Below are 72,089 nucleotides of genomic sequence, written 5' to 3'. Positions count from 1 at the left end.
GCTGAATGACTTGGGTCTTTTCAGTCTGGAAAAGAGAAGACTGAGGGGGAACCTTATCAATGCTTATAAATACTTAAAGGGTGGGCATCAGGAGGATGGGGCCAGGCTCTTTTCAGTGGTGCCCAGTGACAGGACAAGAGGTAACGGGCACAAACTTGAGCATAGGAAGTTCCATCTCAACATGAGGAGGAACTTCTTTCCTTTGAGGGTTGAAGAGCACTGGAACAGGCTGCTCAGAGGGGTGGTGGAGTCTCCACCTCCAGAGACATTCAAAACCCGCCTGGACACGTTTCTGTGCAACCTGCTCTAGGTGACCCTGCTCTGGCAGGGGGTTCGACTAGATGATCTCCAGAGGTCCATCCAACCCCCATCATTCTGTGATTCTGTGATTCAAAAAGGTAGGCTGGTATGGCCTCCTTTGCCTTTCTCTCTCAGAGTAAGGTATGGCGTCCCTGATCCATCTCTTGATCACTACAATGACAAGAATGTAAGCATTCCCATTTGCTGAGGATTTCACCCCATCAGATGGGATTGCTGTACGCAGGATGCAGTTGCAGGTGCTGCATAAGCTCCCAAAGGAGGGGAATGGCATAGTTTGACCTTTCCATGGGATGGGCTGACACGTTCCCATCAACATGTCTGATATTCAGATTAGTTGCCCTAGGGAAAATCTTCTCATGGTATTAGGGATTGCCTGCTGGCTGCCCTACACAACTCCCACTGAGCTTCAGAACCATTTTGTTTTTCCGGAAGAAGACAAATGGAAAGGAGTCCTTTCTGCAACAATTCCCTGTTTTATTGCAGAAATAGGAGATGAACGGCATACCCTCACAACTTCCGCTGCTTATTTCCAGGTTAAAACATTACCTCCCCACTACAATGTAGAGCAGCAGGTGACCAGTGGAAAGCAAAGGTCTGGGGCATGAGGGCAGTCTGTTTGCCATGGCTGGTGGGCTGACAAACATAACAGGGCTTCTGGCCTGTCCATGACCCCGTGCACATCCCTCCCGCTCTAGCTCATCTCCAGGTCTCTGGAACTTCCTGGCCAATGGTCTCTGAGGTTATTTCTGTGCCCACACTCTCAGCAACCGCACACTGATTCAGTCCTTTGGTGAACAGCAGGATCGGTGTCATTAATACAAAGCTGACACTGGTGGGAGTCAGAGGTTTTTGTTTGCGTAGAAGATAAGAGTGGGTTTTTTGGGTGTGTCTGGCTACTCAGTTTAAGATAGTTCTTTTAGTGTAGCTTTGCGAGACTTCATGAATTTGTTTATGCTCCTCTTTTTCCTCTTTAAAATTTGTCTTCTTAGCTCTGTGCATGAGGTAAATTCTTGCCATTCAATTCTACCTGGCAGTGATGAGATGTCTCGGGAACTGAAGCTCCATACCTCCTTTATCAACAAATTTTCTATTTTGAAGACTGAATTTCTGATGTTCATGTGGCATTTTCTATAAAACTTAGCAATGCATCAAATCCAATGACTGTCTGGTGAAGGTCTTAACAAAATTATGTATACGTAGACAATTCTGCAGCCTGTGTGTGACTTTCAGAAACCAAGAACAATTTTTGTTAGCTGCATTTTATGTTGATGTCCCTCTGTTTGTTAATTGCCAATGTGTTTTATCTTTCTCAGCAGCTGTTTGTCTCCCCTTTTAGAGGGTAGACTGTATCACAGACTCAATGTGTTACCAAATATTTGTTTTTCTTGGAATCTCAGAACTGAGTGTTTTGGATAAGAAAATTTTTCACTGTGAACCACTGTTTGGGTTCTTTTTCAACAGATTATGTATATAATATTGATACAGCTATAAAATAATGTGTGAGTAGGAATGACCAGTATTATTTGTTCCTTTATTAAAAAATATAGTAAAAAATAGGAAATCCAAGTTATCTATGGCACATAGAGATTGCTTTACAATGTCAGCCATAGCACATGTTGGCACATTATATGCACTTTATGTGAGTCCATTATTAGAGGGTGCACAAGCTTTTTTTTGTTGTACATTAGTAACTTTAATAATATAGACTATAATGAAATGCTAACTGAAGGAGAGAAAATAATCTGACTCAGAGCAAATTTAGCTTCTGGGACATTTTGATTTCAATGTGTTTTTTCTTTGTCCTTAATGCCTCATCTCTAACATTTCTTTACCCCTTCCCATTTAAAATTATTAGTTTCCTCTTAAAACAGAAACAAGAGAAAAAAAATGAAAAGGAAATGAAAATAGAGGAAAAATTAAAATTAAGTGCCACACATGTGCATGTGGAAACTGGTTACTCTGTAAGACTCTGTCCATGTGGCAAGTCAATGTATTGGACAAAATCTCCATTCAAAACCCACTGATGTTCTTTAACTAAAACTCCTTTAACATTTTTTTTCCTTTCTCCAAAATATTAAGGACTTATACAAAGGATTTCAGCATCCACCAGGTTCACAGGAGAAACTACTAGGACTGCCAGCTTCACTCTAGTGTCCTTCCTTAACTTACTGGTTCTTATCCACCTTGTCTCCAGCTCACACTGTAAAAAAGGTATGAGTTAGAAGTGTTATTTTTCAGACTAAAAATCTAAGAGTTACACTCACAAAAAAAGTGGTCTTTGTGGTACACAGGTCACACCCATGTGGAAGGTGAGATGGGGACTGAACTGCTGTCCCTTCTCCAAGCTGCTGGAATGTGTCTGGATTTGGGCTGAAAGCTGTAAAGTGACACAGAGGTGACACTGTCTCCATGCTAATATGCTGAAAGGGAAGTTATATTGATGTGCACACTTTTTTTTTTGGTTTTGTTTTACGTTCTCCTGGAGTTGGCTCATTCTGGGAGAAAAGGTGAAGTTTCACTGTAAAATACCCTAGACCCTAATGCGTAAGGTATCCTGCTGGAAAGCAGGAGATGTGACTTCAAGTTTCTTCATCAGCTGCGGAAGCTCTGCATGTTTGGTACCTGAGGAACCCCACTGGTGGAACTAAAGGATATCCAGACCTCTCAAACATAAACCCAAGCCCCTGCATCCCCACCATCTATCTTGTTTGGGCACGAGTTTTGTTTTGACAGAATTGTGTAGTTTGGGGTCTAAATCTTATGATGACTTTTAGATGCAACTATCCTATATTCCTACGCTCTGTAGACCCAGTACCTCATCTATGACTTTCATCCTCCCTGGACTGGTCCCTAACATACAGCACAGATCTACTCCAGGATCCTTACATGCCTGCAAAATGAAGTGTTGGCAGAGTTCGAGTTTTGAGGATGTAAGTTTGAATTTAGGGTATAAAATTTGAATTCACCACAATGGACACCTATATTTTTTTCTGGTAATAGCAAGCTGAAATAGCTCTAATTTATTACACTCAGGCATATGGGTCTGATGGAAACTTAGTTGTATTTTTTTGTTAATAGAGAAAGATTATATTATTTCCTTCATAAACAAAACATATTTATGATTCATTAGTTTTAAAATATATTGAGCAAAAGGAATATACTTCACTGGACTTGAAAGTCACTGTGAAGAAAAACAGGCTCTGGGAAGCAAGGAAATGCATGCATTACCGTTTTGTGAAATAAAAATGTTCGGAGTATTTTCTGAGTAGAGTCAGAAGCTCGGTACTGAGCTGTCACTTGTGCCTTTAAAGTCCTTCCCTCATGATGAGCCGGGTCTCCCTGCACTCTAACAAACATGGTGGGAGCACGTGCCTGGGGTTTAGGCAGAGGACAGGAGAGGCAGCATGAGGTGAGCCCCTCATCCCAGCTGCCTAATCTCTTTATTTTTATTACCAACATTTTTCAAGTGAAAATGTCCATGTGAGAAAGGCATCACGAGCGGTGGCCAGGCTTTGGCTGGTCACTAACAACGGGCGCGCCGACACTCTGCTGTCCTGCTCGACTTCCCCTGTTGCAGTCAAAGCTTAAAGAAAGAAAGTGCTTTTTTTACAGCTGCTCTGAACTTACAGCTTTTTGAAGAAAAATTGCCAACATAAAATAATAGAAAAAATATGTTACCCTTGCAGTAGTTTCCTTCCGATTTAAACTAGACCAGAGAGCAAGAAAACTGAGCCGTTATAGGAGAGGTATCCCACCGGCACCACACTCTTTTTGCTTTTACTGAAGCAAAGATTTTTATCAAGAAATGCATGCGATGTTTAGACTTTCACTGCAACACCTCTCAAATGTAACTTTACCCTAAAAAATAACATCGATGTCTATTTTCCTAAGCACTGTATTGGTTAGTACAATGACATCTACATAATTAAATATGCAGATGGATGTTTTACATAAAGTTTTAAAACATTTTGAGTTGCAGTAATTAAACCAAATTCATTATGTACAATATCAAACCATCTTTACAAGATAATTAGTCTGATATTGAAAGAGTATGTGACGTATTTTTTGTCTCTCACTCTTAATACAACAACATACAATGGTGGCAACGTTAGAGCATGCGTTACACTAGTTTTCTTCCTGTGCCATGTGTATGGCAGAGGCTGATGATATCTGGAAATGGTTGAAATTGTTGGAAAACGCGCTTAACTTTGCTCTCGGCTTCGTGATGATTTTAGCCATTTCGCATTATTTGAATCCGCTTATTATATTTAAGTAGCAGTCAATAAAGATTCATAGAGGTATTGAAGGGCTCTCAGAGCAACCGGAGTTTTTTTATCGGTTTGGATAAGCATACGTTTATATAAACCACCTGAATTATCCAAACCTCTTTGTTACACATACTAGGACATAAACTATAAAAGTATGGTTTTCTGTGGGGTAATTTACCACTTTTGACCCTTTCAGAGCTGAATAGAAAAGATACACCATGCTGTGTGATCTGGTGGGTTAAAAAGCAACACTGTTATTTACCCTAATAAAGATTTCACCCTACGCTTATTTCATGGGTGAGCAGTTAGTTTGAGCCAGTCTTCTCAGTCATCTCTTAAATACAATACATACAGAAATAAACACTGGATTTAAAAAGAATGTTTAGATCACAGCAAAATAATGTGTTTGTGTACAGAGGAATATCAGGCCTTGTAAGAATGTAATCCTTCCAGTTGCTGCCAGCTCTAATTATTTGTTTTAAGGAAAATCTACTGTACTTGACCAAATCTAGAGTCTTGATTAAACTGAATAAACCTGCAGTGAATCCAGTGCTTTTTGGCTTGTACCGAGTTGTCTGATTTAGGTCCTGCAGGGTGCAGTGCTACCTTGCTTGGTGAGATGAATAATTATTTATATCTCAGCGAACACTAATATCACCCCTTATCTAACTTTACACAGGCTGTCAAGCTCGCAGCTCCTGAAGAGATCATTCAGCTGGGCAATGTTGTCCCACACGGTGGGTCAGGGTCCAGCTGCCCTTTTCTCATTCTGTGGGGATGGCTTGAAAGTGCTGGAACAATGGTTTTACACCACATTGGTTTTATAATCCCTAATCTAATGTCTCCAGGGGGGACTATAATTCTATGTAACAGGCATAAAACAAAGAGATAAATGTTAAAGTTCCTAATGAAAATGGAGGCACCAAGGACCCACTGAGAGTCTCTGTATTTATTTTCAGACTAGTGATTCACACTACTTAAGTAAATTATTTTTTAAAAAGCATGTTTCTTAGAATGATGTGGTATAAATAATGTATGTAGCATAGTGCCAAGGTTTGTCAGGTTGCTAAATTGAACCCACATTGATTCCACATTAATCGAGTTTAGATAATTTAGTGATGCTGTACAGTAGGCCTTTATGAAAGAGTATTTATACCTAAGGTATGCACTGAGGCACTGAGGCGTGAGGCTGAATTTATACCATTTAGCTTCACATACTCCTACGGATATAGTCTAGAGAGTCTTATTTTGACTTGGAATGTGAAATTATCAAAGATTAAGGAAGTTACCTGAAGTCTCAATTCATAAAATACTCATGACTTTTGTCTGCAACTCCACAGTCATTTCAGGGTACGGGAACGGTGCATGTTTCCATCTTGTGCTGGAAACATGCACAACTTCAATAAATGCTCCTGATGAGAATAAAATTGTGATTTTAATAATACTTATGAGCTTTAACAGATGGGAAAGTGAACACTGAACTCCAAAAAAACCATGGCGTTACCATCATTTTTCCAATTTGTCAAAATACTCTTGGATTCCTGCTCCTGTTCTCCAGTATCCTTACAGCACTTCAGCGTGGTGTCGTCTGCAGGTTTAATAAGCAACATCTTTTTTCCATCATCCAGGCGTATTTTTTAAAACAAAAATACTGAAAAGCAATGGAACAAGACAGACCACTGTGAAAGCCCACTCCATGCATCCTTCCAGTCCTGACAGCGGACCACTGATAAGTACTCTCCGAGTATAGTTTTTCACTCACTGCGTAGTAGTTTCATGAAAGCTATGTTTTCCTATCTTGCTTTCAAGATTATTATGTGAAGTAAGTTTCAAAAAGCTGTACCAAAGTCAAGATATATGGCATACTCTGTTCTCTCCTATACTTTGTTATTTTGTACTGTCATACAGGGAAATTGGATGGTTTGAGTTGATTTGCTTTTCACAAATCCATACTGGTTGTTACTGATCTTAATTACTTTTAGCTATTTGCTCTTCATTTGCTTGCTTATTTGTGCCTACAGTTTTTTTGTTCCCTAAAGGAAAATTGCTTGTTTGTAACTAATTTTCTAATTTTACTAGTTTCCCCCCCCCCCTTTTTAGAGATGGTCACTACAGCTCTATTCTTGTAGTCTTCCAGGACTTCCCTTGAGCTCCAGAAGTTTCTGGAATTAACAGCTCTGCCATTGCTTCATCTGGTTCTCTCAAGTGTCTGAACTTTATTTGACACAGATGGTTGGAGAATACTGAGTTTATCCACATACTAACTTCACCTATTGTGGGAGTAAATGCAATACTGCCCTAGCTTGCAGCTCTGTCCAAGTTATGGCGTCTACTGTCCTCTTCACAGAGATGTCACAAGGAAATGTTTGCTTGCACTTCGGGCAGTCCTGCATGTGGTCCAGTGTGTTAGTTTAGACCATAAATGAGGGTAAGGCTGTGCTACTATTCTGGACTGTGAACTGTGGTGGCTGCCGTTAAGCGTGCACATCTGCCTCTTTCTTCCCTACGATGGGTTAGTAACTTCTGGCAAAAGAGCAGGCAGGTTGTTTGGGGAAGACACAAATGCAGCTGATGATGCAGACGTTTTATTCAATGCATGGGGCAGAATCCCACAGAACTGAATTGCGGGATCCAAGTGGGCAGGTGATCTGCAGGCCAGCCTTTCCCAGATGCCAACGCCAGGGCCCTAGCGAAGATACATCAGCGGAAGGAGTATTTCTGTTGAAAGCTCTAGGTAGGATGTAGCAAAAAGAAAAAGGAAACTTTTTTTCCTGGCATTTTTCCTGTATTGTGGTATTTGGAGTCTCTGCAGGCACACTCGTGTTGGTTAGCTAGCAGAATTAGAGAGGCTGAAGTTGTTGGCGTAGACCTGCCCCAGGCTCTGCCCCAGACCTGCAGGCTGAAAAATGGTGCTTGAACTAGGAAATCCAAATTCAGGAGACTCGGAGTCTCTGTGTTGTGAATATGGGCAAGTCGCATTACCCTTTTGAACCTCAGTTCCCCAGTTGTAAAGTAGGGGTACTGATACTTTGCCTCCTTTTAATGTGCCTAAGGTGTACAGGCACAGATTATCATACAAAACAGGTCTGTGCAGACTTATTTGGCGAGAAGCTTATTTTGCTCTTCTGCTGGATCTGTTTCTCCTGTCATTGCTTGAGACTCAGCTGATCTTTCTGGGTGTATTATATTATTATCTTAATTTAACATTCAGAAGTCCTGACCCTTGCCTTTCTTTATAAGCAATATATTTAAATAAATTTATATCATAAACTTATTTTTAGAAAATATAAATCTCCATACTTTACACCTATGATGCTGCCAGTTTGTTGAGCAGAACATATAAATATGCTAGTCCGAAAATTGTTAGTTGAGCATAAATGGTGAACTAGCAAGAAAAATCAAACATCTTCTGCAGTAAAATCTGAGAACTGAGAATTAAAAGAAAAAAAAATTCATTCCTGAAAGAGCACTCCTCCTTGAACATTTGGTGCCATTGAACTTTGTCGCTATTAAGTGTGGGAACAGAGTGAAAAAGATGGCTGGAGTCCTTTCATCCTCGCAACAGTAGAAACGGTTATGCTTTGTATGGAACAATTAAGACACATCAGAGAAGAGTCTTTGGTGGACACACAGCTCCCTGCTGAAGCCCAGCCACAGCAGGCCCAGGAGCACATCCACACAAGCTAAGCAAGGGTGATGCTCTTATCTTAGGGCCATAGCACAGAGCCTGGTCCCCTGGTGAGCTTTGTCCCCAGTGGGTGTGTGCAACAGGGGTGCCTCCACTGCTCCACATAGCTATGTGCATATTGATGCCCCAATTAAAAACAAAAAGCCTCTGAGGCCCAAAGGGACCATGCTGATGAGTCAGGCTAACAGCTAAAGTCTAGGCTCACCCCAAAATTCCTCTGTGAAGCCCACGGTTGTTCATTATCTGCACATCCTTTTGTGCATTTTAATGGCTTTTCAGAGTCAGCTTGAGGACAGCACTGAACAGGCTCTGAGCAGTTGAAGGAGTTTCCGCAAAGAAACAGTTTTCCTCTCTTACCTTCTCTGTGCTCGGAAGAGGCTATAGGATCATCTAACATCACAGCTTAATGAGGAACTAATTCCTCTTGCAACACTAGCAACTGCGGTGGAGCTTCAGTTACTCACTCAGGAGTATCCAGTCCTGCTGAAAATATTCAGTGATGGAGATTTTACTACAGCTTGGTAAGATCTTGCTCAGCATAACAGGAACTAGGGGATAGGCAAGTACTTTTAAGTCCACTGTTCCTGATGTTCTCAAGGTTCCTGGTAATAAATAGAAAGTGTCTATATGATAGCAACCTCTTACGGAAGTCCTAAGCTCTGTAGCATTCTCCCCATGGTATCCTGCTCTGTGGTCTCAGATGCCTCCAGACATTTGTTTTGTGGCTGTCTGTATGCTGCATGGAATCATGCAGTATAATGAAGGCTTTTAATGCAGCTCCAGATATTTTATGTAGTAAATAAAGGCAGGAACAGAATCTCATCCTGTATTCACACAATTGGAAGTGATGAATTACACTAAGTTTTATGTTTCTTTAACTCAGAGAGAAGTATTAGTCACTGAAAATGTATTTAATGATGAAAATACAAAAATCAGCAAGAAATGCCATGCATTACTCTCAAATTTACAGAATTACCATCTCAAATATAAAAACAATTGCAAACTTAAGAGCAAGAAGAGTTCAGTATGTCTGAATTCTTGCAGTTGTACGTTGAATGGGGCCCCAAAATTATAAATGATTTCATAGTGCAATTTTAATAAAACTTAAAAAGCAATATTAAGAAAAAGTATAAAAACTGAAAAAGGTTGATATATGTCTATCCTGTAGGTAACATGACTGAAAATTGAATTTCTCAAATTTCTTTCCCAAAAAATATTGTGTAAGAAAAAATGCAAGAAAAGAAGACATTAAGTGAACATAAAATTTCCATATCCAAAGCTAAAAGCAAAATCAGAACATTTCATTATGTCCACTGCATATATACGTCTGTGTAACTTAACTCCTAAAAGCAGAGCTCATATGTGGTGGTGTATTTGGTCCCAAAAGTCATCCGTCTTACGACATAACAAAGGGTTCTTCAGGAAAGCATTTCACTAGTAATTTTTTATGGTAACAGATCTCTTTTCAGAGTCAAGCATTCCAAGATGCTGAATTACAATTTTTAACAACAGAAATTATAAAATAGAATAATTTGAGGTTAGTCAGACAAAGGCTGACAGATCAAGGTACTGGGAATGAGTATGCATTTCAATCTAAAACACCTCTTTCAGAAAATGCAATTTCTTTGTCAGCAATAAAATAATTCGTGAATGATAATATTCCTTAAACAATGCATTTACAAGCTGCTCAAGAGAAATGAAAAAGGAAGTTATAGCAAATAACATTCAGCACCATGAGAGCCTCTCTAAACCTACCAAGCTGCTTCTCATCCAAAGCCTACATGCAAGGTCACTGGATAGGGGACAGATACACATCATCCACACGATAAACCATGACTGCCAGGTGGTCAAATGGCTGATGCATTATTTACTGTATGACACAAGCAGTTCACAGCATGAGTTCCTCAAGTATCCAGGCTGAGAAACTTTTCCAGGCAGTTTTTGGGCTTGTCTACCCTAGACAGCCCTGCACAGGCACTCCTGAACAAGGTGAGTGACAAGGAGGCATGGGATTATACACTACACATCAATGAAAAGCGGGGGTCTTAAAAGTAAGACCCATTAAAAAGGCGGCAGAGCACTCTGCAATTTTCATGGTGACTTGACCATGACTGTCTGGAAGGTGGCAAATCATGCATTTTAAAAAAAGAATTGGCAGGTGTGTCTCTTACCTGCAAAGCAAAAGTGACCCAAATCTTTTCAAGGAATAAATAGCAGGACACAGAAAACTGTTTAAGAAAGTATTTTTGTGTGGCTTTTTATACTAAAATTTAAAGGCAAGTCTTCAGAATTTTACATTGACATGAAAATGAATCAGAAATCACAAAGCGCAAATTTGACTTTTCTACCCAAATGTTCAGTCAAACACTGTAGAAATCACAGGCTGTTGAGTACGTCCTCAAACAGAGCGGAACTTTCTAATTCATAAATAACCATTTAAGTAAACACAGTATACCTATTTTGCTGAAAAACAAGGTCAGGAAAGATTTCTGATATTAATTTCTTTGTTTTCGTATTCACCTGTTACTATCTTTTCTTCTTTCCCTTCTCTCAAGTGTAAATTACATTTAGACTAGCATACCAACATGTAATTACATGTATTTTCATTATCTCATAATTTGGCTTGGGAATCTACACTGTATGCACAAAATGCTGATTGCCTGCAGCTGCGAACAAACGATTATTTAGATATGCAAGCGAGCTGATGAGATGAACCAGAAACTTGGAGGAAAGTCACTCTCCAGTCTTGGTGCTTGGTAGAACAGCTCGAACCCCTGGGGCACTCTGGGACTAAAGAGCCCAGATAAACTCATCTACTGTATTTGTTTTGGCATTAGCCCACAACAGTATAGAATATCCTTGACTGCTCACAGCACAAATATTTACTTCAAAATGTTTCTGCAATTTAGACAGTGGTCCAATTTTAGGGATAAGGCAGCGTAATAGCAAAGTGATGCTGAATGACATTTATTTTAACCAACTTTACTAACCATCTCAACCCTGGTTTTCATTTCTTCACAGCTCACTGTTTATTTAGCAAGTGATATCTTTCAAATAAAAAAAAAAAAAAAAAGGCAGCCATGAGAAATGGAAAGCTATGATAATGATTATTTCACATCGCTTTCTGAATGAGAAAATAAGTGTCTGCAATTAATTTTAACACCTGTGTTTTTCAGGTGTCAAAACCACAAAAAAAAAAGAGAATCAAAAGAAATATAAAAAAACAGCTTCAGCCTCCTGAAAAACTAACCCTTCTGGGTACCTCAGATATTATCAGCAACTCAAAAAAATAAGAAAAAGCTGGAAGAGAAAACATGCTCCCATAACACAGAACTAAAATACCCGGTAAGGAACATCCCTAAACATCTTTAACACCCCCACTGATTTCCCAAGCACCAAAATATCTTAAAGCCTTCAAAAACTCAGCCTGTCCCTATGATCTTGACGAGTCAAGAAATCCCAAGTACACCAATGAAGTACTTTAAGGAAAATACATCCATTAGTGGCAGTAACACGGTAAAACACCTTCTTTACAACAATGAATATGGAAATATAGTTTATTTGAAAGTAGTAACACGGGACTGAGAGCTTCCCAGACGTCCACCTGCAGTGACATCTTCCCCAGGTCCCGTGCAGCCTGCGGAAGCGGATGGCCCCGGGGGCTGCTGCTCAGAGCCCCCAACCCAGCGCCCTCCTGCCTCCAGCTCCCGGGGAGCGGTGGTGCTCCACACCACCCTCTGCTCCTGCTAGTCCTACATCGGGGCTTTTTTCCCCAGCAGAGCCAAAAAAAGAAGATGCTTTGTTGTGGGTCCAGTTAAGAAATACAATACAGCGTGGTGAAACCTGCTAAAACTGATTTGCAATGGGAGGGGGAAAAAAAAAGCAAAAGCAAAAAAAGCATATATTTACTTGCAAAAGAAGATTTTAATTTCATGAGGCACTGTGCTTTTAAAGAGAATAAAAAGGCAGTATTGTTAAGGTTAGCTGTACATTGTTCCTACCTTCAGACAGGGAAATGGGATTGAAAAGATGGCCTTTCAACATTCTTTTTGGTGATATTTTCTAAGAATTGTTTTCTTTTAGGCAAAGCAATTTCCATGCTGTAAATAATGCCAAACATCACCATAAATACTGCACTTTGTTTAATTCAGCTTTGTTTAATTCCTACTCTGGAAATGCATATCCATAACAGAAAATTGGAAAATAAAATCTCATCTGACCTTCACTTGTGTAGGTTTAAGATAGTATTTGAAGATGAAAATCACCGTAGTAACTCCAGGTATATCAGATATATATAGTTCACATGAAAAATAACTGAACACAAGAAGCCTTCTTTTTTCTCCTTTTATTTTTCAGAAGGCAGGTGATTTTATTAGGTCAAGTACGTGATTTTTTTTTTTTTAACAGGGCAGAAAATAATTTCAGTTCATCCTATTTTAACAGACTGACTGGAGTTGCTTTAGCAAGATGCACATTTTAAGACTGTGGCAATGAAAGGTCTCATTTTGAACTCTGTCCTAAATACACAGAATAATACACAGAATCCGATGCATGTATTAACTATTGAACTTCAATGGTCTTGTATAATTAGATCTGAACCAGCGTGTCGGAGGTGATTCCTGTTCTATCTTGCTATACATATTTTTCATGACTTCTTTATTATTTGTTCTCTATTTACACTGGAAAAAAACAGCATCTAAAACAAGCCACACATGCATAACATTATCAACACATTTAGCTGTGAAGCTTTACCGTTGCAGTCGGTTAACGCTTTAAGAACAAAAAGGTTGTATCTGCGTATTGTTAATAATTATTAGGAAAGTGTGCAAATGTAGCAGTCCTGTCCCAGGGTTTGGTAAGTAAGGTCATGGTACAATAAGGGTTGCAAGCTCTGTAAGCATTAGTTGTATTTGCATATGTCAGAACAGTCTGTGAATACTAACGGCACAAACACTTCACATCTGCTTCTGTTTACTCCCATGCTAACAGTCAAAAGTACAAAAGTACTGTGTTAATTGCTCTGTTACATACTGACTGTTGACACATTCTCCATAGAGCTTTCATAAATACACTGTTGCAAACAAACTACTAATGACTTTGCTTATTTCCAGCCCATCTTTAAAGGAAATCCAGAATATATACACAGATTAATGATTCCTCTATTTAGCAGTGTGTCTTGTTGCTTTCTATTGTGGAGGCTTGTATAAAGGCAGTATCAATTAAGTAGCAATTATCTATGAAGTGGGAAAAAAAAGTGATGATATAAATAAGTAATGTGCACGAAGTGAGAATTTCTGAAAACAACTTGAGGTGAACTCTGAGGCAAGGGCACCGACTAGTGAACAAACCCTCTCCATCTGCTCTTCTATCTAAAACCATTAGAGCCCAATTTGAAGTCTGACTAAACAGCAGTGATACCTGTGGGCCTCCATTGAGATTTTTCACTATATATGACATGCCCTGGAGAAATTTAAAAAAAAAATAGGATGGGAGCTGAGGGAAAAAAATAAGACTCCTAAAAACCACCACTAACAAGCTAATTTTATTTAAATTCGTGCTTCAAGTTTCTTTTTGCTGTGACGCTTCAATATAGGAATATAATTATTTTGTTATTAAAAGACAACAAAGGAGCTGCAAACCAAATCCACTGTTACAGTCAGTGTGGTATTCAGTTTCTGACAACGGTCTGCTTCTTTCCGAAGGAGAGAGAAAATCCCACGGTGTGCCTCACCTTCCTCAAGCAGCAAGCACTGGTGGATTTCCAAATGTCCCTTCTCTTCCGATACTGAAATCTGTTGTCCCCTAAAATGGTGTTTTCTCTGCCTCCATCATTCAGGTGTAGACATTCATTGCTGTAAAAGCAGCATAGAGGTATTTTATTTCTTGTTTTCAAATGGTTTCCTTTAATTTAATTTATATGGCAGGACAAGAGAAAAGGACTTTAGGCTTCTCTATCTTATTTTTTATCATATGTCTGTCTCCTGCACTTACACCGTTACTCATTTTTAATCAGGACAATCCAGAATGGATGACAGTCCAGGAGCAAGCCACTTTTTTATTAACTTCATCTTATTCATTCATTCATGTCCTAGACATTTAATCATGTCCAATGAAGAGTAATAAAGCATTATAACTAATAAACCATGTTATGCTTTTTTTCTATTTAATTTCTTGCAAATCTCCCCTCTTTATCGTATGTAATGCAGATAGAGATGTACAAGGTAGGCCTTAGGTCTGTAAAGACACTCTCTCTTGCAGCTCCCCATGAAGTCCCAGGCTTCCTTTATGCCCGGCGGCTGGTGCCTTCAGCCCCAGCTTAAACCACACTCCATCTGTGAGCTGTGGTGGTCTCACCACCCTGTCTCTATATGTGCCAGAGCCTATGAATCCTTCTTACACAATTTTCTCATCCTAGTTTTCCACAAATACCTTGCTATGAACCTGCAAAGAAGGTGAAAAATGAAGACCACCTCAGGCCAAACGCAAGCAGACTCTGGGTAGGACGGAGGGAAGAGAATGAACGTGTAAGCGCAGCTAAACCACTCCTGTCTTGCACTGCTGACCACCCACCGAGGCACTGTGGAAACCCTGTAATCCCAGCAAATAGTCATCTGTACACAACTGTTGGAGACATCGTCCCCAGGTTTTCCCATACCCCTACATTACTTCTTCCCATGCCATGTTCAACCGTCTCTTCCAGATGCTGTTTTTGTGGTATGGACAATCCCAAGCCATCTCTGCATGTGTGCAGAAGGTACAGAAATGGGTCTAATTACGAAAAAGCAATTAGGTGGCACAAACAGGAGGGAGCACTCCAACCATCCTGCCCCAGCCTCAGGCCAGCAGTTCTGACAGGGGCCAGAACACGTCCCCAGAAGGCCAGTCAAATAGGGCAGTGCCGTGCCCTCCCCATGGTGCAGACCACGCGTGTGGGGTGAGCTTGCTGGTGATCATGGGCTGCAGGTCTGGCTCTCCCTCGCTCCTGCTGAGACTCCAGTGGCAAGGGAAGCATGGTGGGGAGGAGAGGGAGGAGACCAAAAAACTCTGCAGTTGCCTCCCCACGAACGCTGGTCTTGGTAGAAACTGATTTTGATTCCACGTTATAACTCAGAATAACATTAATGTAAGCAGGTATCTCTCCAGGCTCACATTTGTTTATCTCAGCTCGGCTATAATGATCTGTACAAAGCTCCTTAAAATCCTTCAAGGTCTTGCTCTGTGGTCTCTGCTATATCTCATTTTTCAAACCTTTATCAGGTCTCGAAGACAGATTTTACCATGAACCAGAGTGACCAGAAGTCAGAAAAAGCATTTTTCACAGAATTCTAGAATTATGAATAAAGGTCTACCAACATTATTCTTCTGGGTATGAAAATCAGACATTTCCAATGAAAATTAAAAGTGGTTTGCTCCTTAGCTTATGACTCACCCTTGGCTTTTGGACTCAGCACTAAACGCAGGAGCTGAGCATGGGCTGGAGCCAGGGCTGCTCGGCAGTTCCGCAGCAGGTGAAGTGGGGAGTCGGCAAACACTGGCTCCAGACTCTGGTTTGCAAAGATTCAAGTTTCCTTGAGAGGGCTTGAGAGTTCAGTCACATTTAGAGACCCCTTAGAGAGAGCTATTCCCAGGCTTTCTGTGGACTTGAGCTTCTCAATATTAGAATAAAAATGTGGATCATTCTGATGAATAATTCTGGGGAACTGGAAGATGCCAGATGGTTCTTGGGGTCTTGACTCCTTGCACTAGGGTTTGCCATGAATGTGGGAGCCTAAAGCTTCCCTGGAGGGTTGTTTCTGGCAAAGGTCATGACTGTGCTCAGGTTGGCAAAACCAAGTCATTTCTACCACACTTTCACTAGAACCCTCCTGATCAATTTTCTGTTTACCTGCTAAACTGGTCGCTTATTAAATCAGACTTGGGTTATTTTAGCAATGATAAGAGATGGGCAACAACCAGGTTTCTTTGTTGCAGTGTTGCTTATTTATAATAATGTACCTAATCCTGTTTTTTTTACAGATTTTTTTTTTAAATGCATGAAAACCAGGCAACCGGAGAACCGTTCTCTGCTTTCAGACCTGACCAAACACTCTGACTCATCAGTCTGCTCTATCTGTAATGCTCTCAAAGGTCTGACTCCTGAGGCATCCTTCTTCTAATACTGTTTTTTGGTTCTTTCATGAGTCTCAGCCATTTCTCATTACAGCACACTACTCAACAGCACCTCCTCGTCTCTGTGTAGAGTCAAATATATAGAGCGCGCGCTTGTTTTTCAGATTTGGAACCAATGATTGTTTAGGCTAACTGCTGCTATAAAAGGAGACAATGATTTCCTGCTATTTTCTCAAAGAGAGGTTTTAAAACAAGCAGTCTCAAAAGTCTTCAACCAAAGCTGCAAAGAAAAATATCTCTGTCTTCTGTCTATAAAATGTACATAGACGAGAAAACTTAGGATCTCAAAGGGTTTGGCCATGCCTATTTAAACATATTCTCAGTTGCTTTTAACAGTTCCTATGAGTTGGAGGTGCTTGAGCTAGCAATCCTGGACACAGTAAGATTAGTACAACCTGGTGTATGCCGGGAAGGCAGGACTAGGAGGGAGATTGCCTCACGGCTGTGTGAAGACAGGTGAAGTGCCCTGTGTAAATACTACATCCCTGTGGGTTCTCACTCAGTGAAATGAGGAAATGATACTTATTTTATTTTATGAAGTGCTTTGAAGTCCTTAGATAAAAGCACTATATAAAGGAGAGCCTTGAATGTCCTGAAAGTCCTAAATAGATTGGTTTCTACCTCCATCTAAGTGCTGTTGAGATCTTCAAATAAGGTATTTCCTCACCTATAGTGAGCAATTCAATCCAACCTACTCAGGGCATCCCTAAAGCACACAGACAGGACTGAGCTCTTCAAAAAATCACCCGTAACTTGTGATGTATGTCCACCTTGTTAAAAAAAAAAAAAAGAGGCCTATCCTTTAATGTAGTAATCTAATGAGGAAGACCAATGCTCAGTTCCTTTTTCTACCTCAAGTAAATCAGATACACTTTTTCCTACCTTTTAGGCAAATATCAACTATCAGATTATCAAAGCCTTTTCTAGGGACACTCACTTCATTTTATATTCAAATTTAAAATAAAGTAAGTTGGCTCTGGGTCTGGATGTCTCTGTGGATCTAGCATTAAGTGATTCAACTAAACCAGCCTGGAAAGCATATGTCACAGCAAGGAACATGTCATTCTTCTCTAATATCCCTACCAGCACATATAAAAGCAGGTGCGTAGATGGTTCTGTGGCTCTTGTATGCAAATTAAATGAACCAACGATGTGCCAAATCATGGTCATATCTCTTGTACTGAACTCATAAAAAGAGATTGCAAAGTGGAAAGTATAGTGAAGTCCTTTGGTTTGACATTCTCAGCTGCAAAACAGAATAAGTTTTTTACAAATTTTATATGTAAATATCTTTCTTACCTTAAATTTGTCTTCACAAACTGCTGAAGTGCAGAAAGACTTTTAAAAAGGAGATAATACAAGGATGATAAGTAAATGAGTTATGAAGAAAAAAATAGAAAATTAAGTTTAAAACAGCTACTAGTCACCAGCATGTCAGTGATATATTAGTGCACTTTATCTACTAAATATTAGTCCTTTATTAAAATGTTTTAGCTGAACTACACATGCGCTTGTCACATTCTTATTTCCAAATTATAATATTAATAAGTGAAAATGAAATATTTGAAACATTTAAAAAGGTGAGGAAAATGTAAAATGCCATCACATGTAGCAAAACAACTACAACACATAAATGCTCGCTAATGAAAACATCTCTTTCATTAAAATATATGTTCCATAAGTATTTTGGATATTTAATCACTAGGTAATATGTAATTACCTTGACAGAAAATTTCATTAAAGGACAGTCAGGTAGGCTGACTTTCATTTAAGTTAAGCACGATGAAAGGAGAACTGAAGCATTCCTTTCCTGTTTTCTGTATAACACCACTATTTTGAGAAGTGTCTGAGTTTCTCAATTCCTATTCATGTAACTAACTTCACTACATTAAAGAAGAGATTTCTCTGCCATCGGTAACAAAAATCGCTGTAAAATCTGTGACAGTTATTTATCTTCAAACCCCTTCCATTGAACCTAACATAATTGGCAATTTGAAGGACTCTTTTTTTCCACCATAACATTGATAACGTTTAAATACATACATGCAAATAACTGCAGTTTATGGATAATTTTTTCAGACACTCTTAAGGTGGTTGAGCAGCCTTAGATTTTAAATGTTGTTTAGTTGAGGCAGCCAACGGTTGGCTGCCCAACCTTTGGTTTGGCTAGCTTTAGTTGCAAACAAATATACGATAACCCTCAGTACTCATTTTACTTTTGAATCTCCCCTTCATGTATATAGACATAGCTGGAGCAGTTCCTGCTTTCCACTTACAAACTGAAGTAAATATATCACAGATCTTCTCATCAGTCCTGAAATTGCATGGGTGTGACAACGAAGCAGTACGTTCTGTGCCATTCAGTGTTTCTGTTTCCCAGAAATGTGGTTAGTATGATATATTTAATGGCTAACTGGCCATTAAAGAAGCGGGCCCATAGCCATTGGTTCACAGAAGTTTTACAAGCGTCCTGCCCGTCACCAGGCCTCTGGAAGCTGACAAATAAACGCTTCTTGCCTTCCTGTTAAAACCTGCCCGTATGGCTTGGGATTGCTTGCTCAAGTAAGGAAGGGTTTATGTCTGCACAACGACCTAGGAATTCTTCTTAGCCATCTTAAATGTTGCTCTGTCCAGACATCCCATGTGGCGAATTGGTACAACCAATATGGACTACAAAGAATATTCTGCCAGTGTTTGAACAATTGGCTTTTCCTAGAAAGCGTCTTTATTCCATGTATGTCTCAGGTAGCAATGCTACAGAAGTTTACTGTGCATTAAAGGAACTGATTCACACAACACATGCTGTGAATCACGGGGTTTCTTTTTCATAGTTTATGTTCAATGTTTAGATTGTTTCATTTTCTGAGCAACATTTAATAGGTGGAGAAGCTTTCATACTGCTTTGACCAGATGATGCACCTAACAACTACAGTTTAACATGCCCATCCTTTGTGAGATTTACCCCCACACCTGTACTTGCTTCTTTCATAGCGGCCAAACAATTATGTCAGAATCAATACCTTTGCATTTGCTTCCTGTCTCTTTTTAATGCTCTGCAGTGATTTCCCATTTCCTCTTGTTTTTCACATTGGCAAAACTCAGGTAGAAAAGTGACCCGTCCTGGCAGTTTTCAGCCAGGGCACCATTTCAGGGCTGAGCCCATCCCTGGTTTTTGGTCTCTGATATTCTGTGGCTCTAATGGAATTCCTGCAAAGGAATTTCCTTTGGGCTTTCTAGTCTAGGTTTATAGTAATTTTTACCAAGAAACACAGAAAACCGATGAGAAAAAAAAGAGGACCTATTCACTGGCACATGTTTAAAAAGGAAAGAAGAATTTGTCTATGCATTCCCCAATTTTCACACCCACAGCTTTCAGTTTCATGGCAATCTTAGTCCATTTCATGCTGGAGATGTGTCAAACTGAGAGCTGAGGAAAAGGGAAGGATTGCCTACTGAACAGAGGTTAACAATATTATTATATACCTAAAATAAAATCATCCTCATTTTTAGAGATCAAAGCCAACCCAGGATATATAATTTTTCATGTTTTTCTCCACATTTACTCAAAGCAGCCTTCTGGATTTGAGGGTCAGTGAAATAACTGAGGGAGAACTGTCCAAACCTAATTAATTCATTTTCTAGTAATGCTGGTAGGAAAAACCTTGGAGATCACTCCTCTGCCGCAGAGGAGGTGGAGCTCAGCTGCTCAGGCTTGTTAACAACTGAAATGAAGCAAATAATTTCCATGAGCAATCTCTTGGGAAAATGCTGCCTGTTGGGTCTGTTTGTGAATTGTCTGAGCAGATCATGCAGTTCTTGGATTTCTCCATTCCTTTCGAATATTTGGGTATTTCCTCATTGACTAAAACTTGGTGTAGGACCATTCACAAGCAGTTTACTGCGCATTCTGGAAATAAGCACTGTACATTGTTTTGGTCTTCTGCACAGGTGACATTGTACTGTTTAATTTTTTTTTAGCTACAATTGAAATAGGAAATTGCAAGAGTTACAACTCACAGTGCAATTTTGAAGCTGACTTTGTTGAATTAGCTGAGCACTTCACCTCCAAAGCCTGAAGTCATGAATATTCATGGTAGTAAAAGCTGTGTACTTGAACATTCCTGGAAAGGAAATAACAGATTGGTGAGAACGAAGTCAAACTAAAATTTAGTTTAGAACTTGAATATGAATATTTATAAATATTTTTCCCAGTATTTTGGGGAAAATGTGCTGACACTGTTTTCTGATGCGTTGCCAAAATACACTTTTCTAACTAGGAAGGTTAAGCAATTGCTTGACCTATGCAATACAGAAGAAAACTGAAATACCCACAGATGCTTCCATAGACATTGGATGTGACTGAAAGAAGAGGTGGCTGCTCTATCCAGAACCACTTTCCCAAATTTTCTGAATGTCCCTTGTTGGAGTTATTCACGACTTTCAGAACAGCTCATATAACACAGTAACATACAGTATTACTTGTCTATGAGATTTTCATCACTTGCCTTGTGGTCCATGCTGAGGCCCCAATCTTATGAGCACTTAGATGCTCACTCACCTTGGTAGTGCAGCATTTCTAATCACTTCACTGAAGTGTCCAAGCTCTGTTACGCTGAACAAGGTTTTAACACTCGAAGGGTACAGGAGCTCCTTTAAAATAAAGAGCACACATAAATTGCAGTGTTATGTACAATACTAGGGCTCTTCTTGCCTATTTCTTTCAACTTTTTTATTACCATTTCCAACTTGTTTCATCAATTTCCAGACCACTGTTGTGTTGTGGTTTTTTTTTAACTCACCTGTTTATTGCCCACATCCCTTGCACTCTCACTTTATTTTAGTTAAGCAAACGTATCTCTTCTTCTTTTGTTAACCATTTACTTTGCTGTGCTTCCTTTCTTCTGCTTCCCGGCTGATCTTTGCACCCTACACTGCTCTCTCTGCCCTCATAATGCCATCTGTGTGTTCTCTCCACGGCCTCTCTACTAATCTTCATTTATAATATAATTCATAAATAAGACTTAGCATTTACATATCCTTTTACAAATATTAATTAATTAGTGCTCATGTACTTGTAGAAAGCAAGCACATTGTCCTCACTTGACAGATGGGGAAACAACAGCTGAGAGGACGCTGTCTGCTCTCTGCTTTCATGGTGCCTAACACAATGGGGTCTCCTGCAATATTTGGTTTATAGACATTACTGTAACAAACATTGACAGCAGCAATGCTAAGTGATTTAATCAGGGCAGAAATCAGAATCCGATTGCAAGAGAGGTGTCCCTGCACTCACGTTTGATTCTTATTCCAACACAGTACCTAATACAGAGCGTTACTCTCCGAATGCCATTAGGAAGGTACTTCAGTGTTCTCCACTGCTGATGCAGCTGGACATCTTCCAGATGTTTCAAAGGAGAAAACCGCCCCGCAGAGCAGGGAAGGAAAATACTACAGGAGTTTAATTTTCAAGGAAAAAACCCGCCTCCTCCCTCCTCCCCAGAAAAAGAAAAAAAAGAAAACCCAAACAAAATAACCCAACCCTTTGATAAGTTTTTAGCCTTAAATATTGTTTTTCAGTTTATAGGGCCTAATATAACAGGAAGGGCTGGGAATTTCCTTTTGAAAAGGATTATTATGATTAGCCTTATCACATTTAATGTCCAAAATCAGGGAGCTGCTTTATCAAGTTTCCTGAACCCCAAAGGCCCACTGTATTTGCAAGAGTCCATGTCTAAATATTGGACATTACTGAATCTATTTGACTAAGTTACTACCAGTAGCACAGCAGCTGCTGTACCGTTTTCTAACCTAACATGTATTTGCCAGCCATATTATCAGATTTACACAGAGGTTGTTGTTGCCAAAAGCAGAGGAGAGGTAAATTCCAACACTGTGACCCTTTGCAATCAAGAAATCTGCGTTTTATTCCAGTGCCTCTCCATGGAACATAAGGGAAAGGCTCCCAACGAACCCAGAAGCTCATCCACAAAAACAGGTATTGATGCAGTGTTACAGACAACACAGATACCACTGTGAAAAGACAGTGAGTCACTGCACTGAAGAGAAATTTGCGGAAACAATGTTTGGAACGAGATTTTAAAGATTAGAAAAAATAACACTCCAAGTAGCCCAAAATTTGAAGAATTCATATGCCTTAATATATTGAAACACATGTATACCCACAAACATAGACACCCCCCCCCCCATATCCTTCACATTAACGCCGCTGGGAATTTCTCTGGAAGTGAGCTCGATGTCAAATCCAAGCCTCCACAGCAAGGGTTGCTGCACTGGAGGTAGGTGCCTAACCAAATTCTTCCTGCATGTTAACTCTTCACACGATGTCCCCAGCCCGTGTCCCTGCCCCACAGGAGCAGCACTCTTCGGGAAGGCACAGCAAAGCAAAGCAAAGCAAAGGCCAGCAGCTGGGGCACCAGAGATTATGGCAATTTTGGGGAATATTTTGCAAAAGGGGTGGTCAATATTTTTAACTATGGGTAGGCCCGTGGCAGTGGAAATCTCACGGGTGAGGAGCCGGTTTTATTTTTGCTCTGTCAGAGCTTCCCTATCCCTGTATCAGCTTCAACTCGAGGGATTAAAAAAAAAACAAAAACCACCAAACAAAAAAAAGAGCCTAAAAAGGGACGTGGTTGCCAAATACCAGGTGCCATCTAGTGGTTAACGGATAAACTGTCGCTGCGTACTCTGGGGCACGGAGGAAAACTTGCTTTGCGGAGAAGCTGCGGTAAGAGCGGCGCTTCTCGGGGGCGGCGGCCGGGACAGACCGGGCTGCGGCGCCGCCCCCGGCGCCCCTTCGGCGGGGCTGTCCCTGCCCCCGGCCCCGGCCAGGGGTGTGCTGGGGTCTGGCGATAACCCACCCAAACCGGGCAAGTCTGTCGCTGGCGTGTCGCGGTGTTTGGGAGCTACTCTGCAGTCCGTTCCCTTGGGCTGCTGTGAGCTTAGAATGGCCTCTTCTGGTGCTCTCTGAAGAAAAAAAATTCGATGTGGGAACTTTCTAAGCTCTAGCCCTGTGAAGGAGAAGCCGGTAGACTGATCGTAGCTGCCAGGCACATGCTGGGAAACTGCCTTTCCGTAGCTCCAAAAATTCACCCCAATCCTCATGCGCCCCAGCTGTCCCTGCTGCCTGGCGTGGTCTCCGCTGCGCTGTATTGCACAGGCAGGCGGCTGGCGGGGGACGGAGCCCATGGCTCTCACGTGGGTGGCAGCTCCCAGGGCAAGGGAAGCGTTGAGAGTCAGAGCCGCTTTTTGTGAGACGAGAAACATTCCTGCGCTGGCCTCCGGTCCAAATGGCGAGTGCCTTTTTACAGACCAAAGGCCGTAAAAACTGGCTCTGTGTCATGACATAACTATCCGCCTACAAAAGAAATTTGGGAGATGCATACCTTGTGCCAATCAGCCATATTTTCCCCTTTGCAAGGAAGGGTTTGTAAGGTCTTATCAAAATACAACACAGTTGGGGGCAGGGTGTGAATATCTGCACATTTTTTCTCAAGGTTAAAAAACTGCTCTCACAAACTTCTAGTTAGTCAGAAGCGCGCAGACAAACCTGAGATTTTTGGTAATAAAAAATACCTGTATTCTGGGTCTGATGAAGCTGCCTGCCTAATCTTATAAGAGGCTAACTTGACTAAGGATATCTATTTGGTCCACAAGTACACTAATAATTAAAACCATCTTAAGAGTTTGGTTTGGTAAAATGCAGCTTTTTAGTAACATTTAATAAAATGCAGGGAAATAACTACATCGGTGAGGTCATGGCTTGTTTTCATGGTCTTGATCGTTGCTCTGACCAGCACTTTTTGACCAGTCCCCTCCCATGTCTGAAGCAGAGAACCACCTCTACTGCGGCTGCTCTTCCCTACGAGAGAGATGCCCACATGTAACGCTGAGGCCATGATGCTGGGAAGTGGCCATGTAGTTATGCAAAAGCCAAGTAATACATATCTTCAGGTGGACTAGTGCCTCAGAGGAGCCCATGTAAAAAGATAATATCTAGCTCCAAGCCAGGACTTGTGTTCCACCTCCTCCATATTATTTACCACAGGCTTACTCTTGACTCAGTGATCCAGACATACGCTCCCACCGCATGGATTCTTATATCCTGAAGAATGGTAAACTTTACTGCTAAAGAGAAAACAAGTGAATATCCACATCATCGTTGTCTAGCAGTCAGGTTGGGAGCAGAGATTTTGTGTTTAAAAATGCCCTCTCTGTCCAAGCTGCCCCAGGAGCTTAGGCATAGTGCGTGCTGACATATCTACATGGCTTCCAGGTTGAAGCACGTTGTGCCTAACTGGGTAGAAGAAACTTAGCAACAGTCTGCGCCCGCTAGTATAGATGTGCTTGAAGAATTTTATAGCCATCTTTATCAATCAGATGGATAGTATCATAAAAAAGTAATAAACGAACAGAATTTTCCGATATAAACAAATGGGGATTTTGATACTGTACTTAAGTAATCCCCAGTTGCATCCAGACTCTGTGTATGATCTTACCTGTGCTAACTGTAAGGCTACTTGGATCATCCCGTTCTTAAAGCATCAGTTTGTCATTATCATCTTGAGTCTTCTGGGATTTCATCTGTGCGATGTTGATGTTGATTATCTGTGGCACAGTATTGGGCTGTTTCCCAGCTAGGTTAAGTCTACCAGAAGGCTGTTGCAGGGATCTTGATACCTCAGTTAACTTGAGCGTCCTGGTACCCCTGCATTGTGCAGCAAAGACTTAGATTTACACTCCTTTCTAAAGCCATTTCTTTTAACATTCCTGACTGCAGCTTTCTGGCCCTGAAGATATGGAGACATTGTGTTGTTTAACATCCTCCCCAGTGACCGAGGAAATAAAACGCATGGTATATAAAATGAAAGACAATATGAATTCATTAACCTCCTTCTTTCAAAACCGAGGAGAAATATGTATTAATGATTCTTTAGTATTCCATATTCTGTATTATTCCTCTTTATTCGTCTTAATAGATTGGCCTTATTATTTTTTGCTAGTGCCTTTAGATTCCCTCTTCAGTTAACTTCTTCTCTTCTGATTTGTATTTTGCCCATTTTCCTTTGTACTATAATCTGTTTTATCAATTAGATTGGAAGTTTCATAACAGATTTTTCAGCCTTTTTATGAACCATATAGAGTGCCACTTCCAATTCTTCTGCTAGCAGGAAAAAGGAAATGCAGAGTCTTATAGGAATATACAAAAATACCAAAAGAATCAACAAATTGTTCTAAAACTCACAAGTGTTGGACAGGAATTTGGGCCAAAAGCGAGTTGAAACACCCTTAAATCAAAACATGAACTGAGTATATGGGATATTTGTTGGTAAGGATGGAGTTGGGAGGACCCTCTCAAGAGACTCCTTTCTGACATTTAAATGCTTGGTAAGCTGCATAAACACATAGATAACAGCTAACTGTGGCCTATCAACCCGTGGTGTTTCCCAAATAACTGGTTGATCTCTTCGGTTTATTTCCACCAGCTAGAGTGACACCACAGACAGCTGCACATACACTAAATACTTTCCTAATATTACTTTTCCACGTGAGCCACTGCTGCAATTGCCACAGGGATGTTACTCGCTCGGTAACGGGAAGGGAGCTTGCCCACAAAATGTCAAGTGGGGAGAAAAGCAGCTCCCAAAGCTGCAACTGCTAAGTTGTGCTCTCCCCTATGAAAGCATCTGAAAACTTCTCACCTATGGAGCTTCATATGTGCCGTAATTATCAGAGAATGAAACGGCGGAGGAGGAGACAGGTTTGCCTACATCATCCATGAACAAAGACAAGCAGAAGGAGCGTTAATCTTTTTCTCTGAAGTTAGATTGAATTACAGCATAAAAAGCTGACTGCAAACACTTGCTAATTGTGAGTAACTTTACTCACATGAAAAGTCCTTCTGTGAGAGGACTCTCAGTTACTTGTTTTCCTCTCGTCCCTCCTGTCTACTTTCAGTGTTTAGACAGTATTTCTGATGGGTTTACCTTCGGCAGCAGTTGTTTGACAGAAAAGATCAGAACCAGACCTAAATCATCCATTTCTGGCTGAGGGGTTGATGACTGAATCAAGTTCTTATTATTTTTAAACCACATACTTTGTGACTCATTGGGGTTTTTTTTCCAAAATTTTCAGCTTGGCAAAAAGAAGACGCCAAATGAAGTATCCGAAACAAATTATTTCCTTTCTGAAATTCTTAACTGAAAACAGAAAGTGAGATTTCCAGGGAGATATAGTGCAAACACAAGAAGGAACAGAGGGTTCCTCTCTGGAGAAAATCGTGGTGCGTTGTGAGTAAAAGCAGCAGAATTTGACTACGTACCCACAAGCTGGTAACATGCAATGCACATAGATATCTGTGTTCATGCATAGATCCTGATTCACTGTTCCAACAAGAAAGATTTTGTACACTGTATGGATGCCACTGAGAGCTATAGGCAAGGATATAAATAAGTTATTGTATAGGCTCACCTGTATTCTTTTCCCTTCTGGCAACCCCATGGGAGTCGATGTTAAGAAAAACTGTAGCTAAGTGTTTATACCGTTACAAACTTAACATCCTCGTGGCTTTCATGAATACCAAATGAACTTCATACCAGTGAAAGCAGGTCACTGTTAAGTTCTATTTTTTGCTGGTGCACCTGCTGACAGAAGGGATTTGTACCAGCCTACCCATGCGCACAGGTACACTCTATGTCAGCTTCACTGGAGTCATGGTCTACGAAAATTGCTCATAAAAAGGCTTAGAAGGTGAAGCTGGTAAACCTGATATGTGAAATCATTACCTAACGAGAAAGTGCAAAACCGCATCTGTGATGAGGATGCTCAGGTGCTAAGCGTGCAACCTTATCAGGACGGAGGAAACAAAAGTGCTAGGTGCAGGATGAAAGAGAGGATGTTGAAATGAAAACGTCTATCACTGTCGGCCATGAAGCAAAGACTTGGTGTAATGCAAATATGGAAGTAGCATGGTATAAACTAGAGTGGAAACACAGAGATGAGCATGCGCTCCAAGGGAAGGCTTCTGGGGTTGAGACCATTCACCTTGCCACGGGCAGGTTGGACTTTAATTCTTGCTCTGATCATTACTGGTCAAACTGCATTAGGGCCATGATTGCGTGCAGTAGACATGGCCAAATGTTTCCCACAGAACCGAGTCTGTGATTGCTCTTTCAAATGAGCCTCATGCTAAAACCTCTTTCCTGTATCGATACAGGCACTGAGGTTCTTGAGACCTTGATGCTTATTTATTGAACTCGAAGACATATCTGATAACAAGAGCAGAAACAGCAAAGGCTATACTGATCAGCAGCCACAGGGACCACTAATGAACCCACACGACACCCTAGTGTATCTTTTTCCAGAGCTTTAGTCTTGAAATATATTTTCTCAAAAAAGTCTCAAGCACTCCAACGACTCCAATGGCTGTCTTTCCTGTGATTTTAGAGGGTGCTGGATTACACCCAGTGGGAGAAGTGTTCTTTTTTTTTTTTTCTAAAATGCAATTGCACTGGCACTTTAAGTGTATTCATTTAATTAAACATTCATATGCTTTATTCCACAAGTGTCACTAGGCATTTCGTAAGTATAAGATAAAGAACAAATGATCTGAAATAGTCTAAGAGCAGGATGTGTTCCTGGTGACTTAAATATCTGATGCCTTAGTGATAAAAACATACAAACACATAAAGGAATAAATAATTAAGTAAATATAAAAGAAAGCACTTAAAGAGGATGTTGGTGATGGTGAAGGAGGCAAGTGATATAAGGAAAAGCACTTTGAGAAGAGCAGTCTGCTCTCTGGATAATGATTAGTGCAAGTATCACCGAGGAAGATGTACTTTAAGTATTTTCATGTAGCTTTTGTCCTTTGCTCTCGATTTCCATTTTTCAGCTTTTCGCATGACATACTTTTCAGCCAACTTGAGCAATCTAAGCAAACTTAGAAATCTAGCACAAGGTGGCCATCAAACTGTCGTCTTTAGCCACTGCAGCAGGCACCTTCAGAAGCTGGCTCGTCCCACTCTGACACGCTTCCTGGACGTACACGAGATGTTTTTGGGCATCCCATTGTTTCATATCTAAACAGAAGAAATGACTTACAAACACTTGAGCTTCTGAGAAAAATTATGTGACTCCTTCCTCTATGTTCCTGTTCCTATTTTTTTTCTAGTATCCATGTATCCTTGCCTCATTGGTACCTACATATGTATTTTTCCCTTCATATCTCAGATCTATTAATTTTTTTCTTTTCTATTTAATTTTAAGCTCTGTGCAGGATTCCAGAGTTCCACTTTTTTTCTTTTAACTTTTTTTTTTTAGCATGGAAATTAAAAGCGAAGATTTATGAACGATTTTGCAGAAAGAGCATGTAAAAACATCTGTGCTTCCCGGCAAATTATACGTAGGGCTCTTTTTCGTCTTTTTCTTTTTTTTTTTTTTTTTTTTTTTTGCAAGGAGGGAAATCTTGGTTGGATATGCACCAGGCATGCCAGGGCACTGACGCGGGGAGTGTCGCAGGAGCAGCGGAGCGTGTGGCTGTGAGTGCCTGGCAGCCCGGGGAGGCAGGCAGCCCGGCAGCCCATGGCACGGGCAGCGGGGAGCCAGGGAAGGAGCCAGCCTGCAGAGCCAGGCAGGCTGCCACCCCCCTGACCGGCAGGCTGGAAGGCTGGCCGGAAAACACACAAAATGACTTGATTCCCTGTTGAAGGTTTTTATGGAATTGACAGGTTCCAGTGAGATGTTTTGATTCTATTAAATCAGAATTTAACAATGAAAAACCATTCTGCTGGCAAATACCTGACTGACCAGCAATCTCAGCTTTGTTGTAATGATTTGTCCTGCAGAATATATATAGTTTAGGACCAGAAGTGCTTGACTACATTCTTTAATTCACCAGTTCTGGTGACTCAACAAAAGTTTGTTTAAAAAGCAAGCTACCTGAATCAGAGATTGTTTGGGACACCAACAGTCATCTTCATTTTCCATTTTATAAGTAAACAAGTTAGAGATAGCTGAGTTTTTGCTTATTTTTTAACTGATCATCAATATAAATAATTACATTTAAAAGTTGCGTGTTGTTTCTGGAACTTGCTTTACAGCCGAGAGTTACAAGCTGATTGATGTTAGAGCCAGCTGCCCACCAAGAGGGAACATCCAGCTCTTCTCCTCAGCTGCAGCTCCTCAACCAGCCTTGCGTGGGATCCATAGCTCACGTGGCCACAGCATGACTCAGGTCAGCGAGGCAATGCAAAGCCTTGATGCAAGGGTTTGGTAGTATAATTTCAGCCAGACCAGCCAGCCGGGCCACTTCACCCCACAGTCCCCAGCTGCTGGACCAGGAAGAAACGGCATCAGCCCATGGGCTTTGTAGGCCAGGTCCTTGCAGAGCAACTAGCCACTAATACACGTCTGCAGCACAGCTCCATCCCTGCATACGCCTGCAGATACTCCTGAAACTACACTGCCATTGTCCACAAAAATAAAATGCTCTTCCAGAAAAATGACTGCTTGTATAATTTTAAATGTTTGCAGCGTCCTTTGTCTTTAATCTCTCACGGTGCAGTGGCACAGTTTCTTACAGTTTCTCAAACCACTGGCTATGATTGCAGCTGGGATGATTATTTATTATTAATACTGCGTTTACTACCCCACTAAATTCTTTGAGACAATGGACCGTTAAGTAGTATGAGGCTGACTGAAGTGCCTCCACCATTTAGGGGTTAGCAACTAAATGGCATTATATAATTTGAGTCAATTTCTGCCCAAGATTCCAGGGAGTGAACTCATCAGGATTACTCATTGTTAAAGGAGTGCCTCAGGGTTTAGTACTTTGACTTTATTATTTTTTCCTTTAGCTATTCAAAACCTTGGTTCGTTTGTAGGAAATGTTAATTATCCTTTCTGTGCTGATATCCCACTGCTGTTTTATAAGCAGAGCTTTGCTTGTACAACTTCAAAAGAAATCTTCAAACTCAATATTACCAAGTTTGAATATTATCTAATTAACCTCCCAGTCTGTCATGCCTTGTTGGTTATCACGAAATAATCACAGCCCCTCAGGTGTTGAAGCTCTAGATGCAGCTAAGTGCCTCTAATTCCCTAAGGGGGTGATTAGCTCATGATAACAATGCTCCCTTGAGTTGTTTTATTGCTTTTATAAAAAGACTTTATTGTGGGGGAAATGTTTATTTTTATGCAGGAGGAAGACGGAGCTGACAGTTGAGGCTGGTGAGTGACTGTAGCTGTTACTCCTGAGCCCCGGCGCAAACCGTGATACATTTGCTCATTTCTGATGCTCCTCGGCCAATCACAACACGCTGCCTGGTAATTAAGCTCCTGCTGAACTCACGGCGTGGAGAGAGAAAATAAATACTCCTGGTCCTGCCAGAGGTGAGCAGTTAAAACAAAACAAGACAAAGCAAACCACAAGGTTCCTTCTGCTGCAGGGATTGTAACCTCCAGAGTCTGGAGTACTTCCATGCTCTGGAAGTCACTAAATCGATTCCCGTGCGTTTCCTGACAAAAAAATCTTTGCTCAAGTACAGGAAAAGGAAAGTTCAAGTCAGTAAGTTAATAGCTGGACGTTTCTTACAAAATCACTACAGTTAGCAAAATTTCTAAGCATTAAAACCCCAAACGTTTCAATCAATAGGTTAATTGTAAGCCTCTGACCATTGATTTGACGGCTTAAGTTGTCTAGACTTTCCTAACCCTGCTTCCTTCAGATCTTTGCCTCCTCACTTTTCCCACAAAAGGTAGGCTGCAGAGCAGTGCTTCTACAGCGCCCCCCCCCGTGCAAAGCCTTATAAGAGATGCTGTGTCTTCCTGCCAAGTTGTCCAGCCCCTTTTCATGAAAAAGAAATGACTTTCCATTCCAGTCCGAAGATGTGTGTGTATGAGACGTGCCTAATGACAACTGGGTGGTTGATTTTTTATGGAATTATAATGCTTGGTTGTAGAATTGGTTCATTAATGATGAAAAGAGAAAAAGAGTCTTTAATTGACTAAACAAGGGTTGAAAAAATGTGTTGGTTTTTTTTTTTTTTCTTGTATGGAATCACCACAGAGAAAAATAAGCCAATTTGCACAACAAATATACTGTGAAGAGCCGCTTGCTACAGCTGATAGTATAAAACTTTGTCAAGGATGGCTAATGTGGGCAGAATGTCTCATTTTGGATATCACTGTGATAGCTTTTACACTTGGAGCTATGTTTTCTGACATTTTTCCTATTTTTAATACAAAGAGTTCTTGTGAGGATTTCTAAACCTTACGTTATTGACATACACATTCATCATCGGCATATGCTCACAGCCTCATCTTGTATTTTTGTTTCGGATCATCCTTTTTTCTTTCGTTGTAGCAGATAGACCTCTAATATCTTCCTTCCCTCTCAGAAATTATCTTTTGTTAAAGATCACTCACTTTACTGCAATAGAGTTAAGAAAGGCTCAGCATAGGGAGTGATCAGGTCTGGGTTTATTCAGAATCGTTTGATCATAGCCTCTCAACACTCATCTGTTAACAACATCATATCTGTCAAGTAAAATGTATTCAGTAACCCTCAAAATTTACTTTTCAGAGGCCAGTGCAACAAGCTTTGGAGTTAGTGACTATGAGATTCAGCACTTTTTGGCAACTTCCTTTCATAAGTGGTTTTAGATTTTTACATACAGTTTTGCATCTGTATATCCCAAATTACAGATTGACCACCCTTCCTAAATTCCAATAAACCTTTCGTGCTAACTTTAGATGTAAAGATAACCCTTAATATTTACCTTTACAGAGTCAAAAATTTTGAAAAGTTGGTGTCATCTTTGACACCAACATGTAATGCGCAAGGAAAAACAAGCAGCTCTGGACCATTATCTCCACAGCAAACTGTGATTGAATTATGTGTGTATTCAAAGGCAAGAAGGCTCACATGATAGCTAAAATTTTGAGCTACTTGTCCAAACATTTCATAATTTCAGAGCTGGAATAAGAAAATCGGTTGTGTGATTCAATATTCTTATTCCATTTATAAAACAGCTCAGATTTCGGTATCAATGTTTGGCAAAAGAATGATGAGTTTAAGATATCGGTTTGGTTACACAGTGGCTACATATTTTAATCCTTTTTGTGTCATCTTTTCACTGCTAACTACTTCCCACAAGTATACAAGCAACACACTCACACTTTCAAGAAGAAAAAAAAAAAGTTAAAAGATGGTTTTCCTTAATAAGAAATCTGTTTTGTCTGAATAAGACCACACTAACCAATCTGGCCATTTGATGACTGTGATTTTGGTGGTATTCAGACAAGGGTATATTACAAATATTCTATCAAAGCGTTTAAATGTCTTAGAGTATTAGTGGGAAAAGTAACTCTGGAGAAACTCATACATAGTATGTAAGTGCGTTTTGTTTCCTAGGTAACAGCTCTTGGTGATAACAGTTACACATAAAGAGCCGCACATGGGAAGCCATTTGCTGTGTACAATTATCACTGGTGAACAATACTGCCTGTTTTTGAGCATCATTATTTGGCATATCATCTCTTAACTACAATATAAGCAACCCTATATAACACCTCCTTTGCTGAGCACTCTTGTAACTTATGTGCTGAGGGTGATAACTGTAAAAAAAATTTCTGTGTCACAATAAAATGGAAAAATTTGGGTGTAAATTGGTGATTAGGCTGTTCTGAGGGCAAATCTCTAGATGCTTCTCACTGTTGTTAGATGAGGCTTGACTGCAGCACCAGCTTCCCCACCTGAAATAAAGCAGGAACTAGCCAGTAGATCTTTCTGTGATTGTTCTCTTTAGTAGTCTATAAATACATCCTGTCTAATCAATACTAGAGTTTTACTTTAGTAATTTAACCCTTGAGCTCTTTTTTCCCATAAAAAGAAGTGAAATATTAATTTGAACAGAAATGAGTATTTTATCATAAAAACAATGAAGGAACACGCAGGTCTAATAAACTGTAATGTACAATTTTATTCTACTTTACCATAAAGTTCTCATAGCAATTTAAGGTTTCCTTAAAAACTAATTTTCTTTTCCAACCATGCAATGTAAGTTATTTTTCATGCCCTATTGTCAATCAGAATTAAATATTTCATTTAATAATAATTGTTGTCTTATCACTTAAGTTCCAAGAGTGCTTTGCAAAAGTTGTGTCTGTGGTTGCATATACATTTATGCTTCTCTATAAATTAAATAACATGATTAACATTAAAAACAATATGTAGGCATTATTGTGATTTTTTACTGTAATGGAAGTATTGTCTCTTAATGAACCTTAATGAAACAGTACTTTACACATGGTGTGAAAAGTTGCCAAGAGGTGTAAAGCAATTATTATGACAAAAAGCATGAGTTTTGAAGAGCCATTTCTCTTGTGAAGAGTGTGTGTGAAAAAGCAGAATGAAGAAGTCCTTGGGGAAAAAATTAATTTTAATAAGCTTCTGTGCACGCTCAAAGACTATATAAAACTAGGCTCCAAGTATAACGTGTAAGAAAGTAACTGCCTAGAGAGCTAACTTGAAATAAGAATCCTAAACAACTGTCTTGCCAGTCGGTGAACAAAGCTGAGTTTCCATTGCCAAATGATGAGAACTTCAAGCTGGAGATGACTCAGGTGAAGGTCCCTCCACGTTCCACTCTCGGAGGCACTTCCTTCCTCCTGGGCTACCCAGCCGCCCACAGCAATGGCTTTGGTTTGCTTTTGTGATTGCTGCCATATTTCCTGGGGTGCTCTACATTGTCTGTGCAGTTTTTGTCACGGTTTACCTTCAGGAAATGAAGGTTCAAATAAATATGGACCCTTGCTAAAATTATCACATGCAATTAGACAGAAAATAAAAAGAAAAGCCGAAGCATTTCTAGAATCACTGATGCTCTTTGTCTGTAGCGGGCTGTAGCTTCTTCTTTTCAGGCCTGTCACTGTGTAACACCAGCAAAATTTTATTAGAAGGGGCGCAATTATTGAGTGTGAAGTTACTAGGAGTTAACTGATACAACTGTCATGGACCCGGCAGGGAAATGTATCCCCATTTGCTCCTGCCTGGAGTGCCCGCGTATGGACTGTTACTCTGAAGAAGCTGCCATGCGTGAAGATCAGTCCTATCAACTGACTAATCCAAACCTTGTGCACAGTTTGTCTCACTCGTAAAAAAGTAATGGGGGATTTCTGACTAGAGAGTTTACTGATGTAGTATGAATATTCTCTCTGTAAGTGTATATTCCTCTACACTCCATTGGGAGGTGGCAGGGAGCTCTTTCTTCTGGGGAACTTCTATCCATCTGAGGTTTTAGGTAAGTTCTTTATACAGTGGAAACAGGTCAAAAGCTTTTCTCTAACAACAACAAAGCAGTCAGCTCCTTCCTTTTCTACAGGTGCACAGGAGCAAGAGGGTGTCTGCAGTGTAACATAGAGAGGGCACATTGGAAATACCTAGTAAAATTTCCAATTTGGTCATTAATGTGGATTATTCAATAAGAGGAAGATAAAGAGTTAAAGAATACAAAGAGGTCAAAAGCAAACCACAAATTAAATAGTGGCCAAAAAAAGAATCATTACAAAAAAAAGGTGGTCTGCCTCGGCATAAATCCAGCCCTCCACTAGGAAGATGTCATTAAATTTTTTGAAAATTAGGTTATCCAGTTCTCATCATCAACATATTGAGTGCTCCTATGTCACAGACTTCTGCAAAGACCCTACTTGCAAAACTTCAGTCAGTCTCTTCCTAGACTGCCAAGAAGAAATATTCCCTGATGTTTACTATCTCCCATATATTCATCCCCTTCATGAATTGTTAAGGAAAGTGGGACTGATATAGTTAGAAGTAAACTATAATGTACTCCAACACAGTGAAGAAAGGCTGTACTATGAAGTCTAATATGGGTAATTGGTAGTAGAAGATTCCTGTCTCAAACACTCACCATTTTTCTTGGAGTTTGACCGCACAGGTATTAAGGAAGAAGGAACGGTATTGGAGAACATATTTTCAATAGTGTTCCTTTATCTTTCTCTCAATTTACACAGCTCTGGAAAAGTTCTCTGCCGGGAGTCCAGAGGTCCTTGAAGCCAGCTGGTCAAGTACATCCAGTTCATCACTATGACTGCCAGCCTCTAGTTGTAGTGCTTGAATGCCACTTGCATAATTTGTGTGTTTTCTGGTCACTGTCTTGCTGCCAAGCTTCATAACGATGATCATTTTTCTCTGTATTTAATTTTCACTTTTACACTTCCCATTAATTCATTTTCTTTAGCTTTTCTCTCACTCATATCCACTCATCTTGTATGTGTGACTAATTTTAATTACTGTGGCATTCCCAGCTGGGAAGCTAACGGGAGGCTTGATATTGCTTTGGATTGGTGCCCAAAAGGGCTGTGCTCTCATTGGCCACTTGTGTATTTTCAAATAAGACAACAGAAAGTCAACAATATTGAGAAGCAAACACATCTGAGGAATGCAATAAACTGGAGGGGAAGAGTGTCCCACGGTTTTCTCACACAGGGTGCGAGCAGGATGTGAAAGCTTCATCTATGCTGTATGTGATGAAAGTAGCCCAGATGAAGTGGGCCAGCTTCAGTGTGGTCCACGACCCGGCTCTGCTCAGCCATACCTTCACATGTCCATGGTGTTACACAGTCCAGTTTTTGGTTACTCAGCTCTTAGCTGCCCTGTACCGTGGGATGTTGCATCCTTAAAGGAAGGCACTTCTCTGGCAATCATCTCTGTCTCCGACCAGCTGTAGGACTGCTGTTGCAAAAGAGATGAACTAGTTCACACAGCAGTGATGGCTTGTTGGCATGTGATTGACTTGGATGGGCATGTTGTCTAGACTGCCAGCCGGGGAAACAGGAAATAAATTAGTTCACCTCAAAGGAAAAAGACCTCTGAGTAGCATCTGAACCTAAAAATATATTTTTTATTTATCTTAGCATATTTCTCAGGCATTCCAATAGATACTTCACATAAAGAGCAGGAAATGGCTCTGGAGCACAGTGTCCTCAGAGAAAACTGGGAAAGAAATTTGAACCTCATCTACATACAAGAAGCACTCGAATTCATGAGAACTAAAACACACACATTGAGAAAGCCAGAATGTACAAGAGTGATTTCGGTACAAGTAAAATGGAGATGACTTCTGGGCATGTAAGTCTTAAAAGTTTGGAATAGCTGGGAAACTGGCAGATAACTTAGCTCATCATTGGCGTGTCGTTAGTATGTCATCAGCAGCAATATGCTAGCCTGTCATTGCCACTGCTAGTCTGTTATAAAAAAGAAATAACTCATGGCCTTTGTGAGCCTGAATTAAATGTGATGTATTTCTGAATGAAAATAACTCTTTGAAACACTTCTCTGCCAATTAACCTACTGGCAGCAGCGTTGGCTGATTACTTCTGTGACTGTCTCAGCTTCTCATGCAAGAGTGACGATTTTCCTACAAAAGGTTTGAGTGTGTTTGCTGGTCAAGTTACTCACCCATGTTACTGCAATGATTCATCTCTGTAAGGAAAAGCTTTTAATGGCCAGATCAGAAAAAGAATTGTGGGTAGGGTTAAAAACTGAAAACCAAAATGGAGCTCTAGGCCCTCTTTCTCTTTATCGTCTAGTCTCCTCAATAACCTGGGAGGTATCAAAATCGTAAGCACCAGCGGTTTCTCCAGGAGAATTTCCTGTATGTTTGCTCTTCTGCTTCTGACCACGGCCAGCTGCAGCTCGGTGCGGTGCAGCCTGACATCTCTTTCATGCCTGGCCCATGAATGATTCTCCATTCACCTTCTCTGCAGAGCATGATTTATTAGACACTGTTAGATCAAATCTAATGAATTTGACTGAAAAAAATCCTTCTTGAAGTGGTCCTCCCAAAAGCTCAGTGCTTTCTGTAGTCATTTGCCATGTGGGAAACGTGCACTCAGTTTTGTCTAAGGGGATGTGAACCTTCATTTCCCAAGGCACTCTCATAACCACTGGATTGTCAGATATCTTTAGGTGAAATACTCATCAGAACAGTCTTCTCCATCCCTAATGTCAGCTTCTAATGTCCTTGGGCACTTAGTGTCCTAACCACTAAGTCACACATATGTGAAGTCACACTTTCTCTGGCTCCAATAATATATAACTAGTCTACGCAGACAGAATCAAAATGTTCTGTTGCCCTCTGTCATAGCTTGATTAATATGTGTTTCCTTAGGACATGACGTGAATTTAAATTATGAATGCCTGGGTTAAAAAAAATAGAAGGCTCGTGTCACTATTGTTTCCTATGGTGTTTTGGAAGAGAGACTTACCTCAATTTCTAAGGGCTTATGTATCTAGGAAAAGGTTCAGAAAAGTGCATTTTGAAGGGAAATGGCATCTTGCATCAATATTGTTCAGTACGTGATGAATACGCAGTCTGAAACACTGTCTCAATCCTTCAGCATTTCCCTAGGGGGATCTTAAACAGAGCTTTTGCAATTGGCCCATGATATCCTCCAAAACAAGGAGAATGCTAAATAGCATGGGCAAAAATTGCCCATGGTAGTTCCTACGGTAATGCATCCACTGCTCGCACAAGAGTTCTAGCTGCATTAAAAGTCACTCGTGAGAAGACTGGATGGAGTGCGATAACATCATTGAAATAGAGTGCATTTAGTTCAGGTATCAAAACCTGTGCACTGAAGTATATATAAATTCCCTTTATAAATAGATGACAACTCTTTATTCTTAGCAAAAAAAAAAAAAAAGACAAATTTCAGCAGAAAATGAATTATATGGTCCAGAAAGGATAAATCAAAGATATTCATTCGGGAAGCACCTTAAAATGACTGCGATGTGGGGAAGCTTTACGTACAAAGAAACTGGTAAAATTTGACAGTAAAAAACAAAATCGCAGTGTAATTTATTGTCACTCGGTCCTCTTCTGTTATGAAACAAGATGTTCAAGAAATTGAGTCAAGTTGTCATGGAACGAACTTGAGTTTAAGTGTGCCAGACTGTACAACCGCAGAACTCCCTCTTCCCTTAGCCACCTGGTCCTCAGAATAGAACTCTTCTTATTTGTAGAGCAAATTCTCAAGTTTGATCATTTGCGTTGGAAATATTGAAATGGAAATGGTAAATACTGATTTAAAACAATTGACAATTAATTAAAAATGTATCTTCAGGGGAAACTAGGCATGACTTTTTTGGTTGATTCAGAAGGTATAAAGTGTGGTTAGTTCTTGAGAAGAAACAGTGATCTCAGAGTAAATGAGGGTTGTCTTCAACACTTGCATTTAATACTGAAACTGTTAAAGGATAGGGTTCATGCATTATTCTAGAGAACTGAAGAGTACAATAAAAACTAATTTTGTCCTGCAGGGAGGGTAAGAAAAAATTTGGGCATTGATATCTGTTCTAATAAATGTTTTTTATAGGTAGCTTAATTTCTTCATGACCGGAAAGGAGAAACGGAGCTTCAAGTGATGCGTAAGTATTGCAAGCAGCCTAACCTACAAATACTTCAAGAACACAGCAAAAACTTGAAGAGGTTTTATCACTTTAATATCAACTGAATAAATACAATTATTATTGATTGCTATCAGTCGAGTGTGTTTCTAATAGTTGATTATCACAGAGCACTTGTTACTGAAATACAGATGAGAGAATGAATTTGAAAGTCTGGTTTTTTTCTGTTTTCATGCTGAATACCCAGACATTGAAATCTGTGGGAGCTCATAGTTACAGTGATATTTTTGCTTTATTTCTCATCCTGTTCATTTTAGAGTCAAAATGCTGTATTTCATGCCTATTGGTTAAGCATTTTTAAGAGGACCCTGATCCGTGAGATTTAAATGGATTTTTTTTGTTGCTCGCATTCTTATTTTTTCTTGCTTTTTACATTAGCATCTTCGGCTTTCAGCCCAGGAAGCTGAAGTTGCCCATGTGGGATGATCCCATCTAAAATTTCTCAGTCAGGTGGCTAAGGGCATCTGTTGGTTTTGGTCTGGATGTGCTGTTCCTAATGAAAAAGCAAAAATAATTGCACACATCGACCTTGAGCACTCTTTGGCACCAGAGAATTAAATGGTTCCATTCCAATGTTACTGGATTTTCAGAGTGTGTAAGTCCTATCAAAAAGTCTGCTAGAACAGAAGGAAAACAGAAAGTGCTGAAGTAATGCTATAAAATGCAACAGGGTGTCTCAAAAAACCCACAAAAAGATGATACTATTCTACAATAGTTATACATTAATTTCTGAAGTGCTTGTTTTCTTTCAGTCAAGTTAAATTCTGTAAGTCAAATTAAATTCTGTGTATTTTGTATACTCATAACTCCTTATGTTTGTGGGCCTCATTTTTTTCCATTGCAAATACCTCTTTGACATAGCCTGAACTCTCTTAGATGCAGAAGTGTCACTCCTATTGTGTATTGGTATAACCGAAAGAACATTAGGATTTGTTGTGTAAATGTGAGAACATGCCATCTGTTTGGCAATGGGAAGCTGAAAACTGAGGGAAAACATTAGAGGTGTTAGAATACCTACCAGCTGGAAACTGAGGGAAAACATAAGAAGAAATAAAATATCTGCCAGTTGGAAAACAGAAAGATACAGCTGGTTGCAAAATGCCTGCTTTAAGGGTGCAAATTCAGACGGCAAGCTGCAGAAAGACATGCTGGGGGAAAGTTTCTAAAGACAGACCTGAACTAGAAAATTAGTAGATGTGAAGAAATTGCTGGGGAAGGTGATCTTGAAAACGTATCTTTTATTGTGGTGTAGATACCACTGTTCTGACACATTAAATGTCTGTGATGTTTATATTCCCAGACAAAAGCCAGTAGAAAATGACACTAAGGGAAGGAACAAAATAACTTCAGTAGGAAAAATTACAGGGGCATTGTCAACTCCACAGTGATCTCTGTGTGGTTCGGTAATTAATAACTTCAGAAGCAGAGATAAACACTCTACTGTTCCTGTTTATTTGATGGTCTTGATTAATTAAAGTACAAGTTTCCTTTAAAAACTTGAGACTGCCTTTAATTATAGTCCTAAGTGTGGCACTTTGTTCTTCAGTAGCATTACACAGTGCATGCAGCCAGTTTTGCTGATTGAAGAGGTTTAAAAAATAAGGCAGGCTGTGTGGACATTTAGTAGCTGACTACAGCAAAATTGGTTAATGACTAGTATCATCTAAATGAGGCAGCAAGCTGAAAGACTCATAATCTCTCCCCATGCACAAATTTTAATTAAATAATTATAATGTCCTTGTTGTAATTATTTATCAGTAACTATGCTCCTGAGTATTGTCTCTTTTCCTTTCATCTGTTCTGTCAGCTCAGCTGTACAATGAAAAAATCAGTTTCAAAGATCTGGTATGATTAATTCTTACTACCGAGGGCCCTATTCTGCTGCCATTATTCAAACTGATTAGTACTTTACTGCACCATTAGTCACATTGAATTCAGCGGTTCTACTTGTGCATTAAGGTGCTGCTCAAAGAGGTGGCAGAATTGGACCTCAACCAACAGGAGATTTGGGACTGATGGTATAAAAGGATGGCAAAGACACCAATTCACATTTTCATCTTCTTGGTGAGAAGGCAATCAAGAGAAGAGCTAGCCCCATCAAGGCTTTGGGTGCCTCTGAGGCTAGTTCGAATGCTTGGTGTCCGTCCTTGCAACTGGGGACATGAAAAGACAGCTCAGCCCCCACAGTCTTCAACTCCCTGCTGAAGTGTTGGTCCCGTACACTTTCCTTCTAGCAGCAGAGCCAAACTCACTCTTCTGTTTAAAATTATCGGTCTTTGCTTTAAGCAACAGCCTGGTTGATGGAGCACTGGTTGAGGCTGTGGAAGACCCTAATTCAATACTCTCCTCACTCTTAGGGGGAGCATAAAGCATTTTCCCACTTTAGAGAAGACTGTTCTGAATTATGATAATAGTTCTCAAAGTGGACTACTGTGCTATATATCAGCAGTGGAAACTGCAGTCCCACAGGTATGAGCTCGGGTCAAGTCCCTTTGCAAGTCTCTGTGACTTCAGTCTAGCCTCTAGTTTCTTGGCATCTCAATAGCTATCAATAAGGTTGCAGTTTTTAAATAGAGCTTAAACAATTTCATTAAGGTGTTTTCTTTTAACAGGTGAACTGCCTTCACGCGTAAAAGTGCATGACTACTCAAATCCCGAACACAGAGATGTCTCCCAATGTGACACAATAGAGACCAAATAATCTGAATAAGATTAAAATGAAAATAATTGGTCTTGAGTATCTCAAAAATTTATTCTTAAAACTGACAACAACCTTGAAACAGAGTTAAAATGTCTACATAAAAAGTTATGTGTATTGTATAAAGAAAAAAAAACACATGAGCTGCAATGTGGTATCATAATGGTTGGACTCGATGATCTGAAAGGTCCCTTCTAACCTAGAAAATTCTATAATTCTGTGATTCTATAACCAACAGTGTTCCTGACAGCTCTCAATCAGATGGTTTGGCTATTGTCAATACAGCCCTGCTAAATGCAGCTAGACAGCACGAGTAACTGCACTGCCTCAGCCGGGATGGATTCCTTATGCTTCCATGGCATTTTGCTGCTAGCCTGCATAGCCAAAAATGAGCAATGAAAGATGCAGAATCAAAGAAAACCTAGGGACTACTTCAACCAGCAATGATTTTTTTTCAGCAAAATACACTGCTTTGTTAATGTATGTATCATACTTGTAGAAATCTGCCCTTCATGTTGAAGGTGAAATCTCTAGGCTGGGGAAGGGGAAGAGCAGGAGAACTGCCTCTTTGCTTCCATACCCAGATGAGTTGGGACACAGTGTTGATACAGAAGTACCTACTCCCAGAAAAAATCCCAATCAGCATGTAGAGTCATACTTCTTATCTGCCAGTAAATATTTAGATGGCTAGTATAAAGCAGTAGAACACCTAAAAGCCAGCCAAAGAGAGCACTAGGTATTAAAAACAACAGGTTACTAAACATTAAGGAATAGAGCTACGGTGTGATTAACATGAGGTCAAGGTCAAAGACAGATTTACAGAGAACAGCAGAGTAATATAGAAGACTAACAGCTAGAACAGATCAAAGTCAGAGTGTAATACAGTCTTCTCTGAAGTACATGTTCTGCGTTTTCTTCAAGGCTGAGTTTCCTTCTTAAAAACAAATTTCTAAATATAAACATTCGGTTCAGTTTCTGTATTTTTAATTCTTTTGGATAAATCAGAAATGTGCAAATCTGGATTCCTGTGAAAAGTAAATTTGAATATTAAAAATACACGCAGGAAGAATGTATGAAAAATTTAAAGAAAAAAATTAGAATATAGTTTTATGCAACTATTTTTAAAGAACAAAAGCCCTTGCAGAACATGTAGGGATAAAATATTCTTGAATAGGTACAGTAAATATTAGTATCAACATTTCTCCTTCTATTATGTGTACGTTAGGTGTCTGTGTTTAGAGACATGACAAGCAGTTACTGCTGGAAATATGAGTAAAGGTGAATGTCTCAGCATTCTATTTTCCCAAATGGAAAGTATTGGAATACATGAAACTATATAATTATGTCGCTCAGGTAAGAGGTATTACAAACTATTATGAAACCTTATTCAGTGGTATGCAATTGTCACAAAGTAGGAATGGCTTGGGGAAGTGGATCTCCCAGAAATGCTGGGCAAGATACAATTTCACACAGAAAATAAAAAAAGACATCCTTATTCAGGGTACCCTGTGATAGTTAGGTGTAGATAAAAGAGGTTTCTCGCTCCCCTTATGCAACCTCTATTAACAATGCAGAATTTCTCTCTAAAAACCGATCAGATGTGAAGACGTGACTGGGTCTGCACAGGTACCACTCAGACCATTTCTTTTCTTAAAGGATTTCAAAGTTAGCAGGGAATATACAATGACCAAACACAGTAAAATTTTTTATCTTCATTCATAATACAAAAATTTGAGACGAAAGTGTTGATTTCTAAGCTGTAAAAAAATATAATCAAGAAAGGGAAGGCAGGAAGGTTAACCAAATGGAGGCGCCTGTTGTGCACTTAGACAAAGCCAGCTTTTACAGAATGCCCTGCAGGTGGTACCTGGCTCCAGCTGGGATCCAGCACGTGTTTCCTAATGTTGATGCATCTTGCTGGATGGTGTGGACAGAAAGGATCCCTTTCCTCCAAGTGGTGTTTGTGTTTGTGGTTCCCAAAATTCTTGCTAGCGTTGACCTGAACGACAGATGTCATGGTGGGCAATGTCCCTGAGTGTCCGCTGCTCTGGCTGCTTAACGCTCCTCTTAAGAAAGTTATGCAAAAGAAAAACCAGATATCAAACTTGTTATAAGCAGCTAGACCTCTCATGAGGAAAAACCATTTTCGTATAGATTGAATTATAATTTTCAATGAAGTTTTTTAAGAAGACTAATAGTCAAAACGCATTAAAACCACCAGTAAGAAATTCTTTAACTGTATCAGGAAGAACACACTAAATAAGTGTCTAGGTCAACTGGACCACTAAAGTTGTAATTAAAAAGGATGAAGAGATTGTGAAGAAATTACATGAATTCTTTGTAATCAGTCTTCACTAATGAGGATGAGGCAGACATTTCTAACTCAAGGTTAATTTTTACAGATGAGGCATTGTCAGAGAGAGTGGCCTCTGAAGATGAGGCATTAGAGCAACTAGATAAAGTTAATGGTAGAAAATCCCTGGGGCTGGATAGCATTCATTTGAGAGTTTTAAAAGGGAAAAACAAAAAGTAGCTGAACTACTAACTAAAATATGTAATATACCTCTAATAGCAGAAGCCATTCCCGAGGATTGATTTTTATCGAAAGAAAGAAAGAAAGAAAGAACAAAAGATGACCTTGGGAATTACAGAAAAGAGAACAGTGCTTTAGTGCCACTGAAATTGTCTAAAACCATTTCCATAAGCAGCCATTAAAGGACCTTTTTAAAACTACCCAGGTATTATTGCTATAAATATATGATACATTTTTAAATTGATCTTCACAGCTTCTCTCGGTGTAATTTTTACTTTTGCAGCACCGCAGAAATCCAGGAAGGAAGCCACACAGGTTTAGCTAGGAATCCAAGTAGGTATAATTCACCTTGACTTCCAAAAAGCTTCTGGCTCAAGAAGTTAGTATTCTGCCAAATACTAATGACAGCAGACTGAAAACAAAACATTCTGTCATGTATCAAAAACTGATTGGTGGATGGGGTATGGTTTGTGAGTACTCACCAGACAGCCTGTCTGAGTGACTCAGGATTTAACATACTGTAAATTCACATATGGTCGATCGAAGGATGGTCAATTTTTCCAGGCAGATTCTTATTTTGCAGAGGCTGAGAGCTGCATCGCTTAAAAAAACCCCCAAAAAACAACAACAAAACACATCAGCAATACCTGCAGCAATGTTTAGGAGAGCCCAGCACTTCCCAGGTGGACCCTTGAGCTGTGGGGCACGTGCGTGTCTGGAGAACATGAGGGGAACGTTCGTTCCTCGGCAGGTCCGTGCTGCACAGAAGGGCAGCACCGCTCCCACAGAGCTGCACGCTCGGCTTTTAAAAATAAACTGCCACCTGAAGGAACAAAAAACCAGTGAAGGAGGGCATAGGCTACCTTTTGGTGTGTAGAAATAGGTTTGTCCCAAAAAAGAAGGCAAAATCACCAGGGGACGTCTTCAACCCAAACATCCAGGATTTTCTTATGTTGTACCTCACTACTGTGGTTAGCTAAAGGATTTTTGACTCTGGCCTTTCCTTCATGAAATAAATAACTATTTGGGGAGGATATTTACTTTACGAGTGATATTAAATTGTTGGAGAAGGCTGCAGAAAGAAAGGTTGTGAAAATCATGATGAATAATGGAGATAGGCTTATTCAGTGGCACATTAAATCATTAGGGATAATATGCAGAGCTATACACAATGAATTACTAGATGGAAAATATTTCACAAATAATTTTACATCCCAAGCTCTCTCATAACCTGTGATGACCTGTGAAAGAAGTAGATTGATGCTGAAAAGTGGTTTGCGGCTAAATCCGGTGCTTTGTGTGAATTTTTTCATTAGCAGAACTATAAGTTTTGGCAGGTGCTAACTTGCTTACTGTAATCACAGTTAAGGTCTGAAATAGTGTTTAGCAAAACAGTAACTCTAGTCCCCACTGATTATCAACAACAGTGAGGGTAGAGCAATATAGCTTTTAACATCATAACAACCACAATGCTGGTTTGAAGTGAACTTTTATAGCATTTGCTAGCCTTTAAAAAGAATTGTGGCTTTGTTACATTTATGGACTATTTTTTTGTTGCTGAGCTGACAAAGTGTAGATAACTGGGCTTTAAAGTTTTCTCATAGTTATACAACTAATGAAACGCTGCTTTCCAAGAGGGGAGACAATAGTAAATTAAATCAGTTCTTACCGTAACCACATCATATACTGCTTTTGGCAGTTTAGCTCTGTTTGTTAAAGGTATGATTTCTTCATAATTGTAACCAAATAGGCCAATGAAACTTTCTAGGGCATTGTAGACCAGGCCAGAGTGACTTTTCATTTACATGTTAATGGAGTCTGCTCCAAGTAAAGTTAATTGAAGAACATGCATAAAGATTTGTTTGCTCTGTGGACAGATGCAATGGAAAAATCTGTTTAAAGCCGTACACTAGGGTATGAATATTGATGTGAATGGGAAAGTAAATTATTACGGGAAAGTCATTTTTATCACATACGCAATATAGTTTGAATTCCATGGAGGGAAAAAACATATATGCAGTTTCATACATTCCTTAATTTCAAATAAGAGACAGCGGTGATTAAGAAAGTAATATACTCTTTGTTTCCCTGTTGTGCTTCCTGCAGTGTTTCTGTATTTCTAGTTCTAAATTGCCGATTCTCAACTGTCAAGGTAGACAACGTCAGGAGGGTGTGCAATATATACATGAAGCCTCTAAGAATATGTCAGCTGGCCTATGTCCTTCCTTTTCCCTTGCATTTTCTCCATGTCTTCTTTTGAAGCCACGTGAAAGGAGAAAGTTTCCTTTGAGGCGTCACCAGCAAGCACAGCTGGGAACAGATTGGATGCAGCTTGAGGTACAAGGGTGTTTTCCTGACAGCTCCCCAGCCACAGCCCCAGCTCACCAAGAAATAGGTATGCCTTGAGCAGCATACACCTGCAAAGGGAGATGAGGGACTGCAGGCTGGGGCTCCAGGAATTTGAAGCAGGTGGGAAAAGTGTGGGTATTCACCCATTTGTGGGCATGGAGCTAGGAGAAAGAGATGCCCAAATTATTTGAGGAAAAATAGTCCAGAAAAAGAAAAACCAACACACTTGTGAAAAGTGTTTAGGCTGCTATATTTTGGGATGACTCCTTTCAGATACCCTACTGATGACTCTGGACGACTCAATTCATTTGTCTAAAGATCTAGTGCCATCTCAGAGATCCTTTGATTCCAGCTGCCACTGCAGGAGGGCACAGATGTCTTTCATATATCCTATGTTATATCTGGCACCCCCATGTAGCTAGCTGAGATACTCTAGAACCTCTAAAATGGCACTAGGAACCTATGTTTAAGAAAGAAGCTGAGCTTTCGGGATGGGGTTCAGTTTAAGACACATGGATGTAGACATCTACGTGTAGCTGTTGACACATGACCTGAGTACCTGAATCTCAGTAACAGACCATGGGATTCAAAACAGTTGCGAAAAACTCAGTGCAATTTGAGATGACCTTGGGGTTATCTGAGACATCCACATGGGGACTGCAGATGTGACACAGTCCTGAGACCTTTAAGAGTGGAAGCTGGACGCCAGGTGGGACTCCTTATGCATTGGAAAAGCCAACTTCCAACTTTGTTTAGTCAACTGAATAGTGACTGCTATTCAGTATTCAGTGAATTCTGAAATACTGAAACAATGCAGTTTTCCTAAAACATCATTTCAGCATTTTCACAGAAACTAGTAAATGACAGTTTATATTGTTTTGATGTTTGATGTTCTCTCACTTCTTATAAATATAGTGTTGCTACTCACAGTATTGCCGTAGATATATTCAGAAAGAAACCCAGGCACATTTGGCATGGTTAGAGAAATTGAGGCAGAAATTTGCCCCAAGCAGAGGTGCTTGGGGCAAATTTCACGCTCTCTGATCCCATGAACTCCCAGACAACCAGAAAGCGATCAAAACATGGTTGTGTTCTTGTTCTTTAACTATACCATCTGTGAGGGCAACAAGAAAGAATGCAACCTAGAAGTGCCAAGGCAAACCATGCGTCTCCTGGGAATCACCATGGGCAGAAGAGAGGCAGAGGGAAAAGTTTTGTGTCACTACTGAGCCACTAGAGTAGCAGGCTTTGTCCCCTTCCTCCCTGGTCCCAGCCATGTGCTTCTGCTACTTCCTGGCGCTGTCTCTGGGACTTACCTGATCCCACAGAAACCAGGTTTAGGGAGTTGAATCATCATAAAATTAACATTTGCAAAGAGGTGAATAATGATAACTAAGTAACCAAACATTTTTCTGTCAGTTTAGTGAGCTGAATCAGTTCACTCCAGAGGTGGACAAGTGCCAAAGCCAGTACAAAGGGAGAAGTCTAGGAGGACCGTAAAAAGGAGACTCTTTTTTGTGGCAGCTTACTTTTAGATTGAGTGAAGTGTGCTATATAACCCTGTGCTCAGGTGGATGGATCTGTTGGTTTTAAAACAATTCTGAACCATTGCAATGTTGACAATATGCTTAAAATGGAGTTAGAGTTTTCTTTACCAGTGCAAACATACTTTGAGTAATACAAAAAAAATTAACAGCATGTGTTTTCCTCTTACAGGTTTCTAATGCATGGTGCTTTAGGAAAGCTGCCGAAAATCCTGAGTCACAGGAGTGCCAGAGTGATAGAGAGAGGAGATGGGGGGTCTCAGAGCATGCCAAGCCCAAAGCCCACACTCTGCTGTGCGCCTTTTGCAATGGAGCTCCCTCGTCTAGCAAGAGCTGCCTTAGAGGCACGTGGAGTGTGACCGTCACAAGCTTGCTTTTATTCTGAACAGCTGAAAAGGCAAGAGAAAACTCTGTACACAAGTAAGCAGATAGGTCTTCACATGCGTAACGAAGCTGTGTGCATGTGGGGAGGGTGTCCGATTCATCACGCTGCTTCTTCACGCTAATGTGGAGTTGAGCTTCCCGTGTTTGTTATACTTTGCCTTTGCACTGCTGGCGAGTATCTACCTTATAAATTGCTATGGGTTCTCTTTCGAATGTTTATTTCGTTAGCACACAGATCTAATAAGACTGAGTCAACAGGCTCAGAGCTGCTAATCTAGCCCTGTCAGATATGACGTTCTACAAACAAGGTGTCTAGTTTCTTTGGACAGGAGCTGGATTTGTTGGATATCAACAGTTCAGTTGCTTTATACAATCTCCTAACAGCTGAAAGAAATTGGAAACAGTAAGTAACCTTTTATTTAGGACAGACAAAGATTAAAGTGGCAGAAAGGAAGAAAGAAACAACCGGATCCAAGCTCATATAATATTTAACGTTTTGAACAGTAACACTCTGATGTACATGTACTTCTGTAATCCAAGTATATTGCCTCTGTTTTCCCTGTCCCACAAATACTATGGCTGCACTGGGATCTTTTGGGTATCCCCACTAACTCAGCTAACTTAGGCACATTGAATAGCTGTGAAGAGAGACTACAGAAAACTCAGGTCCCAAACTTAGGGGCTCTGATATAGTCTTAAGCAGATGGTGTAAAAACCCTCTTTTGTATCTAAGTCAGTCAGTGGAGCATTTGAAGACACACATGCTAACAGACCATCAGAAAGTAAAATGGAGAACTAGGGGTCATTGTAAACCCTGCCGTCTCCAGCATTCGCATCTAAACAACAGGCGCTCTGATGACATAGAGTTAGAAGAAATATCCTTCTTTCACTGGGCTATATAAAATTGATAGAAAGAAATTAGCAGTAAAGAGTTTCCAGTTCAGGGTTTGGTCTCCTGGGGGTAACAAAGTAGACTCTGAAAGATACACAACAGCATTTCAGCAATTGGGTACCATGCTTTGCTAGGTTACTTAAGACATTACAAGTAATGTATTGTTTAGTTGTACCCACGTACACCATTAAAGCTATTCCAGTGTGGCACAGAGTGAGCAAGTTGAGGTCATAATATGCCAGCTGGAGAATATTAGGGAAAAATGTTCCTTCAATTTCTGCTTAATGTTCTGATGAAAATAAAGAAGCCACTCACTTTTACTGCAGATATGTTTACTTACACTCCATTATAACTACCCTTCTCTGACTTACACCGGCTGCTGTAATATGTCTTGCCATTTCCCATTCTTGAATTTCTCACAGACTTTTCAGGAAAGAGTTCTTTTTTTCCATCATGTTTCTTTTGCATGAAAAAAAAAAAAAAAGAAGATGTAATTAACTACAGCAAGATGTTACTGTAGTTGTTTTGGGGTTTTATTTTTATAATGAAACTATGTTAGAAGGGAAAATTATATAAACACATAAGCCACATTTGGCAATGGTCTACATAAAAGTTTTATGGAGACTAAACCCTATAGGGTTCTTTTAGAGATAATTATTCCAATATGCAAATTAAAACTGTGCATTATTCATTTTTTTGTCAAATAATTTTCATTTGCTTTTCTGCTCTTATAATAAAAATCTGCCAACAGGGTTTCCTCTTAACTCATCTAAGGAAGCCTGTGAAGAACACTCCATATTTAACTCTCTTTTAGATCACTGTGGCTTGAGAATACTTTTAATCTCTTTTCCATTTATAACTGTACTGCTTGACCTTTTTGCAGCAAGGTGTCTTGTATATAAAATGTCAAAGAGAGGATTATAGACATGGGACAAAGATATAGTTTAATTAAAAAAAGTCCTGTGAGACTGAAAAAGGTTACTGGCCCAGATCACAAATATTTAATGCCAGATTACTATTTATGATGTTAAAATAACAAAAAAGGGTTTATGGGTAACTTGTAATTGACCAACCTTTACAGGTGCATATGATAATATTAAGCTTCAAGTAATAACTTTCATATTAGCTTGGAAATTAGTTTTAAAAATTTAAGACATATCTCCTTAATGTTTTCTCTGTGTTACAGAACTATCTTTACAAGATGAAATAGGTTAATGGTTTAAAGTCTGTTTCTAATTCCAAATGGTGCTGTAGGACAGCATAGAATAATGGTGCAGTTTTTGCAGTTTATTCGTGTGTTCCCTAGTTTCTGCCTCTGACATTTAGGCATGCATAGGAGCATGGTTTTAATATTGAATGAATGGTTGAGAAAGACCAGTCTAGGTTTGTTGCTGAATTTTCCCCCAGAAAAAATGAGTACATTCCAAAGCTGAATGCTCTTACCAGGGTCCTCCACTTACGTTCGTATTGTGGGACAACATGACGGGACAGTCATTTTTTCAGTTCAGAGACCAAGGGAAGGCCATGCACAAGTGTTCCCTGAAAGAACCCAATCTCCCAGTTAACTTGTGAATCAAAATGAGTTTGTGATGGCACTGACTGGATTTTACCTCGAGACTGGATGTTAACAGAACAATGATGCCACAGTGGAGAAACAAGGAGATTTGAAGCCCAATTTTAAGAGAAGCAGAACACCCACAGATCCCTCTGACTTTCACAGACAAACTCATGGAGACATCAGAGAAAAACTGGCACACCATTTATTCAACTGTTTCAGCTAAGGTGTAGTAAATGCATTATGTAGTGCTAGTGTGTACCTGCAATAGTTTAATTTTTATTTGTTAATATAACACCAATTTTGTGACTTTTGGTTAAAGACGTTATGTAAAAATTTGTAAAGAAACTAAGAGAGATAAAGTATAATATGGAATTTTAGCGAGTCTAAATATTTTTAGGGGAAAGTGAGGAAAAGCGCAAGATAAAAAAACCAAAAACTTCTCCTGCATAGCAATGGGAACCAGACTCTGTTATAAATATCCGCAGCTGAGTTTGAATATGGGTAGAGATATTTAGAGTATTATTAGAGAAAAATACCACCAAATTCCCATGAGAAGCCCCATGTCACTATGGGGCACTCTGGAATTCCCAGGTACTGAATGGAGAAAAAATCCTGCTAATAGAGGCAGTGCTTAATTATGTCCTACTGTGCCAATCAGTACATTTCAGTACAGATAATAGTGTAGAAAGTGTGGGTAAAGACTGGCAAGGAGGATGAGGATTTGTAGAGTAGATTGCCCAAAACATGATGAAAATATTTACTCAAATAGTGGACGCTCTTTTGATGAAGGGATCCAATAATTTCTGTCTTATAGTTCTGAAGAGATGATAAATGAAACAGCAGGTATTCTAAATAAACCTACGTGGTGACTGCCTGGTTGGAGAGCAGCCTGTACAGTATTTCAGAAAAAAATAAAAATTGAAGCGAATACCTGAAGAAATTGTAGACTGAACTTGAAGTTACACAAGACTACTAGAATAAATGGAGAGATGTTAATAATCGAAGACATGTGAGTAAACAGAAAATGTAATATGATGCAATATGGATTTTCCAGGATCATCACTGTAGAAGAGCCTGGTATGTTACTTTGATCGGATAATAGATTTTGTAAACAGAGGAAACGTGATGGATCTCATCTAAGAAGAGGTCATAAATTAAGCACTGTGTCATGTAGAAGTTGTTAGATAAGATATAGAAGGTGGGCATTAGCCCCAAAACAGCAAAGCAAACAGGGAAATGGCTGGGATGTTCTTGGGTCGTCGTTAACACAGAGTCATGGAAGGTGGGTTTGGAAAATGCTGCATTTGAATTCCTCTAGGTTACACCAACAAGTTGTGATTAATGTTCAGTATAGAAAACCCAACTAATATAAATAAAAAAACAAAATGACCCAATGTTTTCAAAGTAAATAATAGAAGATATGAAGTCATTTGCTTGAGGGTCAGTGACAGAAGTCCCTCCTTCATCCCACCTGGGGGACAGACTGCAGGCTGCACTTCTGCTTTTCAGGGCTCCCAGGCTGCTGGGTATCCTGGAGTGGAGACCTTCAACATCTACCAGTGTGATAAGTGTCCATGTAAAATAGCTGTTAATTAGCACACAGACCTCATCTGTGTTCCCAGACACTGTATTACCAAGTTACTGTCGTTTCCTATGGGTCAATGAATATTGATTAAAAAAAGCATTTGCTGCCGGGCAGTTTACACAGCTTCTACCCTGATTCTTGGCAGTGGGTTATTGCATCTTTACTGGCTTACCTCTCCCGTTTGCCATACGAAAACGTGGAGCCTAATTGGTCACTACAATGCAGGGCACATACAGGCTGGGCATTGCAACACTTGTGCTGTGGCCTCTTTGTCCTTTTGAGGTTCTAACCCCCAACACCTGTACAGCAGATAAAGAAATGGACAAATCAGAGGTTTATTTTATTGCTGCACGTATCCAGATTTTCAGTCAGTGTAGGCTGTTAGTGTTCAGTCAAAGGTTTGTCAGGTTAGTCATGGACCTGAAAACAAATGCCATGTTGACTTACATTCAGAAGTATTTGGTATTTTTGCAGTTTTTAATAAGTATTTTGTTTAAGTAGAACTCACTGGTATAACTATTTACTTTTCTGGATCATAGAGCTATATTAAAACATGTAGAAATCTTCATTTTTAACAAGCATACTACAGTCATATATCTTGGCCCTTCCCTCATCCCTCTGTACTTTTCTTTATCTTCTGGAAGAAAATTAAGTTTTCAAATGTGTTATGAAAAATAAATACATTTAGCATCACCAGCTGCAGTGATCTTGTGGGTTGTGTCAAATCCAGCCTATGCCACCAGATTTACATTTCAGATTTGTCACCTCTGGCATCGTCACGATGTTGCTATTTCCCATCCTGTGAGACATATGGGCTGATCCTGTAAACCTGGCAGGGACAGGCCTCACGTCGACTTCACTGTTTTCAGGCTCCAGCCTTTACTTTGTCTACTGATCTGAAAGGGAATAACAGAAAGGACCATCGTGATCTGACATCATTATCCTTAGGCACAGTGTGTGTTCAGATTTTGGCAACTTCGGTTGAACGCCGATAGGAGACACAGCAAGGGTTTTCCATAGTATATCTATCTGCAAAAAAATATACCTAAATACATATATTTTTTTCTAGAATGGGATTTGTTGGACACAGGGCCATGACTCCTGTCTAGGTGTGCAGAGAATGACAATGATCTTCTCCTTCTGTACCCTCCTTTCTGATAGTCCGTTTCAGTTCTTTCTGTGCTGAGTATGACTTTGCAAACATGGCTCTATAAACCACCCGTGAACAGAATTTGGTGCGGTGATGCTTGTTTGAATCAGCAGAGGGCCTGAAGAACTGGTTTTATGAGATGTATGCTGTTCATTCACTTCAAGAGGTACCTTGAGCACTGTTCTCACGTAGCAGTGACTCTTGGTCAGGGTAGATATATCCAGGGTATGATTTCACATTACAGCTAAACTAAACTAAGGGCTTGCTTCCAGTAAAGGCAGGAGGTGTCAGTCTGTCTCCTGCTTACTCTGTTCCTTCCTCTGCTCCCAGCTGCTTGATCTTTTCCTCCTTTGCGTCATTCTGATACTCATCTAATCATACGGTAAGCTGGGTCACTCTACTAACCTGGCAAAAAATGCTTCTTTCCTTTTTTTTTTTTCTTTTTTTTTTTTTTTTTTTCCCCTGGGTTTGTTTTCTGCAGTTTTAATGAATTAAATTGGCCTGTAATGCCATCCACTGAGCTTTTGTTCCAGCCGGTGGGAGCCCACAGCTGGGCTTCGGCCCGCAGTGCATGTGTGGGGAGAGCAGGGGTGCAGCAGAGAACGGCAGGACCAGCACCGAGGCAGCGAGGAGCCAGTACCTCTGTCACCACCACCTCCTAGTACGTAGCCGAAGGCAGAAATTTTGCAGGGCTTGGCATCGCGCTCAGCTGGGCTTTTGTTCTCCTCTCCCCTTGAGTTCCCCTTGAACTTCCTTGCTGATCCCTCCAGCTCTTCATTTCAAGAGAGGGTTGATTGCGTGACAACTGGGTATGCAGCATGTACATTTGAAAAGATGCACGAGGAAAGGTCATAAACACCCTGCCCTTCATATTTTTCTGATGTAGTTGTAACTGTATCCCAGACCTTGGAAGCCCTAGCATGCAACACGCTTAGAGACACAGATGCCTCTAACTCCAGAGCAAGCAAGCAGTCTGTGCAGCGCAAATTTTTGATCTGCAAATTTCAAAACTGAAAGTATTTTCAGGCAGGTTCACATTTCCTGAGCAAAACTCATTTAAATTCTCAGGACTGATCTTAAACTGCAAGCAGACTCACTTAATTTGTTATGTGCCCAGTAGCTATTGACAAAGATATTACTCACTCTTCTTGTCTTTCTTTTTTCCAGAGAAATCTTCCTTATCTTCCTGTGTCTTTCACAAGTACTATTTTCCATAATCCATCAGATTTCATATTATCAGATTGTTTGAAGATGTACGTTCAGATTTCTTTGCTTGCTTAGCAGTATGTAAACACTGGAGACCTCAGTTAGATTTATATGACAAAGGAAGTGACAGGATCTCTTTGACGAAGCTAAGCAAGAAGTCTAAAGTATTAGATTTATGGAGGATGTAGGTTGAAATCAGTGGTTAGGACCTGTCCTCCACCAGTGGCACACAGGGTGATTTACCTCTATAGACAGTGTGTAAACCCAGGGGGGATCCTGCAGGGCCTGAGGTGACTACCCTGTTCAAAATCTAAAATCAAAATCTACCAAGAATTTTGCCCCAGATCTGAGAGCTGCACCAATTGTTCTGCAGGATTATGTCACCTCACAGGTGATGTGACTCAAAATGGTGACTCACTAGGTCTTTCTCCTTAGACCTGAGCAGAATTCTAGCTAATTATAGTTACATACATAATATATATTAAAAAAATAAATAAATAAATACAGAGGTGATTGTGGAGTTATTTGCAAGTTTAACTGTCCACTTGGAATTTGTAGGTATTTAAATAAATTATTTGAGAGTAGATACAGTTATGGTCTTCTTGCTGAAGATGAGAATACAAGTTGCCATGGGTTATCAGATCTACAGTTCTGGCAGTGGTATATCTTCTCTCACTTAGGTGGTAATTTTATCTCTAGGCACTTTATTATCGACCAAGTGAGAAAAACTGCATTGTCTGCACATCACCAGACTCAGTGCTCTTGGGTACTGTAGGTTTACTGACAGCACTATTGCAGATAAGCAGTAAAATATCCAGAGTGCAGTCACGGCATATTGCTATTGCCTTAAATACGGTTATTGCCATACGGCTGCTACTGCTGCCTCAGATTAAGCCATCCGACTGTTTGCCTGGCATCCTCTGATGCTGCGGCAGAAGTTTTCTAACACTATAAGCAGTTGCTTGCTAAACAGTCTGAAAACATACCTTGAAATGCTTCTGTACTGTTTGCAAGTTATGTTTTGAAACCCATATGATCAGCTGCTCTTCAGGGCTGCTGAACATTCTTTTATGATGTAGCAATATGTTTTATAATACAAGGAAATATATTTTTAAATGTGGACTACTTACAGCACCACAAACACAATTTATCATAAGAATACTTACTCTCAGAAGGTTTAATTTTCTTTGAAATGAGCTTGAAAAACACCATTAGCAATCCCAGATCCTAGGTTGTGAAATTCCAGGAGCCATGGAAAATGTAGGAAAGGGTAAAAGAATGACTCTCCTTTTCTGGTATGCTCTGAGCCCACCAGATTGGTCTGCCTGTACAAAGGAGCTCAGAAAGGGTCAGATTTGGCCAGCTGGGAATCCCTGCTATACTGTCCATATGTTTTAACAGGTGGAAGGGTTGCTCAGTTCTTCACTCGTCTGCTTGGAAGTGGGTAATATTTGGAGGAGCCCAGGGGGTTCCCACTGGGCTGGACCAGTTCCAGCACTCTGAAGCTGCAACAGATAGGGTATGACTGAGGCATTCACAAAGTCAATCTTTAACTCCTTTGCAGTGGAAAGAAATAGTTGCCTTCAGGGGGCATGGAGAGCAGTTAAACTAGGCTCCTGCTCTCTGTCTCTTTCCAGTACGTCTGCTGGGAACGCAGGGAGATGGCTTAATTGGTCCTCTCTGCTACACCTGAATAAACAATAATAAAATTCATGCTCATTTGCTGTACAGTTGGAGATGAACTTTCTACCAAAATGCATAAATATTATATTCACCATTGTAGTTCCGTTTTCATGATTCATGCCCAGCTTACTGAATAGAAGAAATATGGAGGGGGAGAGGGAAGGGAGAGAAATGGAAATCGAGTTAATACTGAGGAAATGTGTCAAGTAAAGTCCTTGCAAACTCTCAAGGTCAACGACATGAAAAAGCACTCAGGAAACCTAACAAGCAAGCAAGTAAAAATGACCTCGTGTTTATGAGAAGGCAGATAGGCAGATATGGCTTTGCATTTGCCCTACTACTGTTTACATTTCCTGTGGTTTTAATTTGCTGTACTTGCTAATACGGGATTCTTGGAGCAAACAAGCGACATAAATTTGCACCTCCCTCTATGACAGGCAACAAGTGCCATGCAAAACTGAAGGGAGAGTTCACACCCTAAGCATCTGAGGACAGTAACTGCAGGGGAACCTCTCGGGACCCATCACCACTCCTCAGACTGAGAGGAGATTACAGGCAAATATTCACTGGCAGGTGAAGCGCAACAAAAAGCTTAACAAATGAGAACTTCCTTAGCCCGGGTTATATTTAGGATGTCATGATTATGTAAAGGACCTTTGAAACAAATCATAACACGCTTTCAATATTTATACCTATTGTATAACCAGGTGCTTTAAGCTGTAGAACAACGCTGTTACAGCTTTAACAGGGTTTTGAAGCAAATAAGATCTATTTTTAACTGATTAAAAATGGAATACATTATCTTTATTAGCACATTTTCCGTCAGCTTCAAAAGTTAAAAAAATCTGACAGAATTCTAAATTCGTGGTGACGTAATTTTGCACATCTGTTTTGAAGGCAATTTCAAAATTTTGAAAGCTTTCATGCTAAACCTGACCTATAGGAACTCTACCCAAAAAAAGTAGAAAATAGTAAACCGTGTGTCTTTTGTGACGTTCATTTCCCCGCCCCTTGAAGAAAATACGGCAGCTGGCCGCCATGACAGTTACAGATCCGTCAGGATATGTGAACTGGGAACAACCAGAGAAAGAAAACAGTGACGAAAGGGATTGCCTACAATTTCTGAGCATTTTAGCTGCTTCTGTGTCTTCCTGGGCTTTTGGGCTCTTGCTGCACATTAAGGACCGAGAAGCTCTGGGCTCCTGTTGCAGACATGGTAAATGAGGCTCCTTGGACATGTAGGGATATAATTTCTGTCTATGCAGCTCTTGCAACCCTTGGTCTCCTTAGGCAAAATGCTCACTAGCTTTCTCTAGTCCTCAACAACCTCCAAAACCAACTTCTAGGAAAGAAGGCAGGTTTTAGATGGAAAATCTGCCTGTATTTCAGAAGAAGTTTACCCAAATATACATGCTCCTATCTAACTGTTTTTGTTTAAAAGCAATTTTACGGGAAGAAGAAAATCCTGAAAGTACTAACCAGCACTCTTCAGACCTATGACACTGCAGTTGGTCTTACTCCACTGAAACAGTGACTGAGCAGTCAGGGATAAAAATAAAACCCCAGTTCATATTTCATTCGTGCTCACAAAGCAAGATTCAGGATATGCTGAGTAAGTGGTGTTTGACCGCTAAAAGTGGCTCTTTTATGTTATTTTTTATGAACTGCTCCACTGATAATTAATATGACTATTACATGAATGTCAGAAGCTGCGGGTGTTTAGGTCTAGGCAGTTATTCCTAAGTTATCAGTGTTTTGTGCCTATCAAATTTTCTGTTCCTTGTAACCTCTAGGGAATAGGAAGAACTGTTCCAGTTCCAATAATGTATGATCTTATCCAATTCCCAGGATCATTTTTAGCAAGCTGTTCTACCATACCTGGTGTAGGGACTAAGTGTGTTTATTTTGTTGATATACTTGACTGCTGGATTGTGATCAGGCACTCATGCCAGTTTCATTAGCTTTTGTGGCAGGCGTTTATGCAGGTGATCATAAACTGCAGCTAATTCCTTTGCAGGGTCTAGCAGCAGTGGCAGGAATTGATTTTGTACACCAGTTCTTGCGCAGTTCAAGGATATCCTAACAGGTCCTATAGAGTTAGTTTTTGCTATTGTCTCCTTCTCAATGCGTTTGGCCTGCAGGGAACATTCAGGAACATTGTGAATTGGTCATCACTACGTATAACCACTTTATCAGACTAGCATTTTAGTGTCCGTGTTAGCAAAAATGAAGAGGGACGTTTCTCTCCAGGCAAATGACTATTCACACTTCCAACTCTGTTTAAGCCAGTGGTGCAGGAGTTAATGCCCAGGGCTGTGGAAGGTGGGTTTGAGGTGCTCCCACCACAAAGCGTGTTAGAAAACACAGAACTTCTGCATTTCATTATGCCGATTTTCTCTTTTCAGACTGTCTCCTCTAGACTGCCTTCTCAGATAGACCCCTTCTGAGCAGAGGAAGCTCAGGTTTTGCATCCATAACACCCAGCAGCAGCATGGACTGAGGGGCTAGCTGAGTTGAAACTCTGAAATGTGTATGATAATTAAATTCCAGAGTAATTTGCAATTTTTCCTTGGTTAATACCCAGAAGAGATGTAGATAGATGGGATCCACATGCTACTAGCCAAAACACTAATGTGATCACCATCCCAATGTAGACACCCAGAAAGTCAGACTGCCTCCTGGCCCGATGGTTGGCATTCAGGCAAGAGAAGCTGGAATAGGCTCTTCCTTGACCTTTCTGAGGTCTCCAGGACTTCTACTGATTTTTAGTTTAGACCACTGTTTAAATCACAATGGTATTTTTCTCTTGAGTCCTTGAGTTACTAACTGCTAACATGCCAACAATTTCATTTCTATCAGTGTTTTTCTTCTCTTTCACATTGTTCACAGATTGGTCTTACGTACTATCTCACGGCTCAAAATTTTTTACAGAACAGGTAGACCGATATCACAAAACTGGATGGTGGTTCACAGAAAACTATAGCACGGAATGTTTCACTTCTAGTACACAGCAGATATTTTCACTCCTATTCAGGCAGTTTACAGGTTGACCTTTTCTTCATGATGAAGAAGAGCATTGCTGATGCTGAAGTTCTTCAAGCTCATCCCATTCCATCCTGGATGCTCATCTAGAGTCTTTAGGCAAGAAAAGCTAAGCAATGGTTGATGTGGCCAATTTTAGGGACATAAGATTGAGGGTCAGATGAGGCACAGCAGGCACTGATGCCATGGTGGAGAGTACTGGAGAGCTTCTGTATGCACTGTCCACATGAGATGACCATACCATGTTCATGTGTTTCATGTTGTGTTCCTAGGGCAAAACTAGTGACTTTGCTTTCATATCACAAAGGTGGGCAATTGCAAGAGTCTGTTCTCCAGATGAATCCTAGAGACCACTTAAAAGATCCAACTTATCTAAAGCAGTTCTTGGCTGGCATGAACATGCAGTCTCTGTGCCATTCATCTTTGTTTCTGCATAGTATTTGAAATCAAGTATCTTACTGACCGCTTCTGCCAGCTCTTTTCTTTTGGGGAAGAAATAACTGAACATTTCTCATGGAAAGTCCTTGCCATGGGAATTGTCACCTCCTCTGTAGCTCAGATTTGTAGCTTAGATAAAAGTCACGTTTACTTACTCTAGGTTTTCCTTAGCCTGGGCAAACAGCCAAATAAGAAAGAAAGATAGCACTAGGATGGTTTGATTTCTGCCAGTTTTTGATAATGGTTATTCTAGAGTCTTTATAACTGCAAAAGTCATAAATGGCACAATGGTCAGTGTAATAACAAAAAACCAAAATTGAAGGCCTATTTTTAGAGACCGCTTGGAGTTCACCTCAGGACAAAAAAGAGCTGGAAATCACTCTACAGCAACAAAAGTTATGTGATTGCACCAGTTGCATAAAAGCTTTTAGGTGTAAATCTCTTCAAAGTCTTTCCATATGGGGAAAATATCAGTTGGGAGGACCTGGGTAAGTGTCATGGACCCTGTGGAATGTAGTCATGGACTTCGTTTGGTGAGCTGGATGGCTTCCCAGCTATCAGCAATTTCACTGTGGCCTGAGACAAGAATAAAAGACAGAAGTCTCTATATTTGGTATAAGCCAAATGTAATCTGAGCCATTAGTGCAACAAGAGAGTCTTTACAGGGGTGATTTTTGTGGCTCCCAGACGAATAACAAGCTTGAGATTCACCCAGAATTTTTACCTCCGAGGTTTTCACCCTCCAGGTCAGGCAAGCTTTTTAAAATTAATCTAACAGATAGGAGTGAATGCCTGTCCCTTCCAACAGCAGATGGGCAGTCAAAGGCTATTGGGCAACCAGTCCTCTGGCAGCAAAGAAGGATATACAAATTCTGGCTCAGAAATTCTTAGATCAAGTATAGGCTTCAGTAATTAGCACTGAAGAGGCTGGAGGAATTAAAAGCAAGGACCATAATTCAAGCCAATTTTAAAGAGATATCAGATGTCCAAAGAATTAATGACGTGTTTCATTTTTATTCCTTTTCACTGAGGTCATCTGCATATTTTTATCCATTGCACTGTGCCGGCGCACTCCTTTACTAGCATCTTGATATGGTGATCAGGTACAACTCTATCTGATGCTCAAATCTTCTTAAAAATTGTCTCTAAGGACCTATGAAGAACGAGGTATTAGGATATAATATACGGGACGTTTTTCATATTAAACACAGAAATTCCAAGATGGGAAATAACACAGCTTAGAAAACAATTTTATATGGAGTACACATTAATTTTTGGCTATAATAGATCAGCATTTACCAGTGAAGGCACTGGAGCTACTACAGTTAGCAGTAGTTAAGGAATGTGTTGCTCTTAAATTGAATATTTCTTTTTTAAGCATTACATGCATTTTACACCATGGCCCAGCAACCTGTGTTATGTCCTGCCACTCATATGGCCCCTTGTGCCACCTAGTGGAAAAGGTCAACCTTAAAAGATAATGTCAACCCGAGCGGGGAGGGTTTACAGTGGAAAATAAAAAGGAAAAAAAAATACTGAGGAAGAAGAGACTCTTTTTTATCTGAAAAGCAGCACGTTGCCAAGTGAAGATATATGATAAGTCAGTATAATATTTGAAAATTTGAAATTAATAGGAAAATGATTTCCAGTATAAACAATCACCTTTGAATCTTTAATTACATAGAGAGCAATACTGTCTGAGGGAAAGAAGAACTTGTTATTCTAATTCTAGTGATTAGTCTTGATTCCATAAAGGTAATCTGGAGAAGGACAAGAATGCAAAGTTAAAGATAAAAATAGAAAATAAAACTATGGGCGGAACTGAGAATTTTAATGATCTTGAAAGAAGTAATAAAAACAGTTCTCAGAAACAATGGCAATTTTCTTATTATCTGAGATGCAAATGTAAAAGCGGTGAAACACAAATATAGCAAATTATGCTAACAATTATTTCATGACTAAAAAAAAATGGGTTTCTTGGTTTTCTTTTTTTCTTCCATTTTGTTGTCTCTCTCCAACTAGTCCACCCCGGAGATCTATTTTCTTTCTTTTTTTTCTCATTGTTGTAGAATATATCTCCTGCATCTTCCTTCAGAGTCTGTCCTCTCTTCTGGAGTGGCTTAGAGCTGTTCTTCCCGATCTGCTCTCCCTCGCTCAGACTCATTTTCTTATAGAGTAAGACTGTGACTGCAGAACTAGTTTAACTGTATCACCTACCAAGTAATTCCTGCAGAGTTCATCTTCACAGACACTTTTCGGAATCAACTTTCTCTTGACACTTAAGTTGTAGCAGCAGTTCATACCGTACTAGAAAGTGGTGGGATACTAGTAGGCAAGTCAGGCAAGTCCTCTCCATGGAGCCAGGACACAGCAGCAGTGCCCTTAGCATCACATGCTGGGAGGAGAGTTTTACCTCCAGCTAAAGCTTTTGTTCTGGGACCAGACAGGCAAAAAATCGTTGCTGCTTAAAGCAGAGTGAACTAAGATCCCCCATAAATTAAATTTCAGGCAAGATACCAGCATGTCAAAGTTCAGCACATTCTCTGTGCCCTTGCTTGCTTGAGTCTTAGATATAAGCTACTGGCACAGAGGAATATATTTGTGGAGGTAGTGAAATTAGCCCCATAAATTATACATATTTTTCTCCTTCTATTTAACAACCTCAAGCCATTTGAATGACTCAGAGAGAAAGAAAAAAAAAAGAGAAAAAAGGATCAAGAAATATGGGCCCTGACTGTTCCCACTTTTAACACCCATGTGTATTCGCTATATGTGTTGCTGCAACTTCAGTAATAAGGTCTGTTTAATTACTTTTAACATGCCACAGAAGTTGACCTGGAAAATACAGGCTAAGACAGGAAAAAGTAGTTGTTCACAAATTCTATCTCAGCAAACATATAGAGAATTTTGTGAGATAAAGAATGTGTGCTCCCCAACCTAGCAGCATATCGCTGTCAAGTAAGTCGCAACATCACTGAGAGCCTCAGAGGTGTGGGAACTTCTCAAAGAAAATATTCCCCCAAATCTTTCACAGCGAAAAGTGTCAGTCAGATGAAAGACGGGACTTGCTGACTCCCCTTGTCTTGTTTCTTTTTTGATGGATCTCTTCTCTGGCTACATGAAGAGATATCTATATGACTTCGTGCACTAGCATCAAATAGATGTTTGCAGAACAACTTAGTGTTACATTTCTTAGCCTTCTGATTCAAGAAAGGACTTTGCTCAGCAAAGAATATCATAACATGAATGATTTTTTTCTGGCAGAAAAAACAGTACTGGAAAGTGCAGAATTTAAATGATTCTAATTGCGTTGCTGGAGCAGTTCTATATATTCTCTGGCCCTGCCACTCACTGCTTTAAAGGCGTAGTTCTTTTATGAGCGTACTTCAAATCTGTGAAATGTGTTTAGATACTGCAAACATAATCCTGAGCTGTGGAGATTCAGTGGGTATCTGCCTGCTGGTATCCACTGGAAGAGTTGAATGACGAGGAAGGGGGACTGTGCAGTTAACTTCCCCAAGTGCATGTAGCACATCAGCTGGTGCTATCAGGGAGTCAGACCTTCCTTCTTGCTCTTAACAAATTGTTCATGAGTATGTTTTCGACCTGTGTATTTATATATATCACACTTATAGAGCTTTTCCAGGTTATTTCAAAAGTGTGTTCCCAAGAAAACATGCACATAAAATACAGTGTATTCTTTCCCCCTTATAAAAGTACATTATACTAATTTCTAATTCCTAAAATCAGGGAGAATGTAATACTACAACTGCCCATACTCATGAGAACGGTAAAGATGCTAGCCCACCCTGGGACCAAGAAAAAGCATGAAATAAATCAGAAATATAACTAGATTAATTTAGGGTAGAGTAATTAAAAGATAAAGTGCATGAATATTAGGTTATAAAATTATTGGCGTGAATTTATTAAAACACACTTCATCAGTCAGAGCAGAATAAAAGCTAATTTGCAACTGGTTGTAATGGGCTCGGAATCAGCTTTAGTATTAGAAGAAAGTTCAAATACAGTAGGAAGGAAATGTAATACAATAAAGCAGTGACTCAGGGGGCTGATTGGGATAATGAAATGCATTTCAATGAATTCTGATGGGCAAAGTATTATTACAGTGGAGCTTATAAACAAGAGAGGAATAGATGAAATTTGCAACAATGGTACTATATTGTCACAGTGACTTTTATTACTATAGAAATTGTTTCAAAGTGTGAAAGGTACTGTACTTAGTGTTCTAATAACTAAAGTGACTGTCTCTATTTTACTGAGCTTTGTTGTTTATCAGCATCCAAAGTATAGACTCTGTGTCTACTCCTTGACAGAACTGCTGATGGTCCATTCATTCTGTCTCCTCTACACGCTAAGAACACAGAGCAGACATTCTGCGCGGCTATTAGTATGAAATCCAGGGAGGCTGTGGAAGTTTGCCGTTTTGCCTGCTCTGTGGGGGCCTCCTGTGGCCTGAATTAGACGGCTCCTTTTCTTACGGCAAGGCAAAAATAACTCTTGACTTACGATTTGTGAAAACACCATGGCTAATGCCAAGATCAGAGAGCAGTGATTTGATCCTCTGTGTTTTGAAACATTTTATTTTATTGAAATATTGAATGTTGAAATACTTTATTACAAGTCACATTTTATGAGCTTTTTATTTATATATTATTTACTTTATGCAAATATATGCTTCCTTGTTGAAAAGTTCATCATTTAATAAACCCAAAAGTTGACTTGCCTCAAAATAGTAAATAAAAAAACCCCAGATTTTAAACTTGAACAAGTTTTTGATAGATATCTTCTCCCCTCAACCAACTAATCAAAACTTATTAGGAACTGAGGAACATGGAGCAATTATGTAATTTCTTTATTTTCCCAACTCTGTGTTGATAATGTTACATTCCCTTAAACTTACATACTTTTAGTTTGAAAGGAAAACTGTGAATCTTTTCAGGTTTTGGAATATTGTTTAATAATTTCTGTGAATGGTGCTGAAGAAAAGAGGGTAGGTGAGAAGATGATATGTAATGTATCTTTTAAATACATTTATGTCATGGTTTCGGCTGGGATAGAGTTGACTTTCTTGCTGGCAGCTGCGTGGTACTGTATTTTAGATTTGGAATGGGAGTGGTGCTGATGGTACACTGACATTTTTGGTTGTTGCTAAGCAGTCAAGGCCTTTTCTGCTCCTCACACCGCCCCACCAGTGAGTACGCTGGGAGGGTACAAAAAATTCAGAGGAGACACAGCCAGGACAGCTGACCCTAATGGATCGAAGGGATATTCCATGCCATGTGATGTCATGCTCAGTATGTAAAGCTGGGGGAAGAAGAAGGAAGGGGGGAGATGTTCAGAGTGATGACGTTTGTATTCCCAAGTAACGGCTGCATATGATGGAGCCCTGCTTTCCTGGAGGTGGCTGAACACCTGCCTGACGATGGGAAGCAGTGAATGAATTCCTTGTTTTGCTTTGCTTGCATGCGTGGCTTTTGCTTTCCTTATTAAACTTAAAAACTTTATCTCAACCCATGATTTGTTCCTCACTTTTGCTCTTCTGATTCCCTCCCCCATCCCAACTGGAGAGAGTGAGCGAGTGGCTGCATGGCCTTAGTTGCCAGCTGGGTTTAAACCACAACACCTCCTTATTGGAAAGGCTCTATCTCTGTGCTTTCTTAGAAAGAATCAAGCATGAATCTTACAGAAACTACAGAAAGTCCTTTAATTTATAAGGAACAGACCACATGTGTTACGCGTAATCTAAACTTAGGTTTTGTATTGCAGAGTTGGTTTTTGCCCTATTTGTACTAATGGCAGACAATATACTGTTATTATGGTATTGCTGTGGCTCTAAATGACAGTGGTGCCAAGTATACTGCAATTAAAGGTGCCAATAGCACTGCCATATCCAAAACACACTGTGGACTGCTCTGACCCTCTCCACCTAACCTTGTCGTGCTCCGGCATCTTCTACTCCCTGTTCCTCATCTTTGTCTCAGGTGATGGTATCTAGACGGTATTCCTAATAACAGGAAAAGAGCGGGGGAGGAAGAAAGATTAGGTTCCCCTTCTGGTGAAACTTTTCTTTAGTAAATGCTGGATCAGATGTGGGGTAAAGGGGCATCATGGAGTCCCACAGGGTAAAGAATGAGGCAGGGAGTTGTGAAGAGGCAGATGTCTGATGGGGAGATTGCTAGGGAGAGATCCTGACATCCTACAATGTGAGGGAGTTAGTAAGGGGAGAGATCCCCACATAAGCCCCCTTGAAATCCCTTTGATCCCTGTCCAAAGGCATGCCGTTACTGGGGAGTGTATAGAGATGACTACACAGCAGTATTACGCAACTGGTATTACCCGACGCTAGCTGGGATGAATTCTGGCAGAGGGGACCCTTGGTTGGAGCCCGTAGGCACTAAGGTAACGTCAGTGGAACTTCTTCCTGTGACTTCTCTATCTGTACATCTGCAGAACTGCTTTATCTGAGTTATTGATAGCCTGCTTTCACAGCTATCGCTCCTCTCTGGTTAGTGTAGAGAAATATATTAACCCAGAGCACAGTACATAATGCAGACCTGTTTATCACAGATGAAAGACTGAATCCAGACAATTCTACTTTTGTGAGCACTAGAGACACTGCCTCCCAATACATGCAAGCTCCTACTTGCTTAGAACGTTTATCAAGTAGATGTACAAGACAAAAGCCTATTTTGGTTGTGGAGCTTTGCCTTAGAGGAGTATTAGATTGCTCAACATCCACCATTTGTTAGGCCAGTTGTGTTTATTGAATTCATTTGAACTGCACTGGTTTGCTCTGGCGCAGTCACTGTGTAGTGCTTGAACAAGCAGGAGAGAAGGCTTTGGGGGTGGGAGGGAGAAACTAAAGACACTGAGGCAGCAAACTGACCTTCCTCTATGCTCGTTTCTTCTGCTTTCCTGCGCTCCGCTGACAGCCAGTCCCGCATGATGCATGGTGATTGCTGAAACCTGCTACCCGCTGTGTGAGTCTGCTACTTTCCAAAGGCTGATTGTAGCTGAGAAATGGATGACCCTTGCTCTCACACATCCACGCACAATACGAATAATATTTCTTGGGCAGGAACAAGATGGGGCTTTTTTTCCTCTTCTTTGGTCCACGTGGGGAAGGCACTGCCTATTATTGACTAACCTCAGTTATGGACTCTGGGCTAGTTTGATATAGCATGTAGCATTTTGTGGTCTGTCACATCTGTTATTATGCCGCTTGTTTTTCCCTTGATGTGGTTGCCCGACATGGAAATACCTGCAAACAGGATGCATGCAAACAGTTCATGCTCCTCATAGTAGCATGCCAAGTGATAGTTTCATTGGCTTCACAGTTACCTCCTGTAATATGATTTATTTTGTTGGCAGTTGGAATGGTCCCTGCTGTGAAGCTCATGTGCTCTTTCTCCAGTGCTCATGTTCCCTTTTTGTTATATGCCCTCAACAGATGTGAGGAAGAATAAGGAGGCATACGATGCAAACGTCTTACAGGGGGCACAAACTCAGCATGTTTCACAGGCTGCCCAGGTAAAATACGAGCTGTCATTAGGTGTTACTAATCATGTTGTGGGGCAAGATATTTAATAACTTATGAAAGACACACATTTATGAACTGCAAACAGACTAGGACTAATGAATGAGAGTCCGCTCTCAGCAACAGATGTGTTTAAGTTTCCCCCTCGCCTTCGAGGTGCTCATTCCTCATCTCTTGCAAGAGGTTGCTGGTCCTTGCTTGTGCTCCTTCAATGGCGTGACTGTACCATCCACCATGTCTGCTGCATGCATCTTTCTTAAAAAATAACGACACTGTGTTTTTTTTGAAAAACATATTATTTCCCAGATCACACAAGCAAGTGTAATCGGCACAAATAAGGTGCGTGTGTGATAACCTCTTGGAGAAGAACCAGAAATAATTTTCAGTGAGTGTGAAATTGGCAAAAACACATATTAAATCAGAAGTGCTGCAACGAGAACTGTAATATGGAAACATATACTATGGTAATGCCTGAAACATATTGTGTGCTAACAAAGCATAACCCTGTAAGAGACATGCATAATCCCATCTAGAACATACGGTCTAAGGAGAAAGGAAGACGGTGGGAAAAGAGATACTGTTTGCAATTAATCAAGCCATTGATGAAATCTTATGCCTTATTAGATGCAAAAAGATTTTAACGCTATCTTAAGTTGTCGTGGTTTTATCCCAGACGGGAACTAGGACCACACAGCAACTCTCTCAATTCTTCCCTCTCTTAGTGAGATGGGGAGAAGAATCAGAAAAAATAAAGAAAACTTGTGGGTGGAGATAAAGACAGTTTAATAAGTAAAGCAAAAGCCACTCATGCAAGCAAAGCAAAACAAGGAATTCATTCACTGCTTCCCATCATCAGGCAGGTGTTCAGCCACCTCCAGGAAAGCAGGGCTCTATCATGTGCAGTGGTTACTTGGGAAGACAAACGCCATCAACTCCAAATGTCTCCCCCCTTTCTTCTTCTTCCCCAAGCTTTACATACTGAGCATGACATTACAGGGCATGGAATATCCCTTTGGACAGTTGGGGTCAGCTGTCCTGGCTGTGTCTCCTCTGAATTTTTTGTGCCCTCCCAGCTTACTCACTGGTGGGGCAGTGTGAGGAGCAGAAAAGGCCTTGACTGCTTAGCAACAATGAAAACCATTGGTGCGCTATTGACAGTATTCTTATCCCAAATCTGAAACGTAACATCGCACCAGCTGACGGCAAGAAGGTCAACTTCATCACAGCCAAAACCACGACGGGAGGAAATGCATTCTGTCAACAGAGAAAGATGTAAAGTAGGAGAATTTTTTTTAAATAGTTGAATGTCTTAAAAAGCATTTAGCATCACCTATTCTGTGGACGCCTGGGGAAAGATTTCTAAAACTTTTACAGCACCCTATAAGTTCTTTTTTTCAATCTGCGCAAAAAAACATCGAAAACAAACAAAAAACCGAACACAAAAAACCACTTGCCTGACTCCTGCTAAATCCTGGCAGGCTTAAATCGCAGCTCGAAGGGAGTTATATTAGGAGTTCTCAGATTCTCGAGGTACCGCATCCCCCGCCAGCGCCCGGCTTTGGTGGGGAGCTCCCCCCCGCCGCCTCCCGGCGTGTTGCAGATACCGTGGGTGCTCCTCCGCTCCGGTTCCTGCAGAGGGCGCCGGAAGACAGCCGCAGAGACGGGAGAGGGGTCGGGGATGGGAACGGGAGCGGCGCGGTGGCGCCGGGGGGAGCCGCCGGGCGGGAGCCGCCGCGGGGCAGCCGGGGACCGGCTGCCCCGCGGCGGCTCCCGCCCGGCGGCTCCCCCCGGCGCCTCCTCGCTACCGGTCGGGGCTCGGGATGCTCACACCTCCCGCTTACATGGTGCTGTGCGGAACTGACGTGGATGCCAGAATCAGAGAACAGCGGGTTGGAAGGGACCTTCCTTCACAGATCGCCCGGTCCAACCTTTCCTGGCAAAAGAAGCAGGGTCTGGGCAAGATGCCCCAGCATCCTGTCCAGCTGAATCTGAAGTGTCCCCTGATGGGGAATCCACCGTTTCCCTGGGAAGAGGAGGCTTCGGGGAGACCTTATCACAGCCATCCAGTACCTAAAGGGGGCCTACAGGAGAGATGGGGAGGGACTCTTTGTCAGGGACTGTAGCAATAGCATGAGTGGTAATGGTTTTTAACTGAAAAAGGGGAGATTTAGATTAGATATTAGGAAGAAATTCTTTACTGTCAAGGATGGTGAGGCCCTGGACCAGGTTGCCCAGAGAAGCTGTGGATGCCCCATCCCTGGAAGTGTCCAAGGCCAGGCTGGATGGGGCTTTGAGCAGCCTGGTCTAGTGGGAGGTGTCCCTGCCCATGGCAGGGGGATGGAACTAGATGATCTTAAAGTCCCTTCCAACCCGAACCATTTTATGATTCTATGATTATTCCAATGGCTAATTGTTCTCATTGTGAAAATTTTTCCTCTTGTGTCCAATCAGAATCTCCCCAAGAGTAACTTGTACCCATTATCCCTCCTCTTTTCCATGTGACTTCTTGTAAAAAGGGAGTCTCCATCTTCTTTGTAGCCAGCCTTTAAACACTGGAAAGTGGTGATAAGGTCTCCCCTAAGCTTTCTTTTCTCAAGGCGGAACAAACCCAGTTGTCTCAGCCTTTTTTCATATGTCAGGCTTCCCAGTCCTCTGATCATCTTTGTGGCCCTTTTCTGGACCCTCTGCAGCCTGTCTACATCTTTTTTTGCATGGCAGGGACCAAAACTGAACACAGTATTCCAGATGTGGCCTGACAAGCGCTGAGTAGAGTGGGATAATGACTTCTTTATCTCTGTTGGTGATGCCCTTGTAGATACAACCCAGCATCCTGTTGGTTTTCTTTGCCACAGCAGCACACTGTTCACTCATGTTGAGCTTGTTGTTTATCAGGACCCCCAGGCTCCTTTCCACAGAGCTGCTCCCCAGCCAGGTAGATCCCAGCCTGTGCTGCACTCCTGGATTATGTTTTCCTACGTGCAAGGCTTTACAGAATGATGCAGCAACCTATCAGGCTTGAAGGTAGCAGCAGCTGTGAACGCCTGGGGTGAAATTTCACTGAGGACTAAAATGCAGCCTCCCTCGCTGCTTTCTAGCTTCAAAACAGTGTAAGAATGTGTTAAATGGGGTGGTGAAAGTCATCCTGCACACAGCTGAATCTTTCTCCAGCTAAAAAGGCAGACATACAATTGTGGTGTCAATCACTGGGAGTGCTTTTCTTGAAAGCTGAAAGCCACATGTTAAAGGAAACAAAAGAGTGATGCACTTGTAAAATGATGTAATAGAACATCATGTGGTTATTTTTTTTTTTTACTTTAAGCTTCTGAAAACCTTCAATATTAATTACTTTCTGCAAAGGCACAGGCAGAACAGTAACTATATGCACTCAACAACGACCCTTTCGTATACTTCCATGTCAGAACTATTACCAAAGAAATCCCCAGAACCAGAGAAACTGGCCACCATGGAAAACATGCCCCTCTCAAATCCTATTTTTTTTTTTTTTGCCGTTTTTTGGTTTTTTTTTTAATGACTTGGACTGTTCTTTCCCAGCTGCTGGTCAAAGAAACCAGGCAGAAAGGCTTTCAATTTAACATCTCGGCCAAAAGCTGGCACCTAACCAGAAATCTGATTCAGCAAAGCGTTAAAGTTTCAATGCTTCCCAGAAAGAGGAGGAGCTTAAGCAAATGCTTAAAATTCAGTACGTCTGTGTGGGCTTTGCTGCATCTGAGACCATGGATGCACAGAAATGTCAGCCCTGGGCTTACACCTCTGTCTTGACAAGAGGGTTTTGCTCCTGAGAGGGGTCTTAGCAACCAGGTTCGGTACTTTACAGACCAGATCTGATCAGAACACCGCACCTTTGCATAAATGCACATCCTGTAGGTTTCTTTGTCAGGGGTATGACAATAATATCACAAGTAAAAGAAAAGTGTTCTTCCTGTTTATTCAAAATGTTAATGGGACAGTTTTAATATGAGAAAGAAGGACACCAGGAGAACCTGAGATTCCCTACTTCATCTCAGAGAGTCAAAATCTGTCTTTAATATGTTTTGGTGTTGTTCTTGATCATTATATCATTATGTAGGTTGGTTATTATAGAGACAGGTTGACAAACTGGCAGCTTTCTGAAACTCATTTTCTATGAAAAATTGTTGATGCAATTCTGACAGGTTTTCAGCATCATTCCATTTTCCTGAAACAGTAAAAAGAATCCTCTCTTTTAAAAGATGTGCATCAGCATCAGGGGAGGAGAACTGGAGAAGGAACCAGACATTCATTTGATGCAGGTCAAGAGATATGAACTACACAGATATAAACATTCAGTGGCATTGCACAAGCTAAGGAAGGAGCTTGGCATCTTCAGGAAAGATGGACAAGTACTGCTGGGTGTACCACAGTCACCGCCCTAGCCCATCACTCTTCCTCTAAAATTGAAATCACTAACTGCTTTGTGTATGCTAGAGGGATTTGCTGGGGGAGGAAACACTTCTTTCTCTCTAGTAGCAAATGACAC

At 40.4% G+C, this 72,089-nt stretch overlaps 2 long non-coding RNA genes across 5 annotated transcripts; both read right to left on the bottom strand.

Moving 5' to 3' along the window:
* Window positions 1-13,430: 13,430 nt before the first annotated feature.
* On the bottom strand, window positions 13,431-21,271 carry LOC134510943 (uncharacterized). The gene is made up of 5 exons (XR_010069761.1): window positions 21,246-21,271; window positions 21,005-21,096; window positions 20,464-20,567; window positions 17,746-17,784; window positions 13,431-14,129 (listed from the first exon to the last, which is right to left on the bottom strand). It is a non-coding gene; the product is annotated as an uncharacterized LOC134510943 (long non-coding RNA).
* Window positions 21,272-38,990: 17,719 nt separating this feature from the next.
* On the bottom strand, window positions 38,991-56,172 carry LOC134510200 (uncharacterized). 4 transcript variants are annotated; one of them, XR_010069531.1, is made up of 6 exons: window positions 56,019-56,172; window positions 53,262-53,392; window positions 52,669-52,795; window positions 50,814-50,892; window positions 43,519-49,812; window positions 38,991-39,446 (listed from the first exon to the last, which is right to left on the bottom strand). It is a non-coding gene; the product is annotated as an uncharacterized LOC134510200 (long non-coding RNA). The 4 variants fall into 4 exon arrangements; XR_010069529.1 differs by having other exon boundaries at window positions 38,991-43,717; window positions 44,667-49,812; XR_010069530.1 differs by having other exon boundaries at window positions 38,991-49,812; window positions 53,179-53,392.
* Window positions 56,173-72,089: the final 15,917 nt, after the last annotated feature.

Source organism: Chroicocephalus ridibundus, chromosome 1 (genome assembly GCF_963924245.1).
Source record: "Chroicocephalus ridibundus chromosome 1, bChrRid1.1, whole genome shotgun sequence".
NCBI lineage: Eukaryota > Metazoa > Chordata > Aves > Charadriiformes > Laridae > Chroicocephalus > Chroicocephalus ridibundus.
The sequence above is the reverse complement of the archived record's forward strand: the minus strand, read 5'-3'. Positions and strand labels throughout refer to the sequence as shown.